The 72089-nt window shown below is 46.7% G+C and overlaps 1 protein-coding gene across 1 annotated transcript; it reads right to left on the bottom strand.

Moving 5' to 3' along the window:
- Positions 1-39734: 39734 nt before the first annotated feature.
- Positions 39735-69011, bottom strand: LOC144806629 (uncharacterized). The gene is made up of 3 exons (XM_078672949.1): positions 68895-69011; positions 65097-65215; positions 39735-43777 (listed from the first exon to the last, which is right to left on the bottom strand). Exon 3 carries the CDS (start codon positions 42536-42538, stop codon positions 41675-41677), a length of 864 nt encoding a protein of 287 aa, XP_078529075.1. The 5' UTR covers positions 42539-43777; positions 65097-65215; positions 68895-69011; the 3' UTR covers positions 39735-41674.
- Between the last annotated feature and the right edge of the window lie 3078 nt (positions 69012-72089).

Here is a 72089-nt window from a genome sequence, read left to right as displayed (position 1 = left end):
GTCGACGACGAAGAGAGGGGTTGAAGTTCCGTAAGGAAAAGCTTCTGTGCTGTCGACGAGGCAACCGTCGAAGAAGCAGGTGGAGCCTTGAGAGCCATCGAGCGTCTCGTCAGCGAGGAGGCCTCTTTTTTGTTGACGACGAAGTGAGGGAGGTGGCAGACGAGTTAGGCTTCACCGACACCATGACAAACGTCGACGGAGAGGACGCTGACGACATAATCATTGTAGGTTGAGGAGAAGAGAAGGTGGAAGTCGTCGTTGTAGCAGTGGCGACGGAAGTCATCATCGACGAGGAACCCATTTTTTAGGCAAATTTGTCGCAGGAAGAGACTTAGACGCCTGAGACTTAGAGGCAGATCTCGGAGGCGTAGAGGGCATAATTAGTCCCTTAGAAGGAGCAGGAGCCCTTTTTGAGGAAGAAGTCTGGCCTTCATGAGTAGAGGTGTGTGTTTCTTGAGCATCTTAACCTTAGCAGATACCATCTCCGCCTCACAAGCCCTCTTCTTAGAGATGACAGTCCTGAGAGAGGAATCACTCTCAACATCTGATAAGGGATTATCCTTGGTCTTGAGTTTCTGTAACCACAGAAGTAGACGTCCCTCTCTGTCTCTTAAAGTCTTTTAAGGAAAAGTCCTGCAGATTTTACAATCTCTCACCTGATGTTCAGGGTGGAGGCAGTAGATACACTTTTTGTGGGGGTCTTCGGAATGAAGCCAGAATTTCCCACAAGACTCACAGTGTCTGATGAGTGACCTCTTTGTAGTAGACAAAGCAGTGAAGATATCCTGAAGAGTTTCTAAAGGAAACAGGTAGAGGTACTGAGCAGAGCTCAGGGAGACTCCCTTCACACGACGTGCAGTAGAAAATCTGAGAGCCTGAGCCTCTGAGGAGAAGGTTCCAGAGGGTGCTGTTGCCTGATTGGCTGGAGTTTGGACCATATCTAATGACTTGGACAAGTTATTAAAGTGACAAGTTTTTTCCTATTAACGTCCATGTTGCAATACTTCCTATTGCTCTTTTAGCTATGCTTTCGCTATGCTATCGCTATATTGCTATTCTATGTACCGTGGGAATTCCACTTCAATGACGGGGAATGATTCAAAAATGTAAATCTATGAAAGATACCCCAATACTGGAGAACAGCAGATTTCTCTCTACTGAAGCTCTTACCCAAGTTGCTTTAGCCTTAGTCATCTCTCACATTGACTACACTAACTCTTTACTTTGGCATTCCGGCATATCAATCTAAAAGACTGCAACTAGAGCCAAACCAGGCTGCTAGATTAATCTCTCGCCAGGCAAGAATGCAGTATGTCACCCCTCTTATGAAAAAGTTACATTGGCTTCTGGTAGTCGAACGCAGTGTATTCAAGTTGGGATGCCTTCTCTTTAAAGCGCTCCATGGCAACTGCCCAGTGTCTGTAACTACTCGGGTCCAGAGATATATACACACTCGGGATCTTAGGTCTTCCCATTTGAATCCCCTAGCTACTCCGTCTTTTAAACACTAGACATTGGGGGGACTAAGATTTGCAGTCCTGGCCCTCAATTTTGGAATTCTGTCCCTCAGGACATTAGATCGAGGATATCATATCCTCAATTTTGGAAACTCTTAAAGACCTGGCTCTTACACCAGGCTTATGAATGAATCACTTAGCGGCAGGACTCCCTTGTCCGCAGCGCCATGAAACCTTGTGGTGTGCGCGTGATTTGTAAGTATTTTTAACATAACATAACATTTAACATCGTCTAAATGGGACAACCTGGAAAGTCATCTGCACTGGCACTCCCAGGTCTCTGTTTCACTTCAAAGTCTATTCCCTGTAGGGTGATGGACTACTTTAGCCATTTGGGATTTTCACCTTTCATTTGCATTAACCATCGGAGAGGCACGTGATAGGTTTGAACTAGGAAGTGAGAGCCAAACAGGTTTGACCTAAACTTCTCAAGGGACCAAACCACAGCAAAGGCGTCCATCTAGATGGCAGTTCAACGCTGATCCCTGGGAATTAGCCTTCTACTGATGAAAGCCAGTGGCTGATCTTGACCTTGGTCATGTTTTTGGGATTGCACTGCTCCTATACCATGTTCTGAGGCATCAGTCTGCACAATGAATTGCTTGACATAATATGCAGCTTTCAGAACAGGTGCAGAGCACATTGCTTCCTTCAGAGTGTCTAAAGACTTTAGACAGCTCACAGTCCAGTTCACTATGTGTGGGCATTCTTTTGGAAGTCAGTTCTGTGAGGGGTGCCACAATGGTGCCATAATCCCTCACAAACCTCCTATAGTACCAGGGAAGCCACGGAAGGCCCTCACTTGAGTCTGGATAGTTGGAGCCACCCAGTCCAGAATGGTCTAGATCTTGGGTTGTAAGGGCTGAACCTGGCCTCCACTCACAAGGTGACCCAAGTATGCAACCTTTCCCAGTCCTGTCTGACACTTGAATCCCTTGATAACGAGGCCTGCACTTCTCAGAGCCTCATGTACTTTACTAAGGTGGATCAGGTGATCCTGCCAGGTAGAGCTAAAGGCAGCAATGTTGTGTAGATATGCTGTACTCAAGGATTTCAATTCAGCAAGGACTTAGGTCACCAACCTTTGAAAAGTGGCAGGTGCATTTTTCAAACCAAAGGGCATTACAGTGAACTGATAATACCCATCTGGGGTTAAAAATGCAGATATTTATTTAGCTCCTGGAGTCAGACCTATCAGCCAGTACTCTGAAGTGAGATCAAACATACTCAGATACTTGGCTGATCCCAACCTGTCAATAAGTTCATCTGCCCATGGAGTTTGGTATGCATCGCTTTTGGTCACAGCATTCACGCCCCAATAGTCCACACAAAACCTCATTTCTTTCTTACCATCCTGGTTATGAGGCTTGGAGATTAAGACAACTGGGCAGGTCCAGGGGCTCTCAGAATGCTTTAGAACTCCCAATTCCAGCATCATGCTTACTTCAGCTTTGATGCTCTCATTCACATGTTCAGTCTGCCTGTATGTTTTATTCTCGAAAGGTAGTCTTTCATCAGCGTCCACATCATGGATACACCAGCCAGTCTGGCGAGAGATCAAAAAGAAGCGCTCTGCAAACTGATTTAGGACTTGTCTGCAATCAGTCTCCTGATGTGCAGGTAGGGTGTCTGACAAGACCACACCTTCCACTGACCCATCTTTTGGATTGTTGGACAGGTCAGGGACAGGTTCACTCTTAGCTTCCTGATCCTCATCTGTAACCATGAGCATGGTCACATCTCAAAGAAGAAATTGAATGCACAGTTCCCCTGAATTTAAACAACAAATATATAAGGGAGAGACAGTTGTAAAAAACAAAGTGAGTGAAGTCACACAGAAGGGGAATCCTCCTTTCAGAACTAGAGACCTCACACACCCAGCAAGCTAGGTGTCATGCTTCATCATATGGGCTCGCCCCTCGTCGGCGGTGCAATACATAAAGGGGCTCTTTCGCGGGGATCTTTTCTTCCTGCTGTATGGTGCTGAGGGTATGAGGGCCCTAGCGGGAGATTTGGGGAAGGTAAGTGTGTGTAGATGTGCAAGGGTGATTTAAAAAAGGTAGGGTAGTCCACAACTTTCTTTTTTAATGGAGTTGTAAACCGCCTTAGTAAAAACAAGGAGAGTGGTTGCTTCACCTGGCTTTAGGGTCCGTCAAAACAAAAACCTACTCTATCAGTGAATGGTCGACATGTTTCATGCTTTAATTGTTCAGAGTGATACTCAGCATTTCCTCAGGACCAGAAGGGACTATCTACACTACTATGGTCACATCTGCCATGTCATAGTAGGGTGTGAGTCGGTTGACATCGATGACCCTTTTATGATTTCTGTCAGAGCCAGGGTCTACCAGGTAGGTGACCGCCCCTTTTCTTTCTAGGACAGGGTAGGGTCCACTCCACTTACCTAGCAGAGCCCTAGGAGCCACAGGCCCCAAAACCCACACCATCTGCCATGGCTGGAACTCAACCATAGCAGCCTTTTGGCATTACCAGAGCTTCTGGAGCTCTAGGCTGGCCGCAATGTTTTTGCTTAATTTTTCCACGTACTCATACATCCTGGAGCAAACGCCAAGCACATAGTCCACTATATCTGCTAAGGTTCAACAAGAGGTTTCTCCAATCCCTCCTTCACAAGGCACAGTGGTCCCGACAGGAAACCCAAGGAGAAGCTAAAATAAGGAGGACGCCACTCCCTTTTGTGGCCCTTCCCAATAGGCATAAAGCAGGCATGGAAGTAAGACATCCCATCTTCTTTTGAGTTTTTCAGGAAGTCCATCAATCAAGCCCTTCATCTTTCAACAAGGCCATTACACATAGCAGAGTGGCTTTGGCCAGGACTTATGCAGCGGGGGATTGGAGGTCCCACATTTTGACCCCTAATATTATGCCGTTCAATTGCAACACGCAGCTCGATGGCTCAACACAGACCCTAGTTGGGAAATGCGGCTCTCGGCAGGAATGGTGGACGCTGGTTGTCTTCCAGAGCTGTTAATGGAGGAATCAGGTACACCGAAAGATACTCCATATATTGTGCGACAGACGGCAGAGTATGGCATTGGTTTGTAGTGAGAGTACTTAAGCGCACACCATTCCATAGGGAGCTCCCAATCTGGATATTAAAACCAATCAGGCAGATGGCACTCAGTATGTCCTTCCAGGCATGGAGTGAGGGGGATGCGAGCAATAGGGTGAATTGTACCCAGATGAGACTTATCGCCTTTAAACATGCCCGCAAAGAGTTTGGTCTAAGCCAGTGGCAATTTTTACAAGATGCGGGCTTGGCAGACACAACTAAGCACACCTGGCCATGCTTTGCAACAGCTCCGCTGCATACTCAAACCCTGGAGATACTGCTAACCTATGGTGCGTGTAGACACCTAATTATGCATCTTTACAGAACAATGCGACACATACAGTAGACACTACACACGGGTCAGAGAGGCCTGGAATTTATACTTTGACATTCCAATGGAAGATCAAGCCTGGCAGCGGGCCTGGCCTGTGAACTAACATGCATGGTTTCTAGTAATGCCCATTTTCGACTGATACATTATAATTTTCTGCGAAGAACCTACTTAACGCCACTAGACCTTTATCGAATGGTCGTGTCTTGCCCAGATATATGCCTGCGCTGCAACACTGTGGGGGCTGATTTCTTACATTAACCATGGTTCTGCGATAAAATACACTCCTTCTGGCAACTAGCTGTCCAAGAAATGGTGCATGCCACACAACTAAGTATTGAGCTGACACCCAAATGCTGTTTATTAGGCCTCTTTAGATGCCAGAAGGGCGCAAGATAACCTATACATTTGGTCAGTCGCATGACGTAGAATTGCAATGACATGGCTGCCCCAGCATGCCCCAACGATTGCGCTCTGGCATAGAGATTGTCCTCTTCTTCTACGGCGGACGCTTCTATCAGGTCTTAGTCAGATTCTTCCCCAAAGACAATCAGAGTGTGTTGAATGCTTTGACGCTGCCTCTCTCGTCATCGAGACAGATGATCGGGTAGAGTCCTCTTGGACCGAAACGACTTACAAGCGTTGCAGTCTTCCTCCTTGTGCGCTGGAGAGAGGCACAAGTTACAAACTTGATGTAGATCGGTGCGAGGGTACTTTGCGTGGCACCCAGGACAGGTATGGAATAGAGTCCGTTCCATTTGCAGATGGCTGGCCCTACGCACAAGGCCCGATGGTTGCCCACGAGGTTTTCTATCAAAAATTGAAAGTTTGTCGATCTATTTGAAACGTGGCGAACAGGGAAACGGGTACTGAAACAATACCGTTGAGGGTAGAGTGGATTGCGGGGAACCCGAAGAGCAGTTTCGGAGTGCAGCAATACACATCCGAACCCGTTTGGGGTAAAAAAAGCATCTAACAATGAAGTCGATGCCCATGCGCACTATCACCGAAAGGTGGAGTCACCTTACCTTGTGATTGGAAAGACTTCTTCAAAGAAATACTACCTGCAAACATCCGGACCCAACAAAAGATGGCAGGAGTATGCAAAGCATGTGCATCTACAGCACACATGCCTCGAACAGAGGATTAATGGCACCAAATCCCTGCTGTGGTATCTTGTCATGTTGTGGCCGAGTGTGCCATGTGATGTGGCGGGCTATAGTGCTTGGTGTGATTTGGTCATTTTTGATAAGGTGGAGTGCTGAACGGTTAGCGAATTTGGATTTTCTTTGTTTTTGCGATCGTGTGAAATAGTGCGGGACCTACCGTATGATGTAAGTAAATAAATGACATTGCTAATATACCATAAGGACGTGGGGTGAGTGTTATTAGGGCCGAAGCCTTGCTGATTATATGCAGAATAACAGGTCTGGGAGGTCACTGCTGACTAGAGCAGGTTAGCAGCTGCACAGGCCTTGGGTATTGATCCTACTGAGGATAATATGTGACGGGCCGCTGGTGACTGGAGCTGGCTAGCAACAACGCTAGCCTCTGGTATTTATGACAAGCAGGGTAACAATACATGTCAATATTGACTGGAGCTGGCTAGCAACAACGCTGGCCTCTGGTATTCATTACGAGCAGGGTAACAATACATGTCAATATTGACTGGAACTGGTTGGCAGTAGAGTTGTCCTCTTGTTTTGAATATTTGCAGGATTTAAGGTTCAGGGGTCACTACTGACTGGAGTTACTTAGCAGGATAATAGATCTCAGGGGGACAATACTGACTGAAACTGGTTAGTATGATCACTAGTCCCAAGGTGCTACTAATGACTCAAGTTGGCTAGAATGATAACAGGTCCTAGGGGCCAGTACTAACAGGAGCTGGCTAGTAGGCTTACATACAGGTCCAAGGGGCCACAACTGGCTGGAGCTGGCTAAAAGAATAACAGGCCCAAGGGTGGTGTGGTGCAAGTGGCACCAGTGACCGGGGTTGGCTAGAAGCATTGACGGCCTTTGGTATTGATTAAATGAAGGATTCCAGGTCACAGGTGGCTCTGCTGAATACAGCTGGATAGCAGCAGTGGTGGCCTCTAGAAGAAGGAATTGAGAAAACATAACTGGATATACTGGATATTTAATACCGATAATTGGTTACACATGAATGCCACAAAGTGCATTGATATATTACATTACCAAATTACAATATTCTTATATTAATTTGATGTGTCTTAGATCTGCACCTCACGGACTCCTCACATTCCTCTCGAGAGAAGATCCTGCCTCCTACTCATTAGTGTCGTTTCAGTAACTGTTTCTATCATGTGTTCAGGTTTCATTGACTTGTATTAGGAGAAAAGTGTATAAAAATACATTGTGTAGCATTAGCATTATATACTCCAACTTGCTTTAGGGTGGATGCTCTCGTCCATTGCAAAGACAATTATCACTTGTTAGTTTGCTTGGCCTTTTGCTATTTTTGCATTAAATTTATGATAGATTTGTTGGCCTCCAGGTGTGTTGTGTTTTATTTTACATAGCACAAGAGACGCAGAGGAAAATGACAGTCCAGTATACACATTCTTCATATAAATCAACTCACAGTGTACTGTTCTGGAGGTTCAGTCCCACAGACATTATCTCTACCTGAACGCGGGAACCCTAGGAAGCAGGTGCTTTTCAAACCAGTTGCCCTCTGATTCGGCATCCTCCCTATTGGATAAGTCAGTTTGTCCTGAATTTTAGGAGGGTTACCGTATCTAGTGCATTCTGTTAGGCAGTGCTCACCTGTGGTAGTAACATGTTAATAGGCACCTTATCACCTATGCACGGTGCCGGGCTTTGAGTTACAGAGCTCCTCACGCTGTGGAGAAGATTAGGTCACATTTACCCATTTTCCCATATTTGGTCCTGATGAAATGCCAATAGATTGTTCCATGACTACACAAGGCATGAAAAGCGTTGACCTGAAGTATAGACCCCAGCTTACCAGCAGGCCCATAGGTGATCGACACTTTCACACAGTGATAGGGACCATTAGTTCCTCAATTTCTCTGCCACTGTTTTTAATCTCAACATGGACCAGGAAGATCACATTAACTATATTGTGGCAACTGGTCAATAGTTGATCTTTTATTCAGACTTCACCAATCTCACATCTTATGACACAACATCCTCTGTCCTACTATGCTCATCCGGCGTACTTATTAAAAGATCTGCGACAAAGTGCCTTCTGGTGGTGCCCACCAGGCATTGTAGCTCCGGCCTGGTGAGGAGTATAGCCCAATGATGAAGCAGGTCACCTTCAGGTGAGTGAACACAACTTGTCTTAAAAGCACATGCTTCCTAGGGTGTCTGCGTTCTGTTACAGATAATGTCTCTGGGACGAACCTCCGAAACAGTATACTGTGATTTGACTGTTTTATTTTAACAAATGTACATAGCAAATATTGGCGCTTGCTTGTTTCACAAAACTGATCGGATACCTGCCTCCGAGCGCACTTCTTACAGACGAGTATGGGGTTATCATGTTGCTGCTACCAGCTCCTTACCTGTGCGAGTTATCGGGTACGATGCAGGGGCAGACCCAAACCAGTCACATATGAAGATCAATGACAAATACTGAAGAATTACCAGAGCTTCCAAGCTGGTGACCATTACTTAATTGATCCTGAAAATAAAAGACACGTTTTTAGTATTCTGGTGACTCATGACCATAAAAAACAAAGGTTATAAATTCAATATTGTTTCAAATACTTAAAAAATGGAACTGAAGGTGCTGAATCGGATGTTGTCCCAGGTCATGCGTGACACCTTCCACCACTATTCCTTATGGGACTTGTAGTTTTGTTTTTCTCATTAAAAGGATGGTCTCTAAAGTCACAGTGAGATGAATGACAGTTGCCCAGCCCTTCTATTCTTTGACAGACAGAGGCTCATCAGTCGTTCATATTTTTTTGCAATGGGAAAGAAACTTTTAGTGCAGCTTGTGCCAACTGAAGAGATAAAACCCCTGGGCATGTTTAATTAACTACTGATAAACATGAACAATCAAGAACATGAGTTTCTGGAAAACTATCAAGCACCCAATCAGAATCAGCCGCCCTTCACACCCAGGAATTCTTGAGGCTTTGGAGAGGGTGAATTGCACGTGGTATAAGAGGAACACTACATCGACTCAAAGCTCACTTCTCAGGGATGTACTGAAATGCCAGCCTCATGGCACACTTAGCCAGCTCTTCACCTCCTCCTCCTCAAACTGTTGACCAGCTATCAGGGCAAATGAACCTGCAGCAAAGCATCGCTGGCTTGGTTCCACACCGGACCAGGCAAGGTGGTCAACTCCATACTCCTCCGAGTCAGCAAGCACTCTGGTTGAGCCAGTCCTAACCCCACATGAATGCTCCCGATTACAACTATTTTAATGGTACTAAGTTATGTTTCTGCCAAATGTATGAGTCAAAAAATGAAAGGCTTTACACGAAGTGCTGAAAGAGAAATCATGAAGTTTTTCAATATTTCTGAGTCTGCCACAGTACACAGGAGCATTATTTCTCTACAGCAGCAAATCATGTATGTGCCCTGTAGAACGCATGTTTGAATGAAACATGGAAGGCATTGCAGCCAAAGATCTGTGATGCAACATCATAGCAGAGTACAAGATAACTTGTGTTATTATTCCAGTAGAACGAAATGCCATTCCTAATGTGTATGTCATTTTAAAGACAAACCCAGGAAAATGTATGGTCAGTGTTGTTCTTCTGCCAGTTAAAAGATTATCTCCATTAATGTGTCAGGAAATAAAATACTATGAGAAATCCTACTCTATGGCAGGGTGCTGCCTGCCACAATATTGCAGGTTACTTCCAACATAATCTGATTTATACATACATACTCCAGGGTGCTACCAGCTATCGGGTCTGCACACAGCAGTCTGGAGCCACTCAGGAAGGAGGTAAGCTCTTCATTTCATCTTAAGCCCTTAGGTTACATTCACAGCCAGATGGGTCCGGAGAACTTTATCCTCGCTCTAACTGCGCCGACGTAGCCCAACATAGTCTGTGTTGTGTGCTGGGTGATGCCTGGCATCTTATTATCGTTGGCGGGAAGATGAAGCTCTGATAGGAGCTACTACAAAAAGAGCAGAGAAACAGGACCACAGATCGCCACAGAGCGACAACTGCCCAGAAGCTGAAGAAAGAACTCTGGAACAGCAAAACTCCTACACTCTGGAAATTCTCCAGGGTAAGCAAATGATGGTAATGAAATGCAAACTGCAGCGTTAATGTGACACACTACAACATCGTTCCCTTTAAACCACAGGAAACAGCCTACAAGAAAGACCTAAACAAAAAGCAACAAAACTAGAAAATGCATTTTCAAATGCTGCAAAAGAGGAACAGTTAACACAAATGAAAAATATTAAACTTTGTTGGTACCTTAGTAATGTGCTTACTTCTTGGCTTCACTCCATCTGCAGCAATAACGCTCTGAAAGGAGAAATTACTGCTGTGAGTCTCAGAGTCTTCAGTGTTACTGGTCTCAGTCACGAAGACTGCAATGTCGGAAGATAACTTTCTCTTATTTGGCTTTATAGTTCCACCAGTCATGCCATTGCTTTTAGCAGACACGCTACTGTCAGCAGCATCACAACTTCAGGCAGACCAGCAACGCGGATCTCACCACTCACACTGGGTGAATATTCAACAAGTACGGTCTCGCCTTACCAAGTAGAACAAAAGAATCAGGTCTCATAACCATATCCAGAGCCACAGTTAGCTCAGTCGCTACTTGAGCGCATCCAAACACCTCAGCACTTAAGCACCAGTCCCAGGGGAGACCATCTGTGAAGTCCTTGTTAACTGGCACCACTCCTGGGTCAGCACAAGCAGCATCATGGACAGCGTCTAACACCGCTGCCACAAACATTCATGAACATCCAAATCCTCGTCACCCAAACTACCCAAAAGTGGCTTTCTAGATAAGCAGCCAGCCCTGTAGTTTCTGCCTCTGTGTACTAATTTGATGCCAAAGTTGTAATTTTAAACACAGCCTTAGTTACATTACAGGGGCCTGGCTGACACCATTAAGGGTTCAAACCAAAGGGCTGTGGTCTCCCAACAGTTCAGATATATAAATATTTTACAGCCATAATTTCACAAAAACTACTGAACAGATTTACACCAAATCACAAAAAGCACAATTTGCGGACCATGGTCTAGCTTCCTGCCTAACATAAGGCAATTCCATTAAGCAGTTTATAAAGAAGTCTATGGAAAATGCATTGGTATTTTGCATTTTGGGACCCCCTTTTTACTCGGCCATCGCCTGATGGATCATCCCTCAACTTTCTATGCAAAGACTAATGAAAAAGGAGGACCTTTTTGGAAAGTTTTGTGGAGATTTATACTCCAGTCCCAAAATTATTGGCAAGACAAAACATTATTTTTCTATGGAAGAGCAGAAGTAAGTAAATTAACCTAGTGGAATTACTGAAAACAAGCTTTGACATAGCCAATAGGTCTCGCTTTTGGGACCCTATAAGTAGCCATGCAGCACATTTTCCTGGGTCCTACACCATCTACTGTTAGTTCTTGTGCCAAAAACTTCCTGTTGGACACTAGCACGAGAGTCTAAAAAAAATTGAAATTGTAAATATTAAAAATTGGCAACTGAGACAAATGGAAATGATGAGACACCAACAATCAGCCTAATTATTCTAGAGAAAACACATCAAATTTAATTTTTCCAGTTTGTTGTGTGTCCAATCACCACTTGGGTGTAAGTAGCAGGCATACCCCAACTGCCTGGTATTTAGTAAATATCAGGAATCGCTAGTGGGCTGCCAACTATCAGGGCCGCACTGAGTTAGAGAGTATTCACGGCCACCAAAATAAAAATGCTCCCAATTAGTAAATTAAATAGCTGAAAAAGTGTCATCCATAAGCTAAATATAATACACACATTCATGCAGAAGGAAAAGAATAACAGACTACTGCCTAGAATATCTGTGCAATGCCTAGGTATGCAAGTTAGATTTAGAAAGGACTATATTCATTCTATATCATGCATTACAATATTTTAGCTTTCTCCCACTGGAAACTTGCTCTGCCCAATAAAAGTTAATGTTAACATATTCTCCCATGTTTCATTAACCCCTTTAATGCTGCACACGTTCAGTGGACGTCGGGTGCACTACCTCAGTAGTGCTGCGCACGTCCGCTGAACGTCTCGGCCCCGCCCGCGGAATAGAACGTTTCGCACAAGCGGGGAATGTTCAGCGCAGCTGAGGGGTTAAAACTCTCCCACATTGTTGTACCAAAATACATTTAAGCCTTCCTTATTTATGTACATGAGGGCATACACTGCTAATGTGCGTTCTTATATTACGTGAATCACAATTCATTACCATTAAAGAGAGGCATAATAGACTTGCCATGTCCCTCTCTGTGACATTACTGCACACTGCCTATGCTAATTTGCAAACCCTGCCACTATAAAACCTTTTTTTTTTATAAGGTCTCGTGCCCCCTGTACTCTGCATTTTAGTACTTACGGTTTTGCTTTCATCAGTATCTGTATGGACTTAAATATACAAAAGTGATGTTATTACAAGTCTTAAAATAGAAAATGTGTCACAAATTGTGGCTTAAGTGAGGATGTAGGGGCAGGAGACTGACTAGTTAATCAATCAATCAATCAATCAAGGACATTTATAAAGCGCACTACCTACCCGGAGGGTCTCAAGGCGCTTGGGAGGGGGGGGGGGTGCTGCTACCGCTCGAACAGCCAGGTCTTGAGCTTCTTCCTGAAGGAGAGGTGGTCTTGGGTCAGGCGCAGGTCGGGAGGGAGGGAGTTCCAGGTCTTGGCGGCCAGGTGGGAGAAGGACCTTCCTCCTGTTGTCGTTCTTCGGATGCGGGGGACGGCGGCGAGGGCGTGGCTGGCTGATCGGAGGTGGCGTTTGGGAGCGTAGAAGTTGATGCGGTTGTTGAGGTAGCTCGGGCCTTGATCGTGTAGGGCTTTGTGTGCGTGGGTGAGGAGACGGAAGGTGATCCTTTTGTTGACGGGGAGCCAGTGCAGGTCTCTCAGATGTCCGGAGATGTGGCTGCGTCGGGGGATGTCGAGGATGAGTCTGGCTGAGGCGTTCTGGATCCGCTGGAGTCTCTTCTGGAGCTTGGCGGTGGTTCCGGCGTAGAGGGCGTTGCCGTAGTCCAGTCGGCTGGTGACGAGGGCCTGGGTGACCGTCTTCCTGGTCTCGATGGGGATCCACCGGAAGATCTTCCGTAGCATGCGCAGGATGTTGAAGCATGACGAGGAGACGGCGTTGACTTGTCTGGTCATGGAGAGGGAGGAGTCCAGGATGAAGCCCAGGTTGCGTGCGTGGTCTGTCGGTGTGGGTGCGGTGCCCAGGGCGGGGGGCCACCAGGAGTCGTCCCAGGCGGAGGGCGAGGAACCCAGGATGAGAACTTCCGTCTTGTCTGAGTTCAGTTTCAGGCGGCTGGTCTTCATCCACTCGGCTACATCTTTCATCCCTTCGTGAAGGTTGGCTCTGGCAGCGGCGGGGTCGTTGGTCAGGGAGAGGATCAGCTGGGTGTCATCGGCGTAGGAGATGATGTTGAGGTTGTGTTGGCGTGCGATGGGCGCGAGGGGGCTCATGTAGACGTTGAAGAGGGTGGGGCTCAGCGAGGATCCTTGAGGGACGCCGCAGATGACTTCGGTGGCCTCTGACTTGTACGGTGGTAGACGGACTCTCTGTGTTCTTCCGTCGAGGAAGGAGACGATCCATTCCAGTGCCTTCTCCTGAATTCCGACGTTGCTGAGGCGCTGCACTAGGGTGCGGTGGCAGACAGTGTCGAATGCCGCGGAGAGGTCTAGGAGGATGAGGGCCGCTGTTTCTCCGTTGTCCATCAGGGCTCGGATGTCATCAGTGGCAGCGATGAGGGCGGTCTCGGTGCTGTGGTTGGCTCGGAAGCCAGACTGTGAGGGGTCGAGGGATCCATTCGTCTCGAGGAAGGCGGCCAGCTGTTTGTTGACGGTCTTCTCGATGACTTTGGCTGGAAACGGGAGGAGCGAGATGGGGCGGTAATTTTTGAGTTCGGTGGGGTCCGCTGTTGGTTTCTTTAGTAGAGCGCTGAGTTCGGCGTGCTTCCAGCTCTCCGGGAAGGTGGCGGTGTCGAAGGAGGTGTTGATGATGTCCCGCAGGTGGGGTGCGATGACGGTGTCGGCCTTGTTGAAGACGTGGTGAGGGCAGGGGTCGGTTGGAGATCCGGAGTGGATGGAGTTCATCATGCGGACGGTGTCATCGGTGCTGATCGGAGTCCAGGCGCGGAGGGTGGTTGTGGGGGGCGGTGGTTCGGTCGTGGCGTGCGTCGGTTGAGTGCTGAAGCTGTTGTGTATGTCCGCGATCTTGTTGTGGAAGTAGGAGGCGAGGGAGTTGCAGAGGTCTTGCGATGGGGTGATGTCGTTGTTTCCGGCGTTGGGGTTGGAGAGCTCTTTCACGATGTTGAAGAGTTCCTTGCAGTTGTGTGCGTTGTTGTCCAGCCGGTCCTTGAATGCAGTTTTCTTGGTGGCGCCGATCAGTTGGTGGTGCTTCCGGGTGGCAAGCTTGAGGGTGGTCCTGTTGTCCGGTGTTGGTTCCCTTCTCCAGACTTTCTCGAGGGCTCGGCAGTTCTTCTTGGAACTCTTGAGTTCGTCGGTGAACCATGGGGCCTTCTTGCTGCCGGGTCTGCTGGGTGGGGTCCTCAGGGGGGCGAGTTTGTCCGCGCAGTTGCTGATCCACTTCGTGAGGTTGTCGGCGGCCTGGCTGGGGTTCGCTGAGCTGGCGGGAGGGTGCTGACTCAGGGAAGCGGCGAGCTGGTCGGCTGTGATCTTGTTCCAGCTTCTTCGGGCAACCTGTTGCTGGTGGTGGTGGATCGTCGTTCTTCTGAAGGTGAAGTGGACGCAGCTGTGGTCCGTCCAGTGGAGTCCTGCGGCGTGGCTGAAGGCGATGTCTTTGCTGGATGAGAAGACGGGGTCGAGTGTGTGTCCGGCGAGGTGGGTGGGGGTGGTCACCAGCTGCTTGAGTCCCAGGTTTGCGAGGTTTTCCAGCAGGGTGGTGGTGTTGCGGTCGTCGTTGTTCTCCAGGTGGAAGTTGAGGTCCCCGAGGAGGATGTAGTCGGCGGAGAGGAGGGCGTGTGGGCTGATGAAGTCGGCGATGTCTTCGCTGAATTGTGTGCGTGGTCCCGGGGGTCTGTAGATGAGGGTGCCTCTGAGGGTGGTCTTGGGGTTGACGTGGATCTGGAAGTGCAGGTGTTCGGCGGGTGCGATGGTGTCGTCGGTGTTGGTCGAGATGCGGATGCTGTTCCTGTGGATGATGGCGATGCCTCCTCCTGTCTGGTTGACGCGGTCCCTCCGGATGATCTTGTAGCCGTCCGGGATGGCGATGGCGATGGCGGGCGCTGATGAGGCGTTCATCCAGGTTTCCGTGAGGAAGGCGACGTCTGGGTCTGTGGTGTCGAGCAGGTTCCAGAGCTCGACGGCGTGTCTGTGGACGGAGCGGGTGTTGAGCAGGATGCACTTCAGGTGGGTGCTGCTGGTGTTCTGCTCGGTGGACGCTGGTGCAGTGCAGGTCTGGATGCAGGAGAACTTGCAGGACTGGCAGATGAAGGGTCCGTGGGTGCGTCTCGGGGTGGCTCGGTAGCATCCAGGGGTTCGGCCGGCGTTGAGTGCATTGAGGGTGGCGGCGTCGTACGTCCGGCGGGTGGGCTGGGGTCTGCGGGGGCCAGGGGTCCTGGCGCTGGGCGCGGTCCAGGCGCGGACGGGCGCAGACGGGCTTACCTTTGGCGCACCTTCGGCGCTCAATCGGTGCTCCCGCTGCGCGCGTCCGCTGCGCGGTCGCTCTGGGGGCGTCATAAGAAGGGAGCGGTGAGGGAGGGTCCGCTGGGGGCGGGTAGCGCTGGGACCAATCGGCAGGCAGGGGGGCGTGTTCGGGGCTGCTACGGCGGGAAAAACTGTGGCGGGAAAAGCTGGGGGCTCGGCTGGCGGCCCTGCGGCGGCTGGGGTGCTGGGGCGGCCCTGCGGCGGCTGGGGCGTAGGCTCAGCTTCGGCGTCTGGCAGCAGGTAAGGAGGAGCGGCAGGCGGGTGTTGGGGCGACCAACACCCGCCTGTTAAGTGGTGAATTAATAAACCAGCCTTGTTGCACTCACACTTCCTTAAAGACTTGTTCAGTGTACAGCACAGTCTGCCTCACACGCTCCATTACTGAAGGGAAAACAACTGTGGCAAGCCTGGGAGGGAGCCTGCAAAGCTTGGGTAATCGTTCACTCGTGATGAAGGCGGCATGTCTACAGATGAGGGTGAGGAAGCCGCCTCTGTGAGGTGAGACGGTATTGGTACTTTCAGTCCTCTAACTATTCAATATTATATTCACACAGGCGTGCATTCCTCCGGTCCCTTTTAAAACATGTCCTTCATTTTCTACCATGGAGCGGATAAGGTTTTGTGTGCCCCCCCTTCCAAATACTAACCACAAAAATAATTCTATCTCCCCAGTATACCCGCTGTTTTCCATCCCGCAGCGTCTTCCTGGAACTGCTCACTCGCTGACAGGTCCGCCCTTCTGACAGGTCCGCCCTTCTATTCCCTGAGACCTCCTCCCATTGGTTCTTTTCCTCTGGGCGTTCCTTTGGGGAAGAGGAGTCCGCGTTATTTAATCCTTGCATATCCCCTGGAATTCATTCAGCCGATGACAACATTACGTGTGAGTCAGAGACGGGGTTTATCATGGTAGGGAAAGCGGGCTCCTCCTCACAGGTCCCAAAACGCATTTTTCACATGTTAATTTACAAATTTAGACAAAGCTAGAGCCCGAACTGCTGAACGGAATTACACCAAATTTGGGCAAAAAGGTAAGGTAAGGTAAAGCGCTGCTCTAGGAGAGGGCCTCTTGGAATCACTACAGCTTTTCTTGAAGTCCAGTATCAAACAAAGAGATCTGCGGCTGACTAAGGTTCGCACTCAAATTTCATAGTAGGAAGTATTTTGATGATTGTGCAGAACACATCCGGGGCTAGCCGCACAGAAGCTCCGCTTCCGAGGCAGATACCAAATTGTATGAGTGAAGGATGGTGCACCGAAAGAAACTGGTCCGTACCAACAAAATAATTTTTAAAAAGTTCCTTTATTTTAAATGTTAAAAGGCCTCCGCCAGCGCGTTTCGCCCCCAAAGGGACTTCGTCAGGGCTTAAAAGAACAAAAAAAACACATAAGCACACAGACGTATACATATAATCAAATTATATACAAAAACATATATTAAAAAGGTGCACCATCCTTCACTCATACAGCTTTTCTTGAAGCTTGTGCTTGTGGTGCTCACACGCTATTGGGCACAAGCTTAACTCTGATTGGTTGCCAACACTCCAAACCAGGAAGTGTTGGCAGCCATCTTGTGACTAGGTAACCGAGTCACAAGAAAAAGGGTAAAAAAAAGATGAAAAACAAGAAAAGGGGGCAGGGTAGAAAACCCTGACCCCATAGGCCTGCTCCGGGTGTCCCACAAAGACCCCAACCCAAAAAAAAGCATTAAAAAAACAAACAACAAAAAATAGCAGAATTCACACTAAAGGTCCCGGGGGCAATGCCCAGTCAATTAGCGGGGGTCCATGGGTGCCCCCGCAACCCTGGGGACTGTCTCCTCTCCACGGTCTGCCATTTCACCCTAAAGACATGCCTCCAAGAAACCGGAATCCAAGAGAAGGCCCTCGACTGGACCACATCCTTCCTCTCTGGCAGAACCCAGAGCATCCGCCTCCCACCCTTCTGATACGAAGCCACCCATCATCTGCGGCGTCCCCCAGGGCTCATCCCTCAGCCCGACGCTGTTCAACGTCTACATGGCCCCCCTCGCACAAGTGGCCCGCCACCACGATCTCAAAATCTTCTCCCACGCCTAAGACACCCAGCTCATCCTCTCCCTCACCAAGGACCCACACACCGCCAAAACCAACCACGATATTCCCTGACTTCACGATGAAAGCACAAGCGCGGAGGAGAAGTTTCCTTGAGGTCAAGAAGGCTTTGAGAGCCAAGAATATTAAATACGCCATGCTCTTTCCCGCTAAACTGCGAGTTGAATCAGAGGGAAAGACATGGTTCTTCATATCTCCTGAGGAGATCTGGGACTGGATTGAAGGCTGGCGTCAAAGGAGTACGTCCTCAAATCGTCGTCGAGCCTCAACTGACCTCTCCGGCCGGGACCAGATGCCCGGAAGTCAAGACTTGTTTAACGATGGAACTCAGGATGACCAGTGACGCTCTTCGGATGCCTCGGACTCACCCTGATGATTTTGAAAAACTGCTCTTGCTGTCTCCCCTCCTCTGGTTCGGGCGCCGGGGAGACCGCCATCAGGTTCTATTCTAGTTTAATGTAATATGTACAAGACTGCCTTAAAACGTTCAGAATTATGTAATATAATGCATGTACTCTCATAGACCTCGGACGAGGGCTCACAAGGCTCTACACACACCCCACTAATGTTTGGGAGGGCGACAGGCACATTGCCGAGTTGGGGAGGGGATAGTTTGATGTTCGCAGGCAGGGGGGCAGGGAGGGGGGTTGGGAGGGGAGGAGGGTGGATTGTTGGGGATTTTGTTCTGACTTTGTTCTTGGTTTCAAGTTTGTTTTTGTTTGCATACTGCAGAGTCTATTTGACCATGAGGCATACTAAACGTCATTCAGAGCCCCCACGAGGCACTCTATATTCGACACTGAGGCATGACTAGGTTCCCTTGGTTACCGTCCCCGGCCGGTTCACTTTCGACACTGGCTCTGGAGGCCATCAGGAGGCCCATCAGCCCGTATTCTGTAAATATGCTCCTCTCTTTGAGCCGCCATGACAGCCCCCCTGACTAAGACATTCTCCATTATGACATGGAATGTCAATGGCCTAGGTAGTAAAGTGAAAAGAGGAATAGTGATGCAATACCTTAAGCGCCATGCTCCTGACCTAGTTCTCCTCCAAGAAACGCACTTGATGGGCAACACATGTCAAGTACTGCACCGAGGGGGTTACAAACTACTCGTACACGCAGGATTTACTTCCGGTTCTTCCTAGTCCGGAAAAGTGTTGCACTCACATGCACAAAGACGTGGGCTGATCCACTTGGTCGATTTGCCGTGGCGGAGGCCATTTGGGAGTGAATACAGTTAAACATTATCTCGGTTTATATTCCACCAACCAAGGGAGGGGACGCACTGCAGACTTTGGAACGACTCATACTAAATCTTCTACGGGGACCTCTGCTTCTTGGAGGTGACTTCAATATGACCATGAATGACGCAATAGATCAACACCCCCAAAGCTCGTCACATAGATTAGGCTCTGATCTCCTTGACTTTACGCAAGCAATGGGGCTCGAAGATATATGGCGTACCTTTCACCTGACCACTTCCTACTTCACACACTATTCTAATGCACACAATAGTAGTTCGCGCATAGATTATTTATTCTCCCCTGTAACTGACATAGAATTTTTTCGCCAACCTAAAGGACTTCCCAGAGGAATCTCAGATCACTCCCCACTTATTGTAGACTTTAAGTATCACCGCCAGATATCCCGAGGTCCCATAATCATAAGTCCGTGGCTTTTAAAAATCCCTGACATAAAAGACTGCCTGCTCGAACATACAGAATACTATTTTGCTGAGAACGTCGGACCCGTACACTCGGCTGTAACTAAATGGGAAGCCTATAAAGCTGTGATTAAAGGAAAGGCGTTAGCTCTAAAGACTGGCTATTTACGTAAGCAAAATGATCACCTAATCCAAGCCGAAACAGACCTAGTCCATCTAGAATCGATTCATAATACTGACCCCTCAGAAGAGACGGCAACCAGACTCTGAGTAAAGCAACTTGAATATAAAGCACTGGCACTGGAAAAAGCTCAAGCCAAGCTCCTAAAAACTCGCCACCGAGTGTATGAGCTGGGTGATAGAGCTGGCAAAATGTTGGTGTGGTTGGAAAAACGCGAACAAGGGTCCAGATGGATCCCAATATTGACCGGCCCTGATAAATCTCCTGTCACAGACCCCAAAGACATAGCGGAGGCCTTTGCTGACCATCTAGAGAAGGTATACACTCTCTGAGGCTGTTGTGCAGGAATTAGAAGCGGGCCTCACAGTGGAGGAGATTGGGAATGGGCTATTTGCCATAAAGTCGGGTACGGCTATGGGCCCCAACCGTATCCCTATCGAATTCCTGAAGGGAATGGCGCGGGAGGCAATCCCTCACCTGAAGGCAATGTTTGAAGAGAGCTGAGATGCCAGTAGCTTGCCGCTCGATCAAACGTTGGCGTCAATTGTGGTAATCCATAAGCCTAACAAACCGGCTACCGATTGCGGTTCATATAGGCCGATCTCCCTCATTAATTCCGAGGTGAAGATATTAGCAAAGCTTCTCGCCACCAGACTGATTACAGACCTCCCCTCCCTAATCCATGATGACCAGTCGGGATTCCTCCCAGGCCGCAACACGGCGCTCAATCGCCGTAGAGTCCACAACATCATGAGTAGAATCCCGTTTATCCAGGAAGACGCGGCTATACTTTCCCTCGACGCCACACTCGCCTTCGACTCCATAGAATGGCCATATCTCTTTGAGGTCCGAATCCGCTATGGTTTCGGCCCGAACTTTATCCAGTGGGTCGGACTGCTCTACACTGATCTCTGGGGTCAAGTTTACGTAAATGGTCACACATCTAGACAATTTCCCCTACACAGGAGTACGCGGCAGGGTTGTCCCCTCTCCCCACTGTTGTTTGCACTTACCCTTGAACTATTGGCCCATTGGATTAGAGCTGATGCCTCTATCAGAGGTCTCCGGTGGGATGATGACACACTTGATAAAATCTCCTTATATGACATTCTCGTCTACGTCTCCTCCCCCAAAACCTCTATCAATAGTCTTTTGCATGCCATCATCAATTTTGGCAAGTACTCGGGTTTTTCCATAAATTGGTCCAAATCAGTCTTGTATGGACTACATGGCCCATTCCCCCCCCCCCTCCCAAGGGGATATTCGATTGCTGTGGCCCAAGATGGCTTCATGTACCTTTGTATATTTGTCACCCCTGACCCCAAAGTCTTTTATGACTGTAACCTGAAGGGCCCACTACAAAGACTCCGCAGTGACATATCCCATTGGAGGTCACTACCTCTGTCCCTCCCAGGCAGGGCAGCCCTTTTTAAGATGCTTGCTCTTCCCCGCTTCCTATACGTCCTACAGAATTACCCATTTCCCATTGCTGATTCTTATTTTAATGCACCAGAAGGAGATCTTCGCCTTCTCCTTTGGGACGGAGGCGCTCCCCGCATAGCTCTTCCCTCACTCACTCGGGGGTGGTACGACGGTGGCATTGCCTTGCCGAATATGAGACTCTACTACTGGGCATCCCAACTAGTTGCCACCAACTCATGGCTGCATAGCCAGCCAACCAACCCCGCACTCCACCTCGAACGGTATCAGACGGGCCGAGAGGGTTACCTCGGTGCCTTATATGGTAAACCGTCCCACACTCGCTATATAGGCCCGATGTCGCAAACACTAACAATTTGGCGCCGTGCACATAAAAGCCTGGGTTGGTCTGCCACCGTTACCTTAGCCACTCCACTCTGGGCCTCCCACACATTAGGCTCCCTCTGTCAATATCAGGGTTTCGATAAGAGGGATATGATCGGCATTTCTACACTTGGTGACATGATTCATAAAGGTAAACTCTTGACGTTCACTGAGCTTCAGAAGAAGTATGCTCTAGCCCAATCTGAGGCCTTCCGCTATCTCTAAATCAGGCATGCCATACTGACTAGTGTCCCTGATCTCTCCTCTCTCCCACAATCCTCACCCCTTGAAGACAGACTACTTTCAGAACCCCTCCCTACCAAAGCGCTATCCCTCACTTACCGTAAGCTAACCAACAATATGCCTAACTCCTTTCAGGTTCTGAGGGACAGGTGGCAAGGTAACATTGGGCCCTTGGATGATGACGAATGGAAGATGGCACTGATGTCCCCGCGTGAATCGGCGATCAATCACAGGTTCAGATTAATACAATTGAAAATACTGCATAGAACATACATGTCCGCTCCCCTCTTAATAAAAATCGGAAGGCGCATGTCTGAGCTCTGTCTCCGTAACTGTGGGCTTATAGGGACTTTCTACCATGGTATTTGGGACTGCCCATTGATAGAAGACCTATGGGTGCGTGTGACCCAGAAGATGACCGATGCCCTGGGGAAGTCTGTTCCTCTATCTCCGAAAACTGGACTCCTGAATGTGTGGGACCCCACGGATTTCACTGGCCCAGAGCAACAATGGGCGGCTTTAGGTTTTCTCTTATTAAAATGTGAGATAGCAATGCACTGGGGCTCACCACAACGACCGCTTTTTCTGAGATGGGTTGCTGTGATGGATACATGTATGTTGTCGGAGAAAATTGTATATAAGGTCAGGGGTTGCCCAAAGAAATGGGATAATAAATGGGGTCGTTGGAATGTTTATAGAGGCGAGCTCTGTAGCTCCCCTACAGCTGATATGGCAATGGCCAGGACTGGTCCTTCCCGCAATCAAATCTAACAATGTGTTGATATAATGTATGACCTCAATGTCGATTTTGTATTTTAATGATGGCTATTGTTCAATTACTCTGCTCTTGTTCAATAAAAAATTTAAAAAAAATTTTTTTTTAAAAAGTGGACCCGGGACACTAAAGACTCGAATATTGAACTACTAGTAGAAAGTTTTGAGAAGGAACTGAATCCGCCTAACAATTTGCAGAATGTGAATGATCTAACGGATCACTACACTACGCCAGTAACAAATATAGTCAACTCTACCATGCCACTAAAACTGAAAAGAGTCACAGAAAAGGATAAAAATCCATGGTTTAATGGGACACTAAACGAAGATAGACGGAAACTAAGACAAGCTGAAAGAAAATGGAGACAGCACCCATCATCCCCCGAGCTTAAATCGCTCAGAAAAATCAGAAACGAATACAACAAAAACATCCTCAATTCCAAAAAAGGATTTATTAGATCAGAACTGGATAACGCAAAAAAAAAGACCACGGAAACTATTCGAGTTATTAAAGCAGCAATTCAACAGGTTGGCCAAATCAGCCCAAGAAACTACTAACACTCATCTGAGTTGTGAAGAATTCTCAACTTTCTTCATTGATAAGGCCAACACGCTTGAAAGAAATCTCAGGACTGCAGATGATAACATGCCCAACCAAACACTAACACTGAACAATACCACCTCGACAATCGATCATGATAGAGCAAAGAACAAAGCACAGTGGGATAACTTCAAGCTATACGACCAGATTACCATTGCCAAAACGCTCTCGGATTTCAAACCTAATAACCACTATAATGACCCACTCCCCTCTAAATGTCTACAAAAAATCAGCCATATCGTCATCCCAATATGGACAAAAATAATAAATACCTCACTATCTCAAGGGATCCTTCCGGAGTGCATAAAAACAGGTCAAGACATCCCCATCATCAAAAAACCTACAGCGGACCCAGCAGATCCTAATAACTTTCGCCCAGTTACCAATATTCCATTACTTGCCAGATTAATTGAGAAATGTGTGCAAAATCAACAGAGCCAACACATTGCTAATTTCATGCTACTGGAAGACTGCCGGTCGAGATTCAGAACAGGCCACAGCATGGAAACAGCGATCCTACATATTGTCGATGATGCGTTACAGGCCCTAGATCGCAATCGGACATGTCTCATAGTCCTTCTCGACCTGTTGTCTGCATTCGACACGGTAAATCATGGAAAATTACTAGCCAGGCTTCATGACAGGATGGGACTGTCAGGAAATGTGCTGAAATGGTTTGAATCCTTCCTTCAGAATAGAACGCAAAGATTTCTGGTCAACCAGACGCTATCCCCATCATGTCCTAATTTAATTGGAGTCCCACAAGAATCTACACTATCTCCATCACTTTTCAACCTGTATGTCGAACCCCTTACAGAAATTCTCCGCGACGCAAACATATTCTATCACATGTACGCAAACGACATGCAGTTTTACATCAAGATCACATCCCTGGAAGACGTCAAGTTAATGAATAAGGCCCTAAAAGTGTCACTTTGCTGGTTAACTACTACTCATCTGAAACTAAATGCACAAAAAAACAGAATTCCTATTAATTTCACCACCAAAGAACCACATAGAAGTGAAGGAATGGACCAAACTGATCACAGCCCTAAACTGCACCCCTACTCTAGTGGATTCAGCGAAATCACTAGGAATCATGCTAGATAGGAACCTAGACATGAAAGCCCACATCAAATCAATGGCAAAAAGTACACGTTTTCACCTGAACTACATTAGGAGAGTGAAACCATTCATTTCTACGGCAGATCTCGAATTGGCAGTTAAATCATTAGGTATCTCAAGGATTGAATATGGATGCACAACCCTAGCAGGTGTACCAAAAATCTCCACAGCACCACTAAAAGCATGCCTCAATGCAGGTACAAGACTCAAGACCGGAGCGAGGAAATTCGATCATATCTCGCCACACATGAAATCGTTGAGCTGGCTACCATACGAAGACAGAATCCAACTTAAGATGGCATGCATCACAAACAAACAGCTCCACTACAAAACACCAAGATACCTGGCCCAGAAGATTGAGCTATCTGAAGGTTGCAGACCAGCCAGGAGTGCCAAGGAGCTGCTGTTGAGACCACCCATCTTCCGGAAGAAGAAAACGTATAACAGAGCTTTCTCCGGAGCCGCCCCCAGAATTTGGAACTCACTCCCTACAAATATTAGGAAAATTCCAAACACGGCAACATTCAAGAGGGAAGCTAAGATCTTCCTAATGAGTAAGTTCCTCATATAGGCAAGACAGGCCATCTCCACCACCGGGACATAGATGTTTCCAAAACAGAACAACAAATGGAAGTGAAGAGAAAGTCACCTGCAATACTGAGGATAACCTGTGTCGATACTATACTAATCCAGATTTATGGATGTAGAATGCACGGAAAAAGACAATTCAGAACTATTGGTACTGGAGTCACAATACACCTGGTACAGTACAGTAGACAAGTCCAACAACTTCCATTGAAACCTTTAGGATAGACATTTACAGGAAATATACAGCTATATGTGATTTCCGGACCTACCTCATACCTTGTGAAACGTTTACTATATAGCTTTATACCTAACCAACATCATATCATTGAATTGTCATGCCTTATAAGATGTATATCGAACCTACCTCATGTAAATGTGAGGCGCTCTGATACCCAAGGGTCACGTTCGCGCTATATAAAACTCTCTAAATAAAATAAATAAATCTCCATGCAAAAGACACTGCTACCTGCTCCTGGTTATAATATTTATGAAAAGTATGGTCAGTTAATGAGAAAAAAAACTTTAACCCCTTGCGTGCTGCAGACGGCCCCAGCCGTCACGCGTCTCGGTGGACGTGTGCTAACGATGGCCGGGCGCCATCCGAACACCGCCCACTCTCTATTTCGCCCGCACCGAGTGAATATTCGGTCAGCGCACAAGGGGTTAACATCACAAATTCCTTCTCTACTGCCTTTCTTCGCAGTCCAATTTACTTTCTCTCCTTACATGTCTCTCACGCACGTGGTCCCTCTTCTATCCTTTTCAGCCTCTCATTCCCTCACTCAAGTGGACTTTCATGGTCTTACTTTATCTCTTACTTTCTCTTTATAGATTCTCACTTTCTTTCTCCCCTACAATCTCACTATTTTCTTTTAACTCTCTTCCTCTTTTTCAACAGCCTTTTTTTTCCTTTCAGTCTTGTTTTTTTACTCACTCATTTTAATCTTGCTTTTACTTTTTATGTCTCACTGTCTTATATTTTCGCTCTCTTGGTCTTGTTCTCTTCTAGCTCTGCTGCTCTTTTTCTCCCTCTGTTCTTTTCTTATCCTCTTCTTTGTCTCCTTTGTCGAAAAGTGGGTCTGCTATCTTGCTATTCACTACACCATTTTGCGCTTACTTCCACCATGTTGTGCTTTACCCTTCATGACCTGTTGCATTCCTACACGGACACTCTGTTCATGCTTTGGCCTGCCACTAACTGACCAGCCCATGCTCAACCAGTCGGACATGGAGTTTCTCAGATGTTGATCGTCCTCACCCTGCACACTACGCCCTGCAGGCGTCCTTCAACAGGCCTAATCAGACTTATCTCTGTTTGCTGTGTAATAATACTTCCCACCTTTTACCCTGTAGTAGTCCAAACTAAAAAATATTTATGGACTCAATTGTAATAAACATGCCTTTCGCCTACACCCTGCGGGGTCCTCACCGTTACCTGTGCTTATCAGATTAACCTTTGTTTGACATGTAATCATGCTATGCCCTGCAGTACCATCTAAATCAGATTGACCTCTGTTACTATGTAATTACAATGTTTTACCCATATCCTGCTAAAAAACCCAAAGGCTACTCACCTGCTGATTCTCCAGATTTTCTATTTGTTTAGGAATGTAATAAAAAATTAGTAATACAACTTCCTTACATGCCTGGGGCAGGATAAAGAGTATATAACGTGAAGTAAGACCATTCTAACAGACTGCCTCCCCAGACAGCTATGGGTGTCTGTTGTTGAGGTACCTCTCCATCTCATGAGATTGTAATAAATATCCTTTCTCTCTAGCTCCAGCGTTGGTCTCAGTTTGTATTCCGGACCCCAGTGGACTATAGGGTGACCCTGACACCTTTGGTGATATGCCAAAGAAACCCAAATATACACTTTTATCGCACTCTTTATGTTTGCCTTATTTGCTCTTCTTCTCATTCATTGTCTGCATCTCCCTCTTTCTGTCCTCTTTTTCACTCTGTTCTGCTACCGTTGGGTTTCCTCTTGCTCTCCATCCTCATCTTTCTCACTCTCCACCCTATTTGCAGAGTGTGCACCTTTAAGCACTCTAAATAAGGTGGACATCATATCTTACAATCTCTGGCTGATATCCATCATCTCACAAATTCCAAATGCTAACCTTTGACTTTTTCACTCTATTCTATAATTCCCTTGATTTTGCAGTCACTTTCATGTTAATGTGTTTCTCTTTTGCTCTGGTTCTTACCTTATTTCATTCTGTCATGCTATTTCTCACTTCGTTTTCACATTCTCTTATTCTATCTTTCTATCTCTTTTGCTATTTTGGTCACACATAAGACTACCAGATTTTGAAAACAACAAAAAAACTGAACTGTACATTTCAAAAACTAAAAGGAGGACGACTATTTTACATCAACTGAGGGGTACGGGATGACAGTGCTTATCAACATCGAAACGCCAAGGAAATAAATAAAATGCAATTTTAAATACTGTTTCATACATGATTAAATTTCTTTCTGATAACAGAAACTAGCCAGTCCTCCAATGGAATACATAAAAATGTGCCTCTTTCAGCTAGTCCTCTATGAAAACAGGGACATGAGCCACATTTCTTGAAATTTGAAAAACTGGGGTTGTCCTGGTAAATCCGGAGCACCTGGTCACCCTAATCACACACACACTTCATAACCTTTGTTGTTAGCCCTTGCTGTTTTTCTACAACATTCACTCTTTTTTATATCTCCATTTTCTCTCTTGCTTTGGTTTCTTCTATCTATTCTCTGCATATCGGGTTTCAGAGAGGCCCTTCCGGATCGCAGAGTTGGAAGGGTCTTATCTAATGTATGGTTCATATGAGGGGTGCAGTCCAGCAGATGGAGTCACATCAGGGCACATAAATGTAAACAGCCCAGTGCAACCAACTCCCAGGGCACCGAAGGTCAGGGGTCAAAGTGCAAAATGCTCCTAGGACATAGCACATGGGCACATCTATTGTTAGTGCAGCAGGCACAGTGGCACCAGGGCTGAAGAAGGGGTAAGAGCTCCCTAAAGCCTACCCTATGCCCACACAGTAGCAGCAATCATTAGTGAAGCAGGTGCAGGGAAGCTCACCAAGTTGCTTTTTCCGTAATCAGATGTAGGATAGATATATAGGCAATCACCGTTGCATGCAAGGCCATTTCTCTCTCAGATCAGATAGACGGCCTTGCATACCCGAGGAGACTACACGCTAGTATTTATCAAAGGAAATAATCCTTACAAGATTTTATCGGACTGGATGCGACGGTGATCAATTACCAGCTTATTGATATTGCATCTTTTAATAAGAATAAGCGACTTGGTGTTCTTCAATAAGACTATTTCAATATCGATCGAAGGAATTAATTCAATCATGATTGATACGGTGATTGCCTATATATCTATACTACATCTGATTACAGAAATAGCCCCTTAGTGAGCTTCTATAAAAGACTATTCCAACCCTGATAAAGTCCATGTTGGACGAAGCGCGTTGGCTGGGCTGATGAATTTGACTACACATAAAGAATACATTGAAATAAAGAAATATCTAGACTATGCGCTGTATTTTCTGATTTGGTGGATCTTATAATAATTTTGTATAGTTTGAAAATGATATGAGGTTTAATTACATGCTTGAGCGAGCATAATTAGTGAAGGAATCTAGTTATAACTGTATGCTCCTTTTCAAAATTTGACAATCCTAGTCCAAGTTCAAAAGACCTTCATTCGAATTTCTTAAAATCCATAAAAGTACCGATCATAACAGCAACACACCATTTTGATATATGTACATGCAAATAATAAATATAACATATGACATTAAATCCCTTACAGTGACAATACAATACATTTCATATCATTATACTACAATTTCATTATGACACAAATAAAACTGGTTACTATACTCAAGGATTTTCCATCGTTTTACGTGCTCGTATGGCCGATCTTAAAAAAGTGCTGGTGCGAAAAGTTAATTTATCACTGTCCAGAGCAACCAACATACTATATGAGTCTTTGAGTGTCAATGGTCTGGATTTTTTAAAATACGGCGTTAAAAACCATTTAATGAATTTAAGATAAAATTTGCAGAAAAATAAAAAGTGCAAATCATCCTGTATGCTCACACCATCACAGGGACATAAAGTGGAATCAGCACTGTGACAATACCCCAATGGAAAAGACAACAGAAATTTTACAGTGCCTGCCCTTAAACGAAACAATAATGATAGCTCCCAGCTAGTCATGGGCAGGGAGAGATAGGACGGCAGAGTTTGACTACACAGTCCATTTCCTATATATTTCATAACACTTGATTTTTGTGATTCACTTCTTATCCTTTCACTATTGTAAAGTGTATATAGTGCGTTTTTGACCTCGACTTTATCCTTTGGTTCTATTGTCGTGGGATCGGTGAACAAGGTGCCTCGGTCAACTTCATTAAGTGATTTAAAAACTTCAGAAAGCCATGGGATCCTCATTCCGTGAACACAGCTTAAACAATCCTTTATAATATTTTGTGTAAGAGCAGCAGCATCATTCCTCCAGATTCTAATCCAGAAAAGTGCTGGTCTTGCTCTAATAAAATCACTTATATGTGGAAGATTTAATTCACTATGACAGATAAAATTAGGTGAGGAAATCGGTGCGCCCAACACTTTTCTGCAAAAACGATTTTCCTCCCTTTGAATACAGAGGCTGTTTCCCGGTCCCCATACCTCTGCTCCATACGTGGCAACAGGTGAGCACTGTAGTTTAAAAATCTTTAAAATAGCCTTAGTGGCACCAATTTTCTTTGGGCGGGGGAGGCTCAGAACAGAATTGTTGGCTTTCGAGAACTTGCTCGTGGCGTGGGCCAAATGCCCACTCCACGAGCCGTTCGCAGCGAAAACCAACCCTAAATAAGGAAATTTAGGAACAGATTCCAATTTATCTGTACCTAACTGTATAGTATTGAGTTTCCTTTTGCCTGGGCCACAGGACATGATAAAAGATTTTTTTAAATTTACCCTCAAATCCAGATTCTCCATAAAATTAACAAAACTATGTACAAGCAGACGAAGAGCATTAGGACAATCCTAGTCAGGATAAGGCACAAGCAAACCCCAAATTAAACTGTGGTCAACCCCCTGGTAGCTTGGCACAGAGAAGTCAGGCTTAATTTAGAGGCAATGTGTAAATACTTGTGCAACACTTCAAATAGTAAAACAGCGTAAACAGCACACAAAATCAACAACCGGTTAAAAAAAAGAGCTTCGTTTAATCAACAAATCTAAACCCAAAAGACAAAAATCCAATCAGCAGAACCAGAGATATGAATTTTTAAAGAATAAACTTCTATATAGCACCTAAAAACATAAAGCGCCAACAAAGGCAATCTGGTTATGCTGAACCAGGTCAAAGTTAAAAGTTCAAGCTGATCACAAAGGAGCGCGAATTAGATAGAACCCCAGATTAGTTCAGCTGAAGGTTTACCCTCTCAAGTTTTGAGCCAAGAGCCCTGTTCGCATTGGAGAGGGTCGCGGGGAGTAAGGAGGGAGTTGATGGAGGTGGTGGACATGGCACGAAGAGCAGGCCAGGTGTCGCAGAAGGTCGGGCTGGAGCTTTACGTTGTTGATCTTCCAGATCGATTGATGCTTGCTGTGCAAGGAGATAGGCGGCAGGAGCTCACGCTGAAGTTCCGTGCGAGCAGTGGGATTCCGGTGCGAACGGGCTCCTTTGCATTCATGAAGAGTTCAAAAGCTTGATTTAGGAGCCCACTGAACCACAGCAAGGGTCTAGGGCCAGAGAAGCACCATTTGGGAGCAAGGAACGCGCTGAACACTAGTCCAGGAGCTGCTTGGGAGCTTGTTTTGTCCCTGAGGCTCAAATTAGGAGGCCAAAAGACTAGCCCACTGAGTCACTCGGGGGTCCCGGGTTCAAGATACAGTTGCAGGCCTAGATATTCTTCCCCAGTCCAGATTGGCTGCCCAGATTCTTGGGCTTTATCGATTATAGTCCCGGTATTTAAAAAGGGAGATTAGGACAGTACCTGTTATAGGCCCATTTCTCTTCTGGACCCTGTGGTGAAGGTGGTGGGCTGCATGGTACTTGGCACACTTGTATCATGGGTTGATGAAAACAACTTTTTATGCAATATCCAAAACGGCTTTCGACCAGGTCGTTCCACTGTGGAACAGTGTTTAAAACTGTACATGAACAAATACACTGTGGCTCGTTCCAGCCCCATATACCTAGCCTTCATGGACCTGTCCTCAGCATTCGACTGTGTCAATAGGTCCAAGCTGTGGCAGTTGATGTCCTCCATTGGCATTGACAGTAAAATCATTTTATTTCTGAGGGATCGTCACCGTGATTCAACTGCTGCTGTCCGCTATTCAAAGGACCTGAAAGTGTCCAGTCAACTTGACATCAAGAGAGGGGTGCACAAGGGGTGCATTTTAGCACCCTTTCTTTTTAACCTATATATTAATTCCTTAGAGAAGGCCCTTTTGGCCACAAACGCTGATTGTCCCCAGGTAGGCAAGCGAGCCTTCCAGTCCTCACAAGCGAGCCTGCCAGTCCTCCTATACGTGGACGGCGCAGTCCTCTTGGCGGGGACAGCTAGGGGCCTACAACTTCTTCTGAATTCTTTTGCCCTTTTTATGGAGGACTTGGACCTGTTGTTTCATCATGCCAAGTCGTTCATTATGCAGGTGGACCTCGTAAAGCTAAGCAGTTTACTTTTAAACTCTGACTATCATCAATACCGAAGACCAATGTTTTCTCCTATGTGGGAGTTGTGTTTGACGATTCCTTGAGTTGGTGGCCTTTGCTTACTTTGAAGAAAGGGGATCTAGTGAAAGCTTTTGCAGCTGTTTTTAACTTTGCCAGCAGAGTGGGAGGGAAGCCAATAGGGGCTCTTTTGAAGACATATGAAGACAAATATATCTCAAAGGTTAGTTATGGGAGTGAGATTCTGGGCCACATTGGGGTAGGGGCAGTGCAAAGTTCTGAAAACTCTTTCCTGCGAAGGGCCCTCTCTGTCCCACAAAGCACTTTGTTTTATGTCGTGCACGAAGAGTTGGGGATGCCTTTCGTCTCAGATGTACTGGCATTCCGTCCCCTGGCTTTGTGGCTTAATATTTGGGCTAAACAAGAAAATACACTTAGCAAACACATCCTACAGGAATGCCTTTCACTTGACCGTGCCTCACGCATCCGATGGCTCCAGTATATAAGAGTTGGCCTCTCCAGGGTAGGAAGGAACTATTCGATAACCCTGAGAGCATATGTAAGAGGGATCTTTCTCTGGTCAAAGAGTGTTTTTTAAGAATGAGCCACTGTGATAGCGAGGGAAATAAGATGTGTAAGCCTAGTGTGTGTAAGTACAACATGTTAAAAACTGTACAAACTACCGAACTTTATCGTCTAGAGCTTAAAAGCATCCATGATCGTTTTCTATTGACTCGGTTTTGGCTCAACCTCTCCCATTACCTTATGGCACATCCTTGCGGCTTCCACAGAGGCCAGTGCCTCATGCCCTGTGGCTGCAACGGTGAGTCTCCTCAGGACATGATGCACTTTATAATGTTTTGTAGTTTTTATGCTGTCCCTAGAAAGTTATTTATTATTCCCATTCTCAAAAAAGCAGGTTTTAGGAGGGTGAGACCAGCTCTTATCTTTTTACAACTGCTCTCTAATGACACTGTTTTGCATACGCTTAACTTTTTACGGTTCGCTGTTAGACTCAGGTCAAACTGCGATTAACTTCTGTACTGTAATTCATGAATTTGTATCTTGTGTTCTGATTAACTTGGACATATTATATTTTTTCAATCTGTAACTTGGAAAATGTTTTATCATTTTATGTATGACTTTTATGGTTTTCTTTTATAAAACCGAATAAAGTTTGTTGATAATAATCACTAGGGGATTCACTTACAGGGTAGCATGGTATCCCTCACAATAACTCCAGGAGTCACAGTCCACACAATGTACATGCGTTGTTCCCCCTACTTCAAACCTTACATATACCCCCAATCACCTGCCCAAACCTCTCCCTCCTGATGCCAATGTGGTACTCCGTCAACCTGCAGACCATATTTTTGGCCCCTTTGAAAGTGCCCATACAATAAAAATGCTGCAGTTGTAAATACATATCAACTACCATTTGTTGTGTTCGAAACATTTTATTGAATAATAAAACCTAATAAACATAAGCTGATTATTAAAGCAAAACAAAACATCAGTTGCCATACACATAAGAGACACAAGTTGTACGTAAAAATCAACATACTGTTACACAGCAAAGTTATGTAGAGCACAATTCTTAATTTCGGGCAATCTTTAAAGTTCAACAATCGAAACGTTCATAAAGAACAGAAAAGGAAAGAAAGAAGGTGGGATACAGAGATTTAATTAATGTAATTCTTCCTACATTTAGAAAAACAAATACTAATTATTTTCCTTAAGCAATAAAGTCCTTACATTAAAATACTAAGAGAAATATATTGAACAATGAACATTTCATGTGTAATTTGAATTCAATTTGAATAGTTTAACCTCCTCAGCATTATTTGATTAATGATTACAACCTGAATGTTTTCTGGAAAGGAACCGCCACATGGGGTTCAAAATCACATCTTTTCCAACAATAGGATTCAAATGATAAACTTGAATTTCAATTCAATTTATTGATTCAGGCCTTTTTGAAGATCAACAATTTTAAATATAAACAAAATCCATACACATTTTTAAAATTGTCACCTAAACTTGAATTCAATCCACCTTTTGATTAAACACTTCCCATTCCAGCAAGCTTGTACAGGGGTTATTGTCATCTGCTCACCTACATTATGCTTAATATAAATAGTGCACAATTTAGGCGTTTGTGTCTGCCTACAACGTGGACCTGATACAAATAGCAGTACCTACAAGGTGGATGGTACAATTCAACAAGAGTCTAAGATACTCCAGCACAGATGACTTTGCATCAACATTACAGGGCATCAGTCTTGATGGCAAGCCAACTTAAAACTTATCAGTATTGTATACATTATTATCAGAGACTATACTTGCCTCTTGGATACAACTTTACAATGGAATTTTATTAATTTGTGTACAGTTGTGTGTATACAATAAAACAACCTCCCCACCATAATTGATCTGTCTATTCATCTTTTTGGGATCTGGAGTAGCATGCTACTCGCCGAAAAGCACTTCAACACTTCATCAGGGGTAGCAAGCGCTATATAAATGCAAAACCTTCCCTCTTCTATCCCCCCACAATCTTTTTTAACCCAACTGACAGACCAACATGTCCAGCTCTCATATACATTTTATATTTCCCTATACTAATTCATCACTAATCATTTTTGGATCCTAGAATAGTGTGCTACTCACCGAAAAAGCGCTTTAAAGTTCGCATGGGGTAGTAAGTGTTATGTAAATGTAAATACATTACAATTACTGTTTACATCGGGCTGCACTAACACGAGGATAGAAGTAGAGTGGGGATTAGAGTTTATCTGCCCAGAACAAAGCATACTACAGAAAGTGTGTGAACAGTCTATATGTTGTGCGCCTGGCAGAGAAAAACACAGCAGAGGTGTGAAGAAGGTAGGTAATCGGATAGTCAGACCTATGTGGAAAGATGCAATCACTTTGGGCAGAAAAGAGGGCTTATATAGAGGACTACTTTGTCCGGATGGACAACAAGAAAGGGAGGTCTGGAAGATAAGCCTGAAGCTCACTCATCCTGCAAGCAGAGGTGATGGCAAGCAAAAAAGCAGTCTTCAAAGGAGGCGAAGAGGACAATTATGTAGGCGCTCAAAGGGAGCACACATAAGATAAGTGAGTACAAGATTCAACTCCCACTAGGGCATTACGAAAGGAGAAGGAGGAAAGAGAAGAGTAATGCACTTCAGAAATCTGTTAACAATAGGATCGAAGGCCATGCTCAAGAGCTCGTGGTACCAGACTTGGGACTGATCGCATTTGATCTTCTTCAGCAATCTTGGCAGAAGTGGTACAGGAGGCCTCAATTCCACTCGCAACGAAAAGGGTTGCCGAGCGAAAGCTGCCTTGGAAACTCTAACACGCAGAACTGCTGACATTAAGCGTTCTCTTCGGTGGCGAATAGATCTAACCAAGGCTCTCCCCACTACTGAAAGAGACCTAGCACGACCTTCGAGTGAAGAAGCCATTTGTGATCCATCATGCACTGGCGGCTGAGTTTGTCCGTCCTTGCGTTCAGTGAACCTGTTAAGTGTTGAACTACCAGAGATATGCCCTGATGTTCCAGCCATGTCCAAAGGCGAAGAGCCTCGTGACATACGGTCCACGACCCCACCCTGCCCTGTTTGTTGCAGTACCACATGGCGGTGGTGTTGTCCCTGAACACCTGCACCACTCTTCCTTTGACAGAAAGAAGGAATGCCTTCAGTGCAAGACGAATCGCCTGGAACTCCAGAGGGTTGAGGTGGTGCCTGGACTCCGCCAGAAACCAGAGGTCTTTGATCTCCACCATTCCCATATGGCTGCCCCAACCCAGGAGTGACGCATCCGTCACTACTGTGAACTCAGGTTGGGGAAGGTAGAGGGATCTGCTGTTGACCCAATCCTGGTTCGTGAACCACCAATGCAGCTGACTTGCAGTCCCCTCCGAAATCTGAACGTCATCGGAAAGATTCCCCTGGTGCTGCGCCCACTGAAACTTCAGGTCCCACTGCAGAGCACGTATATGCCATCTGGCATGATGCACCAGCAGGATGCAGGAGGCCATGAGGCCCAGCAGCCTCAGGGTCATTCTCACCGAACACCGGGATGGAGGCTGAAACATCGGTATCATAGCCCCAATATACTGGACTTGCTGCTAGGGAGGATAGACCCAAAACTGTGTTGTGTCCAGAACCGCTCTGATGAAAAGGAGCTTATCGGATGGAATCAGGTGCAACTTCAGCACGTTAACTGAGAACCCCAGCAAATGCAGGAAGTCCGTCCTAGTCTGGAGGTGGGAGCCTTCAACAGCCAGTCGTCAAGATAGGGGAAGACTGAAACCCCTGATCTGCGCAGATGAGCTGCGACCACCGCCATCACTTTTGTGAACACCCGGGGGAGGGGTGGCTGGTAAGGTCAAAGGGAAGCGTGGTAAACTGAAAATGCGTGTGGCCTACCGTGAACCGTAGGTAATGCCGGTGGGCAGGCAAGACGGGGATGTGAAAGTAAGTGTCCTGCAAGTCCAACGCTACCATCAAATCTCCAGGGTCGAAAGCAGATAAGACCTGAGCCAAGATTAACAATTTGAACTTCTCCTTTCGGTGAAAGCGGTTGATGTCCCTGAGAACTAAGCTAGGATGCAGGCCTTTGTCCTTCTTGGTACCAAGAAGTAGTGGGAGTAGCAACTCCGACCTACTTCTGGCACAGGGACGCGTTTGACAAAGAGATCCATAACTTCCTGGAAGAGAAGGGCCAAATGATCCTCCGACATGGGATGAAATCACCACAAACTGCATGATCCTTACGCACTCCGCTGCTTGCGGAACTCCGCGTAGACCGCCAGAGTTTTTTTGTCACTTTGCGGATTTGCTCACTGAGGAACTCCGCATAGGCTTAATCTTATCATGAAAAAATAGATATCAGTCATATGTTAAGAAACAAGGGTGAGTAGAAACCTTTTGGGTGGAGTAAAATTTAAGACATTATTATTGTGATTTTTTTGGGCAATTAGTTGATTTTTGCAAGCACTAACACTTCTCTGTGTAAAGTAAAGACCTTGAGAGTTTTGTAACTTTCAGATACTCAAATTGTGGATTCTGTTGCAATGAAAAATATTTCCAGGCCTGAAATTTCTTTGGAGGTTGCATGCGGGCAGCCTAAGTTATCCTGCAAGAGTTTCTTTATGAATTCTATTGCAACTACAAGATGTGCTCTCTCATGTAAAGTCAGGTTGTGAGAAGCTTTTCTGCAACTCAAGATACGCCTTACTTTTCACCTGGTGTGGATGCATTTCTCATGTTTAGTGAGATCTCCTTTCTCAGTATAACGTTTCTGGTTTTCCCCTCCTGTATATGGCTTTAGTCCAGTGTGAATTCCCTCATGTGAAATGACATTGTATTCAAGACTAAACCTTATCTGACATTCAGAACACGCATAAGGCATTTTTCCCCCGTGTGAGTTCGCTCATTTATTTATTTATTTAAACTTTTACCGCGCACAGCTACCCACAGTGGGTTTCCCGGCGCTAGGGACAGACTGGAGAAGAAGATATCAGATAGCCAACCTGCAGGTACTACCTACTTATGTGAACAACAGCGTTTTCAGTGCTCTGCGAAAACGAAAAAGGCTGGTCTCTAATTTAAGGGCAGTGGGCAGGGCATTCCAATATTTAGGACCAAGATAGGAGAAGGAACGTCCCCCCATCCTTGCCAACTTAAATCTTGGTATAGAGAAATTGCCAATTTCTGAGGATCGTAAGGTACGTTTGGGCCTGTAAAGTTGCACCAGCTTTTGTAAGTAAGTAGGTGCAATACCTTGCTTGATCCTAAACATGTAGCATAATGCCTTAAACTTTATGCGGCTGGAGATCTTCAACCAATGAAGATCATGCAAGGCAGATAATGCAGAAGTTCTTCTAGGGACATTCTTCAAGAGTCGCGCAGCTGCATTTTGTACAACCTGCAGTACTTTGACAGTGGCTACATCAGCACCCAAATATAGTATGTTGCCATAGTCCAGGCGAGATGTTATCAATGCCTGGACAACCGTTCTACGGGAAGGAATGGGAAGCATCCATAGGATCTTTTGTAGCCACCTAAGAGTAGAAAAACAGGTTGCTGCGACCTTAGTGGCCTGCTGCTTCATTGTTAACTTGTCGTCAATTTAGACGCCCAAGTTGCGTACAGCATGTGTGGGTACAGGAAGTGCACCCATCTCATTAGGCCAGTGCTGAGGGCCCCAGAGGTTCTTATTTTTTCCCAGAATGACCACCTCTGTCTTCTCCCCATTCAGTTTGAGACAGTTCCTCTGCATCCAGTCCGCCACAAGAGTGAGGCCCAATTTTAGTGCAGAGGGGTTTTTCTCGTCTCGCCCTGATAGGGAGAAGACAATCTGGGTGTCATCAGCGTAAGAGAACAGGGTCAGCCCCGCCTGCTCTACGATGTTAGCCAAGGGTTTTACATAAAGATTGAATAATAGGGGGCTGAGTATAGACCCCGGGGGGACACCCCGCGCTGAGGGACAGACTGCTGAAGCCGCCTTAGGGGAGAAAACTTGAAAGGTTCGCTCGCCAAGAAAAGAGGCCACCCAAGCTAAGGCCCTACCAGTCACGCCGAGTGACCGCAGAGAGTCAAGAAGGATGGAATGTGACACGTGTCGAAAGCTGCGCTCAAATCCAGCAGGATGAGCGCCATGGTTTCACCCTGGTCGACACCGTGTCGGAGACTCTCTGTCACCCCAAGAAGGGCTGTCTCGGTCGAGTGGCAGGACCGAAAACCCGACTGGGAGGAATGTAAGAAACCAGAACTTTCCACCAATTCAGTGAGCTGGGTATTAATGTGTCTCTCTAACACTTTAGAGAAGATGGGTAGCAGGGATATTGGATGAAAATTGGCAAGATTCGAAATATCCGCACCAGACTTTTTTAATAAGGGCACTACCATGGCGTGCTTCCATGGCTGGGGTACATATGCCTCAGTAAGTGAAGCGTTTAACAGTTTAACAAAAATCTGATGGGTGGAAGAATCTAATTGTTTGAGTATTCTGGCCGGAAGTGCATCGCACGGGGAGCCATAGCGCACACTATTTAGACAAGAGAGGAAGGAAATATTGTCTAATGGCTGCCATACAGAGAGTTTGGCAGTATCGTCAGCATTAGCAGATGACTTCACAGCGCCAGATGCAAAAGGCATTACCATCGATGGCGGGGTAAAAAGATCATAGATCAGGTCGACCTTTTTAACAAAAAAGTCAGCTAGGGATTGGCATTGAACCTTGTCAAGCGCGGGAGGCGTAGGAATAGAGTCCGCTCCTGTCAGTTTTTTTACATTTGAAAAGAGCACCTTAGGACAGTTTTGTGCATCTGAAACTATTTTTTTAGTGTAGTCTGCTCTAGCAGTTTTGCAGCTGTTATGATAGCCCTTCAGAGCTTCTCTGTAAGCTACTTTGCGGATAAGAGAATAGTTGCGCCTCCATTTCCTTTCTAAAATCTTACATTGAGTGCGGAGGCACTTAAGCTTGTCGGAAAACCATGGTGCAGGTGGATGATGAGGCATAGTTTTCTTATATGTCAAGAGAAGCGTGGAGTCAACAGCATTATTTAACCACTGACCAACTGCACAATTTAGTGCGGAGATAGATAGGTCGGTGTTAGGAAGTGTCCTCAATAATTGTTTATTAAGTTCTGGCATATTAATTTTCCCCCAACTGCGTGTCCGTTTATCTATTTCCTTTCCGATCTGTGATGCTGTCCTGGTGATATCCAATGAAAAAGGAACAGCAAAGTGGTCGGACCATTCTATTGGGCGTGCTTTCTGGGAGCAGTCCAACTGGAGGTTTGACAGGATAGGATCTAATAAGTGACCAGCACGATGTGTAGGGGCCGAGTTCAGTAATTGAATGTTGAAGAGTTCGAGAGTAGAAATAAGCTGTTTAGTGGACGTACAGTCGGGATCTTCGAGATGGATATTTAGATCCCCAAGAATCGAGAAGTTGGCTGCTCTAAGCAGCAAGGGGGCCAGAAAATCTGGCAGAGAAGAGACCCAGGGAGTAGCATTCCCAGGAGGGCGATAGATTAGTAAACCTGTCATTGTGAACTGAGGGTTAATAGTTAGCCTAAAAAGGGCTGCCTCGCAACCCCTGAGAGGAATGTCTGAGAGGGTGTACTTAGATTTGAAGATCATGGCTACCCCCCCCCCCCCCCCCCCCCTTTGCCTAGAACTCTGTCCTTCCTTACGATGACGTAATTAGGGGGAATTGCAGCGGCAATATCGGGGCCAGAGCTATCATGCAACCAGGTTTCTGTAAGAAACACAGCATCCGGTTGTTCCTCAATGATGAGGTCGCAGATGTTATATTTGTGTTGTGGGAGAGATCTACAATTAATACTCCAGAAATGTAAAGAGGAGTGTAAAGAGACAGTATTGGACTTGACAGGCCTGCTGCGTCTGACATTGCACTCAAGCCATCTGCAGCTCGCTGGCTTTCCGAGAGCAAAACCGCATTGGTGACATTTGAATTTGGGAAAGGGCAATGAACATACAGAGCAGGATTTGCACGCAAAGCGGCGCCATGAATGTAATTCCACAGCAGAATAGAAAAGGACCATAATGCAATATAGTAGATCAGAAACAAGGTACTCACAGATGAGGTATAAGGTACTTGCCGGAGCCCAGAGCCCGTCAGAGCGCAGACGGGCTGACTCAGGCGAGACTCCGGCGCTAGGGACAGCGCTTCCGCAAACGCGCCCGCTAGCGCGATAGGGTGACCGTATCCTTTTATATGTACCACTAGAGCGCTCCCACCGCTCTGGGCACACTAAAGATGGCCGCCGTGGGAAGATTTCCCTAACCCCAATTTAGCTCAAAAACGGCAGCTAAAGGCGTCAAATGTCGGCGAAAATGTGTGCAGGTGGCCTAGGGGTATGCTGTCTGCAATACAGAGTGAGAAAATACAGTTTTTAAAATCACGAGTAAAACGAGTCAAATAACTCTAAAACAGCTGACAATACAGCATTAATGTTATCCCTTCACAAATAGCATTTCCTGTTAGTGGCAGGCAAAGAATCTCGCGAGCACTTTCACAGGGCTCCTTTTATATGTACCACTAGCGCGCTCCCACCGCTCTGGGCACACTAAAGATGGCCGCCGTGGGAAGATTTCCCTAACCCCAATTTAGCTCAAAATTGGCAGCTAAAGGCGTCAAATGTCGGCGAAAATGTGTGCAGGTGGCCTAGGGGTATGCTGTCTGCAATACAGAGTGAGAAAATACAGTTTTTAAAATCACAAGTAAAACGAGTTAAATAACTCTAAAACAGCTGACAATACAGCATTAATGTTATCCCTTCACAAATAGCATTTCCTGTTAGTGGCAGGCAAAGAATCTCGCGAGCACTGTCACAGGGCTCCTTTTATATGTACCACTAGAGCGCTCCCACCGCTCTGGGCACACTAAAGATGGCCGCCGTGGGAAGATTTCCCTAACCCCAATTTAGCTCAAAAACGTCAGCTAAAGGCGTCAAATGTCGGCGAAAATGTGTGCAGGTGGCCTAGGGGTATGCTGTCTGCAATACAGAGTGAGAAAATACAGTTTTTAAAATCACGAGTAAAACGAGTCAAATAACTCTAAAACAGCTGACAATACAGCATTAATGTTATCCCTTCACAAATAGCATTTCCTGTTAGTGGCAGGCAAAGAATCATGACAAGTGAGAAGTAATTTGTAACCAAAACTTTGCTTGCATTTCGAGCACTCATAAAGTTTTACCCCAGAGTGGGATCTCTCATGAAGCATAACTCAGTCTTTCAGATTCAACCTTTTATGGCATAAGGATTTTCTCCAGTGTGGAGTTTCTCATGGTGAAATAGCGTTTTTTTCTGCAGCTTTTCTGGCATTCAGAGCACTCATAAGGTTTTTCATCAGTATGGAGTCGCTTAGTGAGGCTTTGCCTATCAAATAGGAATTTCTAGCATTCACAGCATTGGTAGTGTTTTTCCCCTGTATGCGTCTGCTCATGTAGAGTGAGATTGAGTTTAAAATTGATGCTTTTCTGGCATTCGGAGAACTGATTATTCTGATGGTGTGTTTTCTTATGGCGCTTGTAACCATCTCTACCTCTGAATCTTTTCTGACATTTAGAGCACTGATCATTTTTTTTCTCCAGTGTGGGTTTTCACATGTTCAGTGAGATGAGATTGTTGTCTGAAACATTTTTGGCATTCGGAGCACTGATAAGGTTTTTCCCCAGTGTGGATTCTTATATGCTTAGTGAGACGGCTTTTTACACTGAAACATACCTGGCATTCGGAGCACTGATAAGGTTTTTCCCCAGTGTGGGTTCTTATATGCTCAGTGAGACTGCTTTTTTGACTGAAACATATCTGGCATTCAGGGCACTGATAAGGTTTTTCCCCAGTGTGGGTTCTTATATGCTGAGTGAGACCGCTTTTTTGACTGAAACATATCTGGCATTCAGGGCACTGATAAGGTTTTTCCCCAGTGTGGGTTCTTATATGCTGAGTGAGACTGCTTTTTTCACTGAAACATTTGTCGCATTCAGTGCACTGATAACGTTTTACCCAAGTGTGGGTCCGTGTATGTTTAGTGAGTCTCATTTTGTCACTGAAACATCTCTGGCATTCAGAGCACTGATAAGGTTTTTCCCCAGTGTGGAATCTCACATGTGTAGTTAGAAGTGATTTAAGTTTGAAATGTTTTGGGCATTCAGAGCACTGGTAAGGTTTTTCCCCAGAGTGGATTCTCATATGTTCAGTGAGATGAGATTTTTTGTTGAAACTTTTTGGGCATTCAGAGCACTGATAACGTTTTTCCCCAGAGTGGGTTAATTCATGTCGATATAGACTCAGTTTGATACTAAACCTTTTCTGACATTCAGAGCACTGATAAGGTTTTTCCCCAGTGTGGATTCTCATATGCTCAGTGAGATAAGATTTACGCCTGAAACTTTTTTGGCGTACTATGCACTGAGAGTGGTTTTCCCCTGTGTGCATTCTGTCAAATTCGGTGAGATAAGATTTATGGCTGTATCTTGGTAACTTTTTTCCCTAACTTCGGTTATTTTGCCTCGATTTTAGAGTCGGGCTTGTTTAGATAATGTTCAGCACTTATCTCTAAAAGAAATTGTGTGTAATCTTCTCAACACTTGAATTGAGCAACAAAAGTCGGGAAGCAGTCCTGTAACACCTGTTGAAATTTTTCTAACAGATAATAGTCTTTAAGTAATAGCCTCTCCGGCAGCAACTTAATTTGTGACTGAAGTTTTTCTCAAATCTATTTTATAGGTTCTTAGCAATGCAGTAATAAGGTGTTAGTCTGATATTTAATGATTAAACTGATAAGTACCTTTTTGCACTGGTATAATGGCAGTAACTGAGGGCGTTAGAGCGTGCAGAGTACTATTGTGGATGATTAGTCGCAGAACATCAGTTCCTTCTACCCTTTCTATGTTTGGGGTAAGGTTAAGGTTTGTAGTTCTGAGGATGAGGATTTATTTACATTAGATATAGCGCAACGGTGCTTCTTTAATCCATTTTTATATTTAACAGTTTTACATATCACTCCTGCACAACAGATAATGTTGAGGCGATTTACATAGAATTACAGAACAGTACACAATAAAAAGGAAACAATCTGAGATGGTCATTAACACAATAAAGTGGTGAATTCTTAAGGTTTTCGCAAGAGTGAGCAGAGTGGGTCGAGGTGTTATATCCCGAGGCAGATAGTCTCAAACTTGAGTAACTGGTTAAAAACGGTTGTTGAACAAAGGTGTTTTTCCAATCTTTTGGTTGTTAACGTGTCAGCTTCGGAGTCTTCTTTCAGCGTCTTTTCTTTGATGGTATCCAGAAGAAACCTTTAGTTGTAACTTTCTTTTATGTAGTGTGTGCTTCCTCTCTAGAATTACATGATGCTTTAGATGAACGTTATTCTGTCATGCTGAGGCAGTTTGTCTTTCTGATAATATTTCAGATGAGGATGCTGAAGCGGTCTTTCTACATTATTTCTGATGCTGTGTGCACAGATATGACTTTGCTCTGGGTTAATGAAATGCAAAATTAGAGACTTCACTTACAGGTATAGTACTTTCCTCGCCACACTTAGATTTTTGGAAATTGTTTAAACGTAGAATGCTGGATGTCCTTCAGTTTTTCAAAATAATCCTTCTTATGCCACTGACATTCAGTTGCTTAGTGCTAAATCTTGCTTTCTTCGTCCGTAATTTCAATCACCTATAGTATTAAAATTAAATAGTTAATACATGTACATTTCCAAAAATATAATTTACAAGCCAAATCAATGCAGAATTTTGAAAATGTTGAGCTGTTTTTCAGACAGTGCAGAGTGTAGAATGGTGGCATGAGAGTACTTGGATGTTGGAGTGAGGTTTTGTAGAATTTTCAACATTTTATTAAGCTCACAAAGGATACATGTACCCTATGGAGTTGCAACATAGAATCCCAAAGGCAGATATGAAAGTCATATGGACTGGCACCAAACAGATATTAAAAACATATACACTATTAATTAATTTGTAATGCACATTTCTGGGAAGGGAATGACTCCTCCACGGACAACAGGCGTTTTCCCCTGCCTTGAGTTACCACCTACTTGTATGTGGTTTCCTGACTTTTGAGTTTTGGCCTCTGCCTCAAGCAAATCTATTGGGCGTTGTGAGGACTATGCCTAGACCTATCCCTCAACTATGGTCCAGAGTTTGAATCAAGGGCAATGAAATTAAGGCATACTTTCATGTGTTCATTTTATTCCACCTGATCATTAGTTGTTAGGTTTTTCTGCACCTGGATTTACTGGGTGCAGAAAACCAGGACACAATCTTTTTCCAGACAGAAACCTTAGACTGAAAAGACGCATAAGACTCTGGGTGCAGCAGAAGCAGCCAAGACATATGCTGTTTTTTTTCACTAACTGGGGGAAACACACAATTCTTCCCTCTGTTGGTGTTCACAGTTGTTGTCGGCCTGTGATTCGGTGTTGAGTGCAGAGCGTATCGATTAGAGCCGAGGAGGATTTGACGAGCAAGCGGATCGGAGTCTGGGACGACTACCAGAGTTTGTTTTGTGACCGGTTCCCGCTTCACCCGTGTCTTGTTATACGGGCGCTTTAAGTTCTACAGATCTGCGATGGAGGCAGGAACGGCCGCTGCCAGCACCGTGGTGCTAAGGCGCTGCTAGTGCTGCTCGTGCGGCGGCTGCTGCAGAGCACAGAGAAGCCTTGGCCTGCCACCTGATTTATGTCAAAAATGTGTTGATTATTTTTTTTTTCCACAGTCCACAGGCAAAAATTACATCATCACTTGGTCCCTTGCAGGGGATCAGAAAGCCTCAACAGAATTATAACAGGTGGACAAAGTGCATTGATCAATGTAAATCAGCTCCTCCTCTTATTAGATAAGCCAAATGAAAGATACAGCTTCTAAGTGCCCCGGAGCTTAGAGAGAGAGAGATAAAAAAGGAAAAAAAGAAGATGATGCAACTTTGCTAAGCCAGCAGATAGGTCTAAAGAAAACTCAACGGCCTTCTGTAACGGTAATTTCTCCAGGTTGCTCCACCAAGGTGTTGTATGCGGAATAGCCAAAAAGCGTGGACAAACTCATCCTAATTTGGGATAAGTAATTATGAATCTAACAAGGAACAAAGAAAAAAAACGAATAAAAAACCACTTCCCGGCGTGGCTACCGGCCGAGAAAGATAGCCGCGTTCTAGCATAGCTCTGTGACTGCAGGGCACCTTCCCCGACAATCCGCACAATAATCCTGACTTCAGCAGGCGCTGCTACGGCTGTATAAAAACGGGAGATCTTCTGGTTCCCGGTGAAGCAATCCGCTACTCCAGACTCCTAAAACTCAAGCGGCTACGAGACAGTGCAACCGGGGCCTAACAGCACTACGGAAGCCGGGGACTAAAGTTTCACGGCGGCCCGGCATACAGATGACCCGACAAGAACTGCTCCTGGACACAGAATAAAGGCGGCGAAAACCAAAACGGACGCGGCTGCGCGCACAGGACATCCTCGGACTACAAGGTACTGGTGACTGCTGGAGGAGGCAGAGAGGGGGCTCTGAGTGAAAACCCGACGTTACCGGGCAGGGACTGTGGACTGGTGTAGGAAGGTGGCTACCTGACTATGGTTACCCCAGATTTTTTGCCTGTGTTTAGCTGGTTTTTTGACTTAGTTGACCTGGTTCCCTGCTAATCAGGGCCCCAGGCCATCTGCTCTCTCTGTAAAATGGATTCCCTGTACCCTAGGTACATACCAATTGGAAATGGACTCCTTGTCAGCCCCTGTAGAATGCACTATAGGTGCACAGGGCACAGGAGCCACTAAGGCCTACCAGGGGCTGCAGCATATCTTTTGCCACCCCTGGCTGGTTCTTAAATTGACACAACTGGCTGATCACTCAGCTGGGGTAAGGTGGTGTACACACCCCTTGCTTAGATATAGTATACCTATGTCTAAAACCTATATCTGGACACATGTAAACCTGTGAGCCACTCCTATAGACAGGCCTCACCAATCCTGGAGGCTGGGTGCTTGGTTTTTATGTGAGATGGAGCTCTAGCATGAGCTGAGCCTGTCTGCAGCCGTCGGGAACAAATCCCTAAGCTGTTTCAGGATAATGCCATACCATATACTATTAAGTGCCTTATAATCCTCGCGGTTATTTAGCAACTCTGGTTTGGCTTTATCAAAACATGTCGTGTAAGGTGTCATACGCTTTGGAATACCATCCCCTCGCCAGTTCTGGCGACGGGGATGGCATTCCACCCCTCTAGAGGGGTAAGACATGTTACTTTACTTTAATGCGGTTGATTTCTCCAAAGACCTTAAGATCCCCAAAATGGATGCCTCTGCCACAGACAAATGTCTGGACCCCTGGAGCTGACCGAAACCCAGTCAAGGGGGTCCTGGACAAAGGGTTTCCTGTCACAGGAGGGTGTCACCGCCCTCCAGACAGGAGATAGTGTATTGTAGCAGGGAGGTTTGAAAGAAACCAGACACTGCCTGGGGCGCACAAGGCTGCCCCTTGCATAATCCGGCCAAACCGGTTCTGGGGCACTCCAGCCCTCGTGCCAGGGCGGCCTGGATCAAAGGAAGGGGGTGTATCCACCCACTTCCTGGGTCCCACCCATAGGAGGGGACCTAGCAGGTAATCACGCCCACCAGATTCGAATAAGAGTGGGAGCAGTGCCAATGCACTTCAGATTTTCCTGGAAGAAACATTTGAAACGATATTCTGGACCCTTCGCCCTCCATCTCAACGTGGAAGCCCGAAGAATCTCCCTTGTGGTCAAGGAGTGACCACCCTGCAGCAGCAGGCACCATCCAGCCCTCGACGTCTACTTAGTTGCAGTTCCCGCCGGAACTCGAGCGACTGAGATCGACGAGATCAAGCCTGCCCAGCTTCTAACAGCCCGATCCACAGTCCCTGCAAAGCTGAGACCCGTGGAGGCGACCGGAAGCGTGGGGCACGCCATCTTGAAGTGACCACGAGACGCTGACCGTGCAGCCCACGAGTGACCCTCGAAGCTGTACACCGGGGTTTGAGAAGCCCCCACCCTGAGCTACTCCTGAGCCGAAGTTCAGCCCTCCACACTCGACGAGTGCTGCGTGGGGCCCTTTGGCACGATTTGGCTCAACGCGTTGGCCCGGTCACTTGCCAGCTGGCTTGTGGTCCCTGTGCCGACGAACTACAAAAGAAGACTCGTGATTCTGGTTGCTCCAGATCCACACCAGCTCCCCTGAAAGGGAGCCCCGACTCTGACCTTCCTGGTCCGAGTAAGACGCCATCTTCCAATCCCGCGTGGATTGCTCTTACCAAGGCTTGTTTGCTCCAAACCGGAAGCCGACTGCACCGACGGTGAGAGCCTGCGTGGGACAGATCGTGACCTGCTCCTGGACGTCGCAGATGCCCCAGAGCCCACGTGACAGCGAAGAGAAGCGCCTCGACGACCACCTGATTGCGCCCGACATTGCCTGGTTCCGTCCTGGTTCCACCCTGGTCACTGCTGAGTGACCCAGACTCTGTCCCCTCTGCTTTCAGGTACTCTACAACTTGAGTCCACCCTTGGACTCCACCGGACACTTCGTCTTCACCCTGCCTGCAGCCCTTTCAGCTCCAAGCACCAAGAGCCTGCGTGTCAAAACCCGACGCCACTTCGACCCTGTGCACCCACTTCCTGTGGGTGAGGTAACTTTGCTCCGCCGGTGTTCCCACACTGGTGCACACCTCTAGGGTCTGTGTGTTAAGTTTTGTTCCTCTAGGTTCAGCGGAAGTGTCCTTAAACTTTAACTATTTGACTTTTACGCACCATTGGTTAACATTGGTGCATGCGTGCGCTTTCCGCACATCTCCCGAATCCCGAGGGCCATTCCCGACTTCAGCATTGCTTGTCCTGACTGCTCCCAGCGATTCCCTAGGCCCTAGGCCTAACCACTGTTCGAGTGGCCTCTCTTATACCACTTGTTTAGTATATGGTTTGAGTGGCCCCCTTCCCTCATCCATAATTGTGCAACTTTGTATGTTTAAACAGTGCTTTTGATTTAACGCTTGTGCCCCTTTATTCATAAAGAATACTGGGGATTGTTTTTAGTAATAAACACATATATTTTTATAATATATACTTGTGTGGTGTCCTTTCATTTGGTATTACAGGATTGTATGTGGTAAAACAGCTCGCTTAACACGACCTCTTAAGTTAAGCCTTTAGGCTGCTTAGTCCATGCTACCACTAGGATAGCTTGTCTAATAAGGTTGACTTACAACCAGACACCATAAGGGGATTGTTTGGTCAGGTAGTAGGTGGTTCCAGAATTGGAAACATCCCCTACCAGGCCAACTTCTCACAACTGGGGACGCCGCAGTACGGCGGCACATCAATAAATGGGGGAAATGTCTGACCACATTTGCCTGTCGTATTGGCCTAGAATAGCAAGAGAATTAGCCGCCCGGAAAGTAGTTGGCGCCAAGGTGGAAAACTTCCTTCCAATGGAATCAAGGTGTCTGCCATCTTGATCAGGAGGAGCCGATAATGGAGACGAGGGATTCCTGGCACGACGTTGTGCTGCCTGGGAGATAACCAAATCTGGCTTTGGTTGACCAATAAGACAGGCTGGGAATCATCCGGGGCCTTGTACTTCATATCCAGGCGTAGCAGGACTGCAGGAATGGAAGCAGGGTTTTCATGACCTTCAAACCGTCCTGCCAGATTAAGTCAATGATCGGGATAGCCCAAACCTGTTTCCGTGGCTGGTGTTTGGAATCATACAAGAAACAGTCGTATTCCTTGGTGACTCTAGGAAGTTGGAATCTCTTGGACTCCCTGTCCATTAACATGAAACCCACCTATGTCAGCTGACGGAGAGTCAACAGGAATTGGAGTGGTAGGTGACTGAGTCTGAATTTGATAATTGTCCCACTCAGTAAGGAGGGATCTATCATCCAACTCCCCATTTTATCTGTCATCATCAGTGGTGTGTGCGTCCTCCGGGTGATGAGACATCGATGCCACCGGAGAAACCGGAGGTGGCGGCTCGATGATCAATGAAGGCAGAGGAAGATGCGTCTGTAGGACAGATCAGGCCGACTCCGAGGGAGGAAATTAGCGGTAGTAGTCATCAAGCATATGTTGCAAATTAGAGATGAGAGACATGGGCATCTGCACTGTTGGATTCTCAAGTGGTGGTTGAGTATTAGGCTTGGGCTAATAATCATATCCTTGGTCATCATCAATATCTTGGCATTTGATAAGAAGCTCCAAAGGAGTACGAGCAGCACGGAACCTGTCATCCTCTTCCGAATCCTCCTTATCAGCCCCATAGTCAAAAAGCTCCACAGGAAGATTTGGAGATGGTTGAATTGGCAATAGATCCAAAGAAGAATTCCTACGTTGAAGTAGGGAAACATCCGTCGTTCCTGAAGGCGGCAAAAGTGTTGCTGAAGAGTTCAAGGGGATTAGAGACATCAAAGCTGAAGGTGGAACCAAGGATGCCGCTGACAACTCAGCGGTCGACGACGAAGTAACGTAAGGGAAGGCTTCTGTGCTGTCATTGAGGCAACCGTCGACGAGGCATCTGTTGACGAAGCAGGTAGAGCCTTGAGAGCCATCGACCGTCTCGTCGGCGAGGAGGCATCCGTCGGCGACTTACTGGAGACATACCTCTTTTTCGTCGACAACGAAGTGAGGGAGGTGGCAGACGGGCGAGGCTTCACCGACACCATGACAAACATCAACTGAGAGGACGCCGACAGCATAATCATTGTAGGTTGAGGAGAAGAGAAGGTAGAAGTTGTTGTCGTAGCAGTGGCAACGGAAGTCTTCATCGACGACGAGAGACCCATTTTTTTAGGCAAATGTGTCTCAGGAAGAGACTTAGATGCCTGAGTTCTCTTCCAGGGGTTATCTTCTAGGGGTATCCTGATCAAAGTCATAAGCAATGAATATTCCCGCCAACGTGCGGGGACCCTGGAAATAATATAAAAATATATATGTAAATCCCATATAACTAGCGCCTCATATATGTATGCACATATATCATTTTTTCTCACACCAATGCAGCCCCAAAACTGAGGCTAAACAATGTAATTACTCATACATGTACTGAATTAGCAAGGAAATAAAAAACACATTAGGTCAAATGGCCCTTGAACTCTGTGGTTTAATGAGCAAAATACTCATAAATCATGAAAATTGCTAATAAATAGACATTGTTAGCCCATAGGCTGCATTGTAAAGCAAAAGCATAGAAAATTAAACCATTTTCAACAAATAAAACTGGCACCGTGCCTTTAAGGCAGCCATGACCCCTGGCTTCCCATCATGCCTCAGGGGTGACAGTGAGGTCAGTTGTTCTTTGCATAACCCTGAAGACAGGGCTCAACAATGAATTAGAAACACATAGTCATATCTCATTTGCCTGGGGAGGCGGCTGGGTTGCTTATGACTTTGATGAGGATACCCCTGGAAGAGAACTAGGATTACAGGGAAGTAACTTATCCTTCTCTTCCAGGGGATCCTCATCAATAGTCATAAGCACTGACTAGAATAGCAAGCCCAACCAACCACCAGCAGGCAAATGAGAAGAAACATGACCCAACCAAAACAATTGTAACAGCCAAGCTAGCTGTTAAACAGATTCCGCAAGGCCTACTTGGGTACCTGCTCTAGCGTCTGAATCTAGACAATAATGCCTGGTAAATGTATGGACGGACCTTCAGGTGGAGAAGTGTGGCTCAATGGTTAGAGCAGGCAGACCTCGATGCAGAGCTCTGGCCAGGGACCAGGGTTCGATTCCTGCCTCGGCGGGTCTCGGGCTCATTAATTCCCCTGACCGGATATTCTCGCCTCAGTGCCTATTCTGATCATGGGTCCCAGGCTGCAACTCTGGGCAATAGCTTGCTTAGTCTCCACAACGGACCCCACAACGCAAGGGATGCCTGGTCTGCAACATGGGGGTGCCCAGGAGTGGACACTTCACAGTGAAAGCCAGGAAGGGTTCCCTTGCGGTATTCGTACAAGCGCCGGGAAACCCACAGCGGGTAGCTGTGCACTATACAAGCACAAAAACATTTACATTTACATATACATTTCAGGTCGCTGCCTTACAAATCTCAGACATAGGCAAATTATTAAGAAAAGCCGCAGTAGCCGCTTTCCCTCTGGTAGAATGCGCCTTGGGAGAAAAACACCCAGGGTCTTCTCCGCCAACTGATAAGCCAGCTTAATACAAGAAACTATCCACCTTGAGATAGAACGTTTCGAGGCTGCATAACCTGGTCTGATCGATCCATAGTTGACAAATAACTAATCAGACTTACGTATAGTTTTGGACTTATCAAGGTCAAATTTCAGAACTCTTTTCAGGTCCAAAGAATGAAATGCCCTCTCAGCTGGTGTGGAGGGATTGGGAAAAAGGTGGGTACAGGGATGGTCTGGTTTACATGAAAATTTTACACCACCTTAGGTAGAAAAGAAGGATGTGTTCTCAACACTACCCTATTCAGACGGAACACTGTGTAAGGCTCTTTGGCACAGAGAGCTTGAATTTCGCTCACCCTGCGAGCCGACGTGATTGCTACCAAAAAAGCAGCCTTCCACGAAATATGCTGCAAAGTTGCTTTATAAATGGGTTCAAAAGGTGGACCCAACAATTTTGATAGCACCAGGTTCACCTCCCTGGGGGGTGACGGAGGTTGCACTGGGGGATAAACCTTTTCGAACTCCTGCAGAAAATCCTTCACAGCTTGCAACTGGAAGAAAAGAAGGTTGGGAAGGTGATCGCCTATAAGCTGTTATCGCAGCCAAATGCACTTTAATAGAATTAAACTTCAACCCAGCTTTAGCCAGATACAATAAGTCGTTCTGCATACACCACATATAGAAGCGCTTCCACTTGCATGTATAAGAATGTCTTGTGGAAGGACGCCGTGTCTCTTTTAATATGGACATGCAGTCTTGCGGAAGTCCTAGGTGGCCGTATTGTATGACCTCAGGAGCCATGCTGCCAAGCTCAGTGACGGAAGGTTGGGATGATGAATCCTCCCGTTCATCTTGGATAGCAGGTCCGGCCTGCATGGCAGCTTCCTTTGCGGGCTCACTGACAGATGGAGAAAGTCCGTGTACCACCATTGTCTCGGCCAATCGGGGGCGATGAGGCTCATCGCTGTGTACGAGTTCGTCAGCTTGCTCCCCACCTTCGGGATCAGCGGAAGGAGTGGAAAGACGTACACAAATTCACCTGAACAGTTTATCAAAAGGGCATTCCCTTTCGACCCTGGGCGGTAGAATCTTGAGGTGAAGTCTCGGCATTTGGTGTTTTCGTCGTCCGCGAAGCGATCTATGGTGGGACGACCCCAAGACTGGAAGATGTCTTCGACAACCTTGTCGTTAAGAACCCAGTCTTCTCTGTCTTCGAAATGCCGGCTTAGAGCGTTCGCCGTCACATTCTGTTCTCCTGGGAGGTGGACTGCTGTGATTGATAGATTGCGAGCCAGGAGCCAATGCCAAATGTTTTGGGCCTCCAGCTAAAGAGCCCGTGAGCGTGTACCTCCCTGCTTGTTCAGGTAGTACATTGTGATGGTGGGGTCCGTCTGTACTAACACGGACGAGTCCTGAATCGAGGGAAGGAACGCTTTGAGGGCGAAGTGGACTGCCCTCAACTCCAGCATGTTGATGTGGTAAGTACGCTCTTTGAGGGACCACAGACCTTGCATTTGGAGATGAACCATGTGTGCTCCCCATCCTTGCAAAGATGCATCTGTGATTAACGTCTGGGCAGGAGGAGTTTGATGGAACAGAATTCCGACCTGCATATTTTTCTTCTTTGCCCACCAAGGAATGGATGCCCGCGCTGCGTCTGACAGTGTGATTTTGTCATCCCAGCATGCTGACTGTTGGTCCCACTTGTCCTCCAGATCCTGCTGAAGAGGACGTATTCGTAGTCTGGCATTCGGGACCAGGAAAATGCAGGATGCCATCGACCCAAGCAGGGAGGCAATCCTTCGCACCTTTAGGTCCTTGCTGCGAAGCACCAGTTGACACTTCTGAACTATGGAACACTGTCTCTTCTCCGAAGGAAACACTTTTCCTACCTCGGAGTCTAGCAGAGCTCCTAGGAATTGTATCTTCTGAGTAGGCTGTGAGATTGGCTTGTTGAAGTTCACATGCAGAGCCAACCGGTGGCAGAGGTCGATGCAGCTCAGAAATTGATTTCTTACACTGTCTGGGGAAGGACCTTTCAACGGCCAGTCATCCAGGTATGGGTACACACAGACACCCCTGCGGCGTAGAGCGGCCTCTACCACTGCGACACACTTCGTGAACACTCGAGGTGCTGACTTCAACCCGAACGGGATGACTTTGAACTGGAAGTGAGAGGTCCCCAACCGGAACCGAAGCAATCTTCTGTGATTGTGAGCGATCGGCACATGAAAATATGCATCTTGTAGGTCCAGTGAACACATCCAATCTCCTCTCGTGAGATGCGGATATATTTGATGAAGCGCCAACATGCAAAACCTCTCTTTCTTGACATACAGATTGAGTGTTCTCAAGTCCAGAATGGGTCTGTATTCTGCTTTCTGGCCCTTTTTCCTGACTAGAAAATATCAAGAATACACTCCTTTCCCCCTTTGAGAGATTGGCACCCTCTCGATGGCCGACTTTTCGAGAAGGATAGCCACTTCTTTTTTCAGAAGTTTCAGCTGATGACTTGATGTTGGCATTGGAGGAACGGGTGTAGGCAGTTGTTGGAAATTAAGACAGTATCCATTCTGAAGTGTAGCTAACACCCAGCGATCTTTTGCAATGGTATGCCACTCTTCCATATGATGCGCGATGCTTCCCCTCACTGGAGTGGTTAACGGCGCTGGGGGAAGGAAGGACTAATGGCTTTGATTGGGCTTTGTTGGAATTGTTGCCCTGGCGCTGATTTCCACCACCTCTGGAATTACGCCTGCCTCTATATTGAGACTTCTGCTGCCCCTGTTGGTCCTGACCCTTCTGCCACTGAGGGGTTTGAACCCTCTGCTTGGAAGAAACTTTACTGTAGGGACGAAACCTCCTCTGAAACTCTTTTTTCTTTTCAATCCCCACAGCTTTAAGAGGGTCTAATTATGCTTTTATCCGCTGCATCTCTTCATCGGTACCTGCCCCAAACAACGATGTTCCTGAAAAAGGCAAGTTCAAGATCCGGGATTGAGCTTCTGGTTTCAATGCAGTAAGACGTAGCCAGGAAGACTTTCTTGCACACACTCCGGGGGCATAGCCATGCGCTGAGAGGGTCGCACCTTCCGCTGCAGCGCTGATGATTTGGTTGGAGACTCGGCTGCCCTCCAAGAGAATCTCCTCAAAGTCCTTTCGTCCTCTTGCGGAAGTTTCTCGATGAACCGCTGCAGAGAATCCCACAGGGACCTATCATAGCGGCCTAAAAGCGCTATCGCATTGGATACTTTCAGGAGTGAGGCTGAGGTGTTGCAGACTCTTCTTCCACATGAATCCTGCGACTTGCTCTCCCCTAACATTAGGTACTGTGGAGGAGGAAGCTACAGCATGAGATTTTTTCACCACTGCGATGATGACCGAGTCTGGTGGCCTGAACGCCTCTGAGGAAGAGTGGATCCTCCTCTGGCAAGCGATATTTCTTGAGATTCCTCACTGGAGCGGCCTTTATTGTCGCTGGCGTGAGGAACACCACCATAACCGGTTCTATAATCCCCGGAACCAAGGGTAGCAGAGGTTTGGGCGCAGACCTATGATGCAAAGTCTCAAAAATAACTGAGGTTTTGGTCTGGTGCGTTGTCATGGGAACACACAGCTTAAGAGCCCCTCTGCCCAAGATGTCTTGAAAGGTAAAGATGTCATCCACGGGATATATTCTGGATGGAGGACTGTCCGTCAAGGTCTGAGAATAATCCCTATGAGATCGAGTAGGGGAAGAGGAAGAAGTGGGAGATCTGCGTTCCCTTCTTCTGCTCCTAGACCTGGACCTCCGTCTGCTGGAGCACACCGGGGTGCGCGATTGTTCTCTGGGCCTGGACACTGGTTTGTCTCGAGCTGCTGCCAGCCTGGCTGCTGTTTCCTTGTCTGGCGCCCTGTGATGGAGAGGCCTGTACCATCTTGGTGACAACCTGATGGAGGGTGAATTCTGAGTATCTCTCCTCACAGGCAAACTTGTTGGTGGGGGTGATCTCCTCTGTTCATGCAGCGAACCATCAGGAGAATGCCTGGACCTCTCACTGTTGGAGGAATATATCACTACATCTGGAGATCTATTCCGGTGAGAAGAGTGAGAGCCTGAAGAAGATGATGAAAGGCTCACTGGAGGCAAATTCTCTCTGGAAAGGCTTCTAGACCGGGATCTTGAGCGACTCCGTGATGCCTCATCCGCTGGAACCGTCTTCCTTTTAGCAGGAAGACTCCTGCTCCCAGGAGAATGCTCAGTAGACCTAGAGTGTCTCCCTGAGGTCGTCTCTCCCTCTGCCGCCAACGCCGACTGTGGAGATCTCTGCTGCGACGGCTGTCTGTGACCTGGCGACGGAGATGGTAAACTTGACATCGTAGCTTTCTGGGTCGACGTGGACATGGGCAGGACCGGCCTCGACACCGATGATGGAAGCTGCTCCGAGGCTAGTTGAACCTCTCCTTGCGGAGATCTATGGCTCGACGTCGAACACCTCTGGGATTCAGATGGAGAGACTTGCCTCGACGTCGGACTTCGGTGTTGAGAAGTCGACGACATACGACTCGACGTCGAGAGTCGATGCTTTGACGACGACGGAGGATGCTGCGACGGAGACTGCCTCGAAGTCGAGTGCCGGTGATGATCCGTCGACCAAGTGTGTCTCGACGTTGAGCGTCGGTGGCGAGGTGACGACGGAGTGTGTCTCGACGTTGAGCGCCGGTGGTGAGGTGACGATGGAGTGTGTCTCGATGTCAAGCACCGGTGGTGAGACGCCAGAGTGTGCCTCGACGTCGAACACTTATGACTAGGCGTCAACGGAGGAAGCTTCGCCGTCGAAGGCCTATGATCCTGCGTCGACGGTTGACGTCAGCGGAGGTACCTTGGATCTCGACGCTGAAGTCTTCATCGTTGAAGGAAGATGACTCGTCTTCGACGTCGTCTTCGTCGCCGCTGGAAGCTTCGACACTGATCCTGACGCCGAAAGTGAACAAGTCGGGACTTCTCTCGACGTCGATCGTGTCCTTCATTTTTTCTGTCTCTCAGGAGGCCTACCTCTTTCAGAGAGGCCATAGATCTTTATCCTCTCTCTATCCTTGAGGGTTCTCCTAGAAAGATTCTTGCAGTGTTCACAAGGGTCTGCAGAGTGTGTCTCACAGAGACAGAGGATACACACAGGTCCTGGCCTTCTTCTTCCCACAGGAAGGGCAGGTGTCAAGAATAGAAGGAATTTTGACAAAAATATTCTTTTTTTGAAAGTCAAAAAAGGCAGCACTAACACTCTAAGCTTAAAAGACGTCAAGTGAAAGTAAAAATTGAGGAAAATCCCTAGTATTTTTTGACAGAAAGTCAAAAAAGGGAGGAGCTGTTAAACCAGGGTCCTGACTGTCCTAACTGTCACCCCTGAGGCACGATGGGAAGCCAGGGGTCATAGCTGCCTTAACGGCACGGTGCCAGTTTTATTTGTTGAAAATGGTTTCATTTTCTATGCTTTTGCTTTAACAATGCAGCCTATGGGCTAACAATGTCTATTTATTAGCAATTTTCATGATTTATGAGTATTTTGCTTCTTAAAACACAGAGTTCAAGGGCCATTTGACCTAATATGTTTTTTATTTGCTTGATAATTTAGTACATGTATGAGTAATTACATTGTTTAGCCTCAGTTTTGGGGCTGCATTGGTGTGAGAAAAAATTATATATGAGCATACATATATGTCGAGCTAGTTATATGTGATTTACATATATATTTTTATATTATTTCCGGGGTCCCCGCATGTGGGCGGGAATATTCAGTGCTTATGACTATTGATGAGGATCCCCTGGAAGAGAACTTGGGTTGTAAGGGTTGAACCTGGCCTCTACTCACAAGGTGACCCAAGTATGCAACCTTTCCCTGCCCTATCTTGCACTTGCATGCCTTGATAACGACGCCTGCACTTCTCAGAGCCTCGAGTACTTTCCTAAGGTGGATCAGGTGATCCTGCCAGGTAGAGCTAAAAACAGCAATATTGTGTAGATATGCTGCACTCAAGGATTCCAATCCAGGAAGGGCTTAGTTCACCAACCTTTGAAAAGTGGCAGATGCATTTTTCAAACCAAAGGGCATTACAGTGAACTGATAATACCCATCTGGGGTTGAAAATGCAGATATTTATTTAGCTCCTGGAGTCGTCAGACCTATATGCCAGTACTCTGATGTGAGATCAAACATACTCAGATACTTGGCTGCTCCCAACCTGTCAATAAGTTAATCTGCACACAACAAACAATGAGAGTAGGGTCTAAGGGCAAGTTTACCGACCAGCCAGGTGCATGCCCCTAAATAAAGTATTATCACAACAGAATACACCTGGGGGTCACACAAAAGAGAGTCAAAGCAGAGTAGATCAAAATACCAATGCTACACAAAAGGCACCAGTGAGGACATCGTCCGTGTAAATAAAATGCAGGCCACGTTAAGGCTCAAGAGCATCTGGAGAAATAGTTTCCATCAGAAGCCACACTGTACCGCCCTCTTTCTCATCATTTGGATTCTCCTCACTCAGGAGACAGAACGGCCGGTCAGTTGTTACCGTAACCGATATGTGTGAGGTAAGGGGTGTTGTATGTGGTACAGAAAAATAGACGTGGCTACTGGAGAGGCAGTGTTAAAGTGATAAGTGTTAAGTGAGAGAAGATATAAAATTAGGTGATCAGGTGGACAAACAACATTTATTAGTGTCTCCCAATCCCTAAAATTTAAAAAGCAAGTGTGAGGACGGGTTTTAAATAATCACCGCACTCAATAGTGGTCAACATGTTTCTGCATTATCTTGAACATAGTTTCAGAATGCATTCTTCAGGACCGAAAAGTAAAAACACTGCTGGTTAGATTTGAGAAATTAAGAACAATATCACCTGACCTTCAGGTATATACTCAACCGTATACCAAATATGTTGGTTGAGAGGCTTCACCTCACCTGGCTACAGCGCAGGTATGGGGAGCACCGCTCTGTCCGTCGGTGTCTCCTGGCAGTCAACTGTACTGCTTGGGGATGCGAGCAATAAGGTGAATTGTACCCAGATGAGACTTATCCCCTTTAAACATGCCCGCAAAGAGTTTGGTCTAAGCCAGGGGCAATTTTTACAACATGCGTGCTTGGCAGACACAACTAAGCACAACTGGCCATGCTGTCCGACAGCTCCGCCGCATACTCCAACCCTTGAGATACTGCTAACCTATGGTGCGTGTAGACACCTAATTATGCATCTTTACAGAACAATGCGATCAGATACAGTAGGCACTAAACACGGGCCCGAGATCAAGACTGGCAGATCAAGACTGGCAGCAGGCCTGTGAACTAATATGCATGGTTTCTAGTAATGCCCATTTTCGACTGATACATTATAATTTTCTGCGAAGAACCTACTAAACGGCACAAGACCTTCATCGAATGGTCGGGTCTTGGCCAGATATATGCTTGCGCTGCAACATTGTGGGGGCTGATTTCGTACATTAACCATGGTCCTGCGATGCAATACACTCCTTCTAGCAACAAGCTGTCGAAGAAATGGTGCATGCCACACAACTTAGTATTGAGCTGACACCCAAATGCTGTTTATTAGGGCTGTTTAGATGTCAGAAGGGCGCAAGATAACCTATACATTTGGTCTGTCGCCTATGGTACTGGCATGACGTAGAATTGCAATCACATGACTGCCCCAGCATGCCCCAGCGATTGTGCTCTGGCATCGAGATGAGCTTCTTCTCATGCTGAACGCTTTGATGCTGCCTCTCTTGTCATCGAGCCTGATGATCGGGTAGAGTCCTCTTGGACCGAAACGACTTACAAGGGTCGCAGTCTTCCTTCTTGTGCTCCGGAGAGAGGAACAAGTTACAAACTTGATGTACGTCGGTGGAGGGTACTTGGTGTGGCACTCATGTAGGAAGGTGGCTACCTGACTATGGTTACCCCAGATTTTTTGCCTTGTGTTTAGCTGGTTTTTGACTTAGTTGACCTGGTTCCCTGCTAATCAGGGCCCCAGGCCATCTGCTCTCTCTGTAAAATGGATTCCATGTACCCTAGGTACATACCACAATTGGAAATGGACTCCTTGTCAGCCCCTGTATAACGCACTATAGGTGCCCAGGGCATAGGGGCCACCAAGGCCTACCAGGGGCTGCAGCATATCTTTTGCCACCCCTGGCTGGTTCTTAAATTGACACAACTGGCTGATCACTCAGCTGGGGTAAGGTGGTGTAATCACCCCTTACTTAGATATAGTATACTTATATCTAAACCTATATCTGGACACATATTAACCTGTGAGCCACTCCTATGGAAGGCCTCATCAATCCTGGAGGCAGAGTGCGTGGTTTAATGTGAGATGGAGCTCTAGCATGAGCTGAGCCTGTCTGCAGCTGTCGGGGACAACTCCCTAAGCTGTTTCAGGATAATGCCATACCATATACTCTTAAGTGCCTTATAATCCTCACGGTTATATAGCAACTCTGGTTTGGCTTTATCAAAACATGTTGTGTAAGGTGTCATACGATTTGGAATACTATCCCCTCGCCAGTTCTGGCGACGGGGATAGCATTCCACCCCTCTAGAGGGGTAAGACATGTTACTTTACTTAAATGCGGTTAATTTCTAAAAGGACCTTAGATCCACAAAATGGATGCCTCTGCCACAGACAAGAGTCTGACCCCCTGAAGCTGACCGAAACTCAGCCAAATGGGGCCTGGACAAAGGGTTTCCTGTCGCAGGGGGGTGTTACCACCCTCCAGACAGGAGATAGTGGATTGTAGCAGGGACCTTTGAAAGAAACCAGACACTGCTTGGGGCGCACAAGGCTGCCCCTTGCATAATCCGGCCAAACCGGTTCTGGGGCACTCCAGCCCTCGTGCCAGGGCGGCCTGGATCAAAGGAAGGGGGTGTATCCACCCACTTCCTGGGTCCCACCCATAGGAGGGGACCTAGCAGGTAATCCAGCCCCCAAAATTAGTATAAGACTGGGAGCAGTGCCAATGCACTTCAGATTTCCTGACGAAACATAAGAAACGAAACTCTGGACCCTTCGACATCCTACTCAACGTGGAAGCCCGAAGAATCTCCCTTGTGGTCAAGGAGTGACCACCCTGTGCAAACAGGCACCATCCAGCCATCGACGTCTGCTTTGTCGCAGTTCCCGCCGGAACTCGAGCGACAGAGATCGATGAGATCAAGCTTGCCTGCCTTCCAACAGCCCGATCCACAGTCCCTGCAGAGCTGAGACCCGTGGAGGCGACCGGAAGCGTGGAGCACGCCATCTTGAATTGACCACGAGACGCTGACCGTGCAGCCCACGAGTGACCCTCGAAGCTGTACACCGGGGTTTGAGAAGCCCCAACCCTGAGCCACTCTTGCACCGAAGTTCAGCCCTCCACACTCGACGAGTGCTGCGTGGGGCCCTTCTGCTCCATTTGGCACAACGCGTTGGCCCGGTCACTTGCCAGCCGGCTAGTGGCCCCTGTGCCGACGAAACTTTGAAAACGACTTGCGATTCTGGTTGCCCCAGACTTGCACCAGCTCCCCTAAAAAGGAGCCCCCACTCTGACCCTCCTGGTTCGAGTGAGAAGCAATCTCCCGGTTCCGCGTGGATTGCTCTTGCCAAGTGTTGTTTGCTCCAAACTTGAAGCCGACTGCACCGACGGTGAGAGCCCTCGTGGGACAGATCGTGACCCGCTCCTGGACGTCGCAGATGCCCCAGAGCCCACGTGACAGCGGAGAGAAGCTCCTCGACGACCACCTGATTGCGCCCGACATTGCCTGGTTCCGTCCTGGTTCCACCCTGGTCACTGCTGAGTGACCCAGACTCTGTCCCCTCTGCTTTCAGGTACTCTTCGACTTGAGTCCACCCTTGGACTCCACCGGACACTTCTCTTTCACCCCGTCTGCAGCCCTTTCAGCTTCAAGCACCAAGAGCCTGCGTGACGAAACCCGACTCAACTTCGACCCTGTGCACCCGCTTCCTGTGGGTGAGGTAACTTTGCTCCGCCGGTGTTTCCACACTGGTACACATCTCTAGGGTCTGTGTCTTAAGTTTTGTTCCTCTAGGTTCAGCGGAAGTGTCCTTAAACTCTAACTTTACAACTTTTACGCACCATTGGTTAACATTGGTGCATGCGTGCGCTTTCCGCACTGCTCCCGAATCCCGTGGGCCTCTCCCGACTTCAGCATTGCTTGTCCCGACTGCTCCCAGCGATTCCCTAGGCCCTAGGCCTAACCACTGTTCGAGTGGCATCTCTTATACCACTTGTTTAGTATATGGTTTGAGTGGCCACCCGCCCTCATCCATAATTGTGCAACTTTGTATGTTTAAACTGTGCTTTTGATTTAACGCTTGTGCCCCTTTATTCATAAAGAATACTGGGGATTGTTTTTAGTAATAAATACATATATTTTTATAATATATACTTGTGTGGTGTCCTTTCATTTGATATTACAGGATTGTATGTGGTAAAACAGCTCGCTTAACACGACCTCTTAAGTTAAGCCTTTAGGCTGCTTAGTCCATGCTACCCCTAGGATAGCTTGTCTAATAAGGTTGACTTACAACCAGATACCATAAGGGATTGTTTGGTCTGATAACCGGTGGTTCCAGAATTGGAAACATCACCTATCAGGCCAACTTCTCACAACTCAGGACAGAAATGGAATGGAGTCTGTTCCATTTGCAGATGGCTGGCCCTACGCAGCAAGGCCCGACGGTTGCCCACAAGGTTTTCTATCAAAAATTGAGAGTTTTCCAAACTATTTGAAACGAGGAGAACAGGGAAACGCGTACTGAAACAATACAGTTGAGGGTAGAGTGGACTGCGCACTGAGGGGAACCCGAAGAGCGGTTTCGGAGTGCAGCAATATGCACCCGAACCCGTTTGGGGTAAAAAACAATCTAACAATGGAGTCAATGCCCATGTGCACTATCACCGAAAGGTGGTCACCTTACCTCGTGACTGGAAAGACTTCTTCAAAGATAAACAACTTGCAAACATCCGGACCCAACACAAGATGGCAGGAGTATGCAAAGCATGTGCATCTACAGCATACATGCCTAGAACAGAGGATTAATGGCCCCAAATCCATGCTGTGGTATCGTCATGTTGTGGCTGAGTGTGCCATGTGATGTGGCAGGCTATAGTGCTTGGTGTGATTTGGTCATTTTTGACAAGGTGGAGTACTGAAGGCTTAGGCATTTTTTTATTTTCTTTGTTTTTGGGATCGTGTGATATAGTGCGTTACCTACTGTATGATGTAAGTAAATAATTGCTATTATACAGTAAGGATGTGGGGTGAGTGTATTTAGGTCTGAAGACATGCTGATTATATGCAGAATAACAGGTCCGGGAAGTCACTGCTGACTAGGGCAGGTTAGCAGCTGCACAGGCCTTGGGCATTGATCCTATTGAGGATAATATGTGACGGGCCAATGGTGACTGGAGCTGGCTAGCAACAACGCTGGCCTCTGTTATTCATTACAAGCAGGGTAACAATACATGTCAATATTGACTAGAACTGGTTGGCAGTAAAGTTAACCTCTGGTTTTGAATATTAGCAGGAATTAAGGTACAGGGGTCACTACTAACTGGAGTTACTTAGCAGGATAATAGGTCTCAGGGAGCCAATACTGACTGAAGCTGGTTAGCAACAATGCTGGCCTCTGGTATTCATGACAAGCAGGCTAACAATGCATGTCAATATTGACTGGAACTGGTTGGCAGTAGAGTTAACCTCTGGTTTTGAATATTAGCAGGATTTAAGGTACAGGGGTCAATACTGACTGGAGTTACTTAGCAGGATACTAGGTCTCAGGGAGCCAATACTGACTGAAGCTGGTTAGTATGATCACTAGTCCCAAGGTGCTACTAATGACTCAAGTTGGCTAGAATGATAACAGGTCCCAGGGGGCCAGTACTAATAGGAGCTGGCTAGTAGGCTTACATACAGGTCCAAGGGGCCACTACTGACTGGAGCTGGCTAAAAGAATAACAGGCCCAAGGGGGGTGGGGTGCGAGTGGCACCAGTGACCGGAGTTGGCTAGAAGCATTGACAACCTTTGGTATTGATTAAGTGCAGGATTCCAGGTCACAGGAGGCACTGCTGAATACAGCTGGATAGCAGCAGTGGAGGCCTCTAGGAAGAAGGAATTGAGAAAGCATAACTGGATATACTGGTTTCTTTAATACCGATAATTGTTTACACATCATACACATCAATGCCACAACGTGAATTGATAATTACATTACCAAATTACAATATTCTTATATTAATTTGATGTGACTGTTCGCCTTAATATGCCTGCAAAGTTACATGATTCTATTAGGGCTCAGGACCATTTTATTTAGTGATGTGCATCTGCACACTTTCCTGTATCTTGTAGTAAATTGAATATTGACAAACAGAAGTGTTAATTCCAGAAACAGTGAATTCTGCAGCTTGTCTGTGTATCTTTTATCTGCACCTCACGGACTCCTCACATTCCCCTGGAGAGAAGATCCTGCCTCCTACTCATTAGTGTTGTTTTAGTAACTGTTTCTATCACGTGTTCATGTTTCATTGACTTGTATTAGGAGAAAAGTGTATAAAAATACATTGTGTAGCATTAGCATTATATTCTCCAACTTGCTTTAGGGTGGATTCTCTCGTCCATTGCAAAGACAATTGTCACTTGTTAGTTTGCTTGGCCTTTTGCTATTTTTGCATTAAATGTATGATAGATTTGTTGGCCTCACGGTGTGTTGCGTTTTATTTTACATAGCACAAGAGATGCTGAGGAAAATGTCATTCCAGTATACACATTCTTCATATAAATCAACTCACAGTATACTGTTCTGGAGGTTCAGTCCCACAGACATTATCTCTACCTGAACGCAGGCACCCTAGGAAGCATGTACTTTTCAAACCAGTTGCCCTCTGATGCGGCGTCCGTCCTCGTTATTGGATAAGTCAGTATGTCCTGAATTTTAGGAGGGTTACCGTATCCAGTGCACTCTGTTAAACAGTGCTCACCTGTGGTAGTAAGAAGTTAATAGGCACCTTATCACCTATGCACGGTGCAGGGCTTTGAGTTACAGAGCTCCTCACGTTGTGGAGAAGATTAGGTCACATTTACCCATTTTCCCATATTTGGTCCTGATGAAATGCCAACAGATTGCTCCATGACTACACAAGGCATGAAAAACGTTGACGCTCATTTCTCTCCTGCGCGGCACGTTCTATTGAGTGTGCGGGGCCATTACGGAACCGCTCCGTCATCAGCACAGCTCACCCGAGGCTGGTGACGGAGCGCTTCCGTCACCAGCGTGTGAGCGCTGCGCGGCCCCCCGCCCCCGTAGCGCTGCAGCGGAATAGCCGCCGCAGCGAAGGGGTTAACTATATTGTGGCAACTGGTCGATAGTTGATCTTATATTCAGACTTCACCAATCTCACATCTTATGACGCAACATCCTCTGTCCTACTATGCTCATCCGGCGTACTTAATAAAAGATGTGAGACAAAGTGCCCTCTAGTGGTGCCCGCCAGGCATTGTAGCGCCGGCCTGGTGAGGAGTATAGCCCAATGAGGAAGCATGTCACCTTCAGGTGAGTGAACGCAACTTGTCTTAAAAGCACATGCTTCCTACGGTGTCTGCGTTCAGTTACAGATAATGTCTCTGGGACGAACCCCCGGAACAGTATACTGTGATTTGATTGTTTTTTATTTTAACAAATGTACATAGCAGATATTGGCGCTTGCTTGTTTCACAAAAATTATCGGATACCTGCCTCAGAGCGCACTTCTTACAGACGAGTATGGGGTTATCATGTTGCTGCTACAAGCTCCTTACCTGTGCGAGTTATCGGGGTAGATGCGGGCGCAGACCCAAACCAGCTACACGTGGAGATCAATGACAAATACTGAAGAATGAACAGAGCTTCCAAGCTGGTGACCATTACTTAATTGACTCTGAAAATAAAAGAAGTTTTTAGTATTCTGGTGACTCATGACCATAAAAACAAAGGATATAAATTCAATATAGTGTCAAAATGGAACTGGATACGCTGAATCGGATGTTGTCCCAGGTCATGGGTGACACCTTCCACCACTATTGCTTATGGGACTTGTAGTTTTGTTTTTCTCACTAAAAAGGTGGGCTCTAAAGTCCCAGTGTTCTAAGAGATGTTGGTCAAAATCAGAGGCCTGAGTGAGGGTGAAGTATGACACTGCTCTGCTTAGCAGTGAGATGAATGACAATTCCCCAGCCCTTCCATTCTTTGATCTACAGAGGCTCGTCGGCCATTCATATTTTGTTGCAACGAGAAAGAAACCTTTTTTGCAGCTTCTGTCAACTGAAGAGATAAAACACCTGGGCACGTTTAATTAACTACTGACAAACATAAACAATCAAGAACATGAGTTTTTGGAACAAAAGCACCCAGCTGCCCGAGTGCCCCTGACAGTGCAACCTGTACCCTATCCTACTTCCCCATTTGCCCTGAGCAAGTGACCAGGAGCCCAGCTCCCACAGTCGCGTGGCCTGCTAGCCAGAAGCCACCAACCTGAGGTAGCCTAACTACCCCTGCACCCGGCCGCCCCTGTACCGCTGTGGGTGAACCAACTGAATCTACCTGACCCTGGTGGACCCCCGAGTCCATGCCCAGAACCCTAACTTCACCAGTCGAGTACTCACCTGGAAACCGGTAACTCACTTACCTGCCATTGGATAACATAGACTGGGTTGACTCGAGAAATTTTCTAAGTGTGAAGTTTTGGAAACTTAAAATATTCCCATAAAATCAACTGCATTCCGAATTCCGATGTACTCACCTGTGCTCAGGAGAGAAGCCAGTACTGCATCTTGTAGCCCAGTACTGAACCGCAGAAGTAATCCCAGCCGGGGTTACTAGTAACTTGAATTTTCGCCATAGGACTCCATTGTGTGCTTTTCCCTTAAAACTTTTCTTTTTTCCACATAATTCAGTAAGTCTCCCCAGAAGTAAGCAATTTTAGCGCTACGAGGCCTTCGGGTAGATTTGCGCTCTATAAAACCCCTTTTCATTTCATTTCATTTCATTCATTTCTTTTAAGTGTCTACTTTTGAAAACTTGAAATATTCTTTAGAAATCATACCGAATACTGAAACTTAATTACTTACCTGTTTGAAGTTGAGACCCCAGTGCTGGACCTAGGAGCCCAGTACTGGATTACAAAAGTAACTTGATTTTACTCCCATTGGATAACATTGCCAGATTTTCATTGAAAATTTTCGACGTGTGAACTTTTGAAATAGCTTTATATTTCTTAAAAATCATTGCAATGGCCAAATCGTTTTTGCTAAACTGTTTCCAGCTTAGACCCCAAGACTGAACCTAGGATCCAGTCCTCTGCACTATAAGTTCACTGTGATGTCAAACTCGATCACTGACTGCAGTGACAAGACAGAGTGTGTAGTTTGACACAGCTTCAGTATAAGGAATCTCCTCTTAGCAGGGAAATGGGAGGAATCACAACTGTACACAGCGGAGTGGAGGTCTGTGGGGTTATAAGAGGCACCTCACATCTCCTCAGACAGGTAAAACTAGGCCCTGTGCAGACAATGCGAAGCAGAAGGGGCACACTTCAGTTGCACGAGGGGACCATACGGTGGCGCTTTCATGCAGCCAGGCCTCTCGGTGCCAGCAGTCAGTCTAGCGCAGCCACCAGTCTGATGGAATCCCCCACCTGCTCCTAGTAACCGTCATCCGACTGGGAGCCAGTACTGGAACACATGCAGCAGCTGGCACCGGGGTGATGCTGAGCTTGCTGGAGTGAGTAGAAACAAGCATTTGCAATGCAATAGGTCTCGCATATGCAAGAGTTTAAGCTATTGGCATTGTAACGGATAATGCCTTTTATTGATCGGTTTTGTTAACTAGCACAAATAAAAGCATTGTCATTTACAATGCCAATAGCTCAAACTCTTGTAAATGCAAGATCTGTTTCACTTCAAAGAAGCGACTGCCATTGTCCTGAGCAGCTTGTAAAGTGAAAGTGCGCATGGCACGCTGAACGTTGCAGGAAAGCATGTCGTGCCTGAAGTAGGAAAAACTCATTAAAGAAATTAGTGCTTACAGACTAAATAAGACATACCGTGTAACAGATGTTAAAGGGTCAGTCCTCGTAGGAGGTTACAAATGAAGACAAGGCGGTACTAACGAGGGACTAGCAAGCCTACTGATGAATCAGAAGGCAGCATTTACAAAAAAATGACAAGCCAATGAAAAATACAGCTGGAGCTTCGAGTCCATACTCTAAGACAGTATGCCTCGAAGAGCTGCGCATGCGCAGCCCAGGCTTGACCTAAAAACAAAAGAAGGATTCAAGTTTTTGTCTTTGTTTTTCAATCTGCATTCTTGGATTAATAGAGACAAACTGCACAGTTTATGCAGTCTTCGCTTTCAAATGATGTTTATACAGTGAAGTACTAAGACAGATGTGCTGAGGACATCAAAGTGGCAAGAACAATACGGGCCATGCCAGCTTGTTTGTACACACCCTAAACATACCAGCCTTCCCTGCCATTTTAAGATTTTGGCTGAAGGTAGTAGGATTGTTGTAGAGGAAAGACTTTTTTCAGTTTAGGCTTGTGAACCAGCCCTACCATTTTTCAGGTCATTGTAGGTTGTAGAATTCTAGATATATGGTTGGCACTATTTATTAATCACTCAGATGAGCTAAAACTTGATGCAATGGAGAGCTACCATTATGAGATCATGCTGTTATGAATGAGTTCCAACCACCATTTTATTTTTAGAAATGATTCCAACATGCCTATTTCAAACTAAATGCTAGACCATCCACCAGTTCTAACACTCCACAAAACCCCATTCACACTGAAGAGAGACATGAAAAATCTTTTACATAAGGCAGCATAACATTCAGACTTGTGTCTTAGACACTAATTTAGCAGAGTGCACGAACGTTAGCATAAGGCACTGCATGAAATGTACCGTGAAAGAAGATAAAACAGAAGTTATTTACAAGGAGTAAGGATTATCAAGGATTATCTCATATTTTCCCCATTAACCACAGTGGAATCCGGCTCTCTTACATGCACACGTAGAGAAGGTGAAAGAGTGTGTGTGGAGGGGGGAGAGTAGTATGAAAAGGATTTTTTATTTTTCACTCGCACACACAGACACACACACACCTAAAAACACACATGCACCTTTGCATTCAGAGACTTTCCTCAGCCCACTCAGATTAATTATGTGAGCTACATGGTATCATGAAAGCAGAACACTATAGAAGCTCTACCAGCACAGCCAAATACATCAAAACTGTATTTCAATTCAATATCAGTCAGTCAACAAAAGTGCCATCACTCAAGTTACACGAACTGCACTGACTCTGCTCCTGATTTTAAAACACTAAGACTGCATTTATATTGTGTAGCATTCACAGACATAATAAGCTCCGCACGATCTCATGTTACGAAGACCGTACAGTCTCAGGGCAGACAGCAGAACTATGCCTCTAAAAAATTAAAATAAACAGATACCAAAGAAGTCAAACTAAACAGATACCAAAGAGTTCAAAGATCAAAAACTATCACGAAAACAAATAAATAGTGGAATATTAAAATGTGCAATTTATAGCTATTTACAGTTCGGCTACGGAGTGTCTGCAGTCCCAGCTTGTCCATCAGCTTGCTTACGGCCATGGCATTGGGCAAATCTTGTTTGATAGCAAAGACCAGCAGAACAGCTTCCCTTAGTTCATCCTCTTGTAACTAAAAGAAACAAGTAAAACCCAGATATTACCTTGATTTGCCCCCATTCAGTTCATCCTATTACAATGCGTCCCCGTCTTCGAACAATGGCGTACCCATGGCTAAATCCCACATCCGGGTACCGGGGGCGGGGAGCCGGCTAGAGTGTTTCCGGGTCAGCAGAGGCGGCTGCTACAGGCAAGGGGTGCGCTGGGGACGCGGCGTACGCTTCCACTCGGTCTCGGTGCATGGCTGTTGGGTGCCATTTGAATTATGCAATCCAGGCCAGGTGATGCGGCGGAGATACCAGGGGAGTCGCGACAAAAGAGCCAGGTTAGTGGTGTGTGTGTGTAAGTGCGCGTGTGTGTGTGAGAGAGTGCGTGTGTGAGCGAGAGCGCCCAGGAGAGTCAGCCCGCCAGCAGAAGCGCGTCTTCGAGGTTAAATCGCCGAGGTAATGCACATAGTCACGCATAGTTCCGGCCCTATAATTTACGTGCCGGTGCTGAGCACCGGAAACCAGTAGCACAAATAAAGCACTGCTTAAGAAGGAAATAAAATGTCCTGCAGCCCTCAGAGCGAAACAAAACATTTGCAGACAACCTGCTTTTACACACAACGCACCTTGAAAAATAATGATTCACAGCGCCGGGGAGCCCTCTCTCACGCAGCAGCTGCACTCTTACACCTAGCGGTCATGCAAATGGTGCCAACGACAATACGTTTTTTCATCCCTCGCCCATCTCCCCAAATTTGGTTTCCAAGAGTGAGCCCCACATCAATCATTATAATACCTTTGTCAGCTTCATCCCAATTATTTTCAGGGAGAAAAATGGAAGCTGGGTTTACATCCACCCACCGCCAAAAAAAAAATACCATATTGGGGCGCCGCAGCCAACGGCCAATAAGGCAAGGGCGCCGCAGCCAACGGCCAATAAGGCAAGGGAGCCGTGGGTTGACAAAGTTTGGGAACCACTGGCCTAAACGAACACCAGGAATCAGACACCAGCCATCACCCTGGGATGGAATCAGACACCAGCCATCACCCTGGGATGGAATCAGACACCAGCCATCACCCTGGGATGGAATCAGACGCCAGCCATCACCCTAGGATGGAATCAGACACCAGCCATCACCCTGGGATGGACTAAGACACCAGCCATCACCCTGGGATGGACTCAGACACCAGCCATCACCCTGGGATGGAATCAGACACCAGCCATCACCCTGGGATGGAATCAGACACCAGCCATCACCCTGGGATGGAATCAGACACCAGCCATCACCCTGGGATGGAATCAGATGCCAGCCATCACCCTGGGATGGAATCAGAAACCAGCCATCACCCTGGGATGGAATCAGACACCAGCCATCACCCTGGGATGGAATCAGACGCCAGCCATCACCCTAGGATGGAATCAGACACCAGCCATCACCCTGGGATGGACTAAGACACCAGCCATCACCCTGGGATGGACTCAGACACCAGCCATCACCCTGGGATGGAATCAGACACCAGCCATCACCCTGGGATGGAATCAGACACCAGCCATCACCCTGGGATGGAATCAGACACCAGCCATCACCCTGGGATGGAATCAGACGCCAGTCATCACCCTAGGATGGAATCAGACACCAGCCATCACCTGGGATGGAATCAGACACCAGCCATCACCCTGGGATGGACTAAGACACCAGCCATCACCCTGGGATGGACTCAGACACCAGCCATCACCCTGGGATGGAATCAGACACCAGCCATCACCCTGGGATGGTCTCAGACACCAGCCATCACCCTGGGATGGACTCAGACACCAGCCATCACCCTAGGATGGAATCAGACACCAGCCATCACCCTGGGATGGAATCAGACACCAGCCATCACCCTGGGATCCCACAAACACACCCACGGGGAATGGGATTTTATGGAATTGTTTGACTATGGCGATTTTATTGTCTCTCTTTTGTTGTTCATAAAAAACAACAAAAAAATATTTTTAAAAAAACATAAAATCCAATAAAAATATTATTTTAAAATTTTTCAAACCCACACACATGGTTGGGCGCTTTGAGGTCTCCTCGCCTCTGCTTGAGCACCGGTCAGTGGGGGCTGCAGGGCCTGGGGGAGAGAGAGGGGGCACCGGGGGCCCGCCTGAGTCCGGCTGCCTGTGAGGAGGGGGGCCCGGTGTGTTCTTCCCTCCCGAGTGACGCGCGCGCTCACGCCGCTCCACGAGCCACCATCGAGAACAAAAAACATCCATCACAGATATGCATGCGCAGGACCTCGCGTCACAGCTGCGCATGTGCGTAGCGAAGACACTTTTTCCTATCGCAGAGCAATCACAGAGGGTTGGGGTCTTGCACGGGGCACGGACTGTGAACTGCCCTGGACAGAGGACGCTCAGTCTCACTGCGCCTGCGCAGAGGAGAGACACTCCCTCCAATAGATGAGCCGAACCGAGGGGCTTTGCACTTCAATACCTCTCACCCTGTGCTGTGGCGCGAGGCGCCTCGTGCTCCGCGGTGGGATCCAGTTGTTGAATCTCATTAATTGTGTACTCGAGCGGACACTGTCATTGAATTGTCTTAACCGCTGTCTGTCCTCTGCGCATGCGCATGTGTTGTATGTCCTCTGCGCATGTGTTGCATGTCCTCTGCGCATGCGCACAGCCATCATGCCCACTTTAAGCCGCGCTCCGCTACAGGGAAGTATTTCTCCTCAGCGGATGCGTAATTAATTCAAGGCCTTCCTTTAATCTGCGCTCGCAGTTGATAATGCGATAGGCCCTCCTTATTCCGAACTCCGCCGCGGGAGGCAAAGTCTCTCCTCAGCGCATGCGCACTTGTTCATCTATTAGGCCCGCTTTAACTCGACCTCCGCTGCAAGAAACGGTGTCTGTCCTCAGCGCATGCGTAGCTAATTCAAGGCCTCTTTAACCCGCGCTGTGGGAAGCAGTGTCTATCCCCAGCGCATGCGCAGTTGTCCATGAACGGGCCTCCTTTAACCCCGTGCTCATGGTTCAGTCCTGGCCTCAGGCTCAGCAGGGAGCATAGCAGCCAAACCACCCAGGTGAGGTATTTATTTACTTATTT

The sequence above is a fragment of the Lissotriton helveticus genome (genome assembly GCF_964261635.1).
Source record: "Lissotriton helveticus chromosome 1_1 unlocalized genomic scaffold, aLisHel1.1 SUPER_1_unloc_91, whole genome shotgun sequence".
In the NCBI taxonomy this organism is placed as follows: Eukaryota; Metazoa; Chordata; class Amphibia; order Caudata; family Salamandridae; genus Lissotriton; species Lissotriton helveticus.
Note: the sequence above shows the minus strand (reverse complement) of the source record. Positions and strands in the feature narration are given on the sequence as shown.

What these genes read in the sequence shown, in the direction of transcription:
- LOC144806629 (XM_078672949.1), bottom strand. Translation starts at nt 42,538, where the DNA reads ATGCACACAGGGGAAAACCACTCTCAGTGCATAGTACGCCAAAAAAGT.